This window comes from Hydra vulgaris, chromosome 07 (assembly GCF_038396675.1).
Source record: "Hydra vulgaris chromosome 07, alternate assembly HydraT2T_AEP".
Classification (NCBI taxonomy): Eukaryota; Metazoa; Cnidaria; class Hydrozoa; order Anthoathecata; family Hydridae; genus Hydra; species Hydra vulgaris.
The window spans coordinates 16,664,657-16,725,604 of NC_088926.1; the positions used below are offsets into that span (position 1 = coordinate 16,664,657).

General features: G+C 27.9%; 1 protein-coding gene across 2 annotated transcripts; it reads left to right on the forward strand.

Annotated features, from left to right (window-relative positions):
• The first annotated feature begins 10,111 nt into the window (after positions 1 to 10,111).
• On the forward strand, positions 10,112 to 59,761 carry LOC100205662 (adenine DNA glycosylase). 2 transcript variants are annotated; one of them, XM_065801208.1, is made up of 20 exons: positions 10,112 to 10,255; positions 10,934 to 10,973; positions 21,352 to 21,380; positions 22,302 to 22,346; positions 25,812 to 25,853; positions 26,207 to 26,278; positions 26,470 to 26,551; positions 29,362 to 29,390; positions 29,479 to 29,576; positions 35,689 to 35,833; positions 44,019 to 44,097; positions 44,184 to 44,232; positions 45,675 to 45,732; positions 46,324 to 46,384; positions 47,277 to 47,404; positions 49,478 to 49,554; positions 51,187 to 51,268; positions 53,311 to 53,355; positions 54,868 to 54,971; positions 59,515 to 59,761. In XM_065801208.1, the coding sequence occupies exons 1-19, from the start codon at positions 10,148 to 10,150 to the stop codon at positions 54,958 to 54,960; spliced, it is 1,362 nt and encodes a 453-aa protein (XP_065657280.1). In that variant the 5' UTR covers positions 10,112 to 10,147; the 3' UTR covers positions 54,961 to 54,971; positions 59,515 to 59,761. The 2 variants fall into 2 exon arrangements, with proteins under 2 accessions (XP_065657280.1, XP_065657279.1); XM_065801207.1 differs by having other exon boundaries at positions 44,004 to 44,097; positions 59,515 to 59,656.
• The last annotated feature ends 1,187 nt before the right edge of the window (positions 59,762 to 60,948 follow it).

Genomic DNA, 60,948 nt, shown 5'->3' on the forward strand with positions numbered 1-60,948 from the left:
TTGAAGTCTGTAAACGTCTTTTCCTAACTCGTCTATGATTTTAAAAGGACCTGTAAAACGCGCAGAAAGCTTGTCACCTATTCGTGTGTCTCGACGACGGTTGTATTTAAGTACCATTTGCTCGATTTTATAGGTTGAAGCTGAATGTTTTAAATCGTACTTTACCTTTTGTTGCGCTTGTGCTTTTTCAATATTTTCCTTTGCTTGTTCTCGTGTATTTTGTAAGGATTGTCCTAGGTTAATTATGCGTTGAAGTATGCCTTCGCTTTCATCAACAGAAGCCTTGCATTCATTTTTTTCTAAATCTATTGGAAGACGAGCTTTTACTCCATACATTAGTTGGAAAGGCGAATACTTTACAGATGCTTGAATATTAATGCGGTTAGCAAAAACAACTGGATCAATAAATAAGTCCCAATCGTCACTTTCTTTGTTTATTAGCTTGAGCAAATGTCTTACCAAGTTTTGATTAAATCGCTCCGTCAGTCTGAAAATCCAATAACATAAAAATTAGTTATACAAAAAGCCATCTTAAAAATAGAAACATTTTTTCTTTCTGAACAAATACCTAAAAGAACTAATGTAAGTTAATATATACTTAAAGAAACGTCTCTAACGGGTATTTTGAGTAAATTTGTTTAAAGTTAAAAATAATCAAATAATTAATTTATGAAATTATTAATTATATATATATTATTAATTATATAACATTATATATATATATATATATATATATATATATATATATATATATATATATATATATATATATATATTTATATATATATATATATTTATATATATATATATATATATATATATATATATATATATATATATATATGGATATATATGTACATACCCATTAGTCTGAGGATGGTATGCAGATGTCATGGCAACTGTTATTTTCATTTGTTCACAGAGATCGTCGACAAGCTGGTTGTTGAATTCTTTACCTTGGTCGTGTAAAATTACGTCAGATGCACCAAATCTGAATACAAATTTCATCAAAAATGCATGAACACTAATAGCATTTTTTTCTCGAATAGCTTTCACTTCCACCCATTTTGTTAGATATTCAGTAGCTACACAAATATACTTTTTTCCTTTTTTTGTCTCTTTAAGAGGACCAACAAGGTCAATACCCCATCTATGGAAAATGTGCGTCACTTTAATAGGATGCAATGATGAAGAACCTGGTTTGTTAACAGGATTTACAACTTGACAAGGCGCACACGTACGTATAAAATCTTGGACGTTTGCTGCTATACAAGGCCACCAATACCGATCGGTTACTTTAGCTATTATTGCGGTTTGACCGAAGTGACATCCGCCGATAATTCCATCGTGCAAAGACTTTATTTTACTTTTTTGTTCATCTTTATCAACAATAACTCTTCCTAATTTGCTATGCGCACCCTTACTCTTGTGATAAAGAAAATCTTTAAAATCAAAAAAGAAATAGCCTTTTGCCGCAGTCGTCTTTTTTGTGCTTTATCGTAACCAGGTGGATACACTTTATTTGAAATATAATTTTTCAAATTCATATGAATTTCTTCGTCTAGTTTAATATATTTATCTTCAGTTTTGTGTTGGATAATGTTATCACCCAGATCTATGTTTTCAACATTTAATGTGCCTTCCATGGTTGAGAGTGTTATACAACAAAATAATTCTATCATACTTTTATACATTTTCAACAATTTATTTTTATGTTAATTGGTCAATAATAAATATTATTTACGATAATCTTTTTAATAATTGCCAAATGTTGTTTGCAAATATTAGGTACAAATATTTTTAATGAGAAAATTACTTCGTAATGGTTCTTTGTCGGATGGCAAGACTTCCGAAAACTTTACATCTTTATGTACTGGAATCCTTTATTGGTTAGCAATAACAATTATTTACGATAATTTTTGTAATAATTGCCAAATATTAGACAAAAATATTTTTAATGATAAAGTTACGTCGTAATAGTTCTTTGTCGGATAGCAAGACTTGCAAAATTTACATCTTTATCTATCTGAATACATTGTCAGCTAAGAACCAAGAGGTCGTATCTTCATTTTTTGTTTTTCCAAGAAAATCGAGTTTAAATTTAAACACATCCTGCCAGAAAGTCTGGCTAAATGTTCAAATATTTCCTATATGGTCTGACTTTTTGACTAAATTTTTTGGTGGACACAAGCCCCATTGAATGATGATAATCTATTGAGAATAAACAGATAAAACTCAAAATATGAACACACAGCCTCTTGGTTCTCAGTTGACGACATGTTGCTCATGCAATCAGTTGCAAACATTAATTTATTATATAGCAACATATGTTAAACTAACTTTTGAATGTCTTAGTCACTTTCGAAAAAAGCATTTTAATACACTTTTAGAGCTTATTCCAAAATATTATTAAAATTTATTTATTAAAATGTGAATACTTTTGATTCTAATAAATATTAATAAGTAATGAACATTTAATTACTTATTTAATTAAACGACTTTATCAAATAAAACATAATTAAATATGTTTATTATAACGAATTTTAACAAATAATGTTCCGGTTATTTTTGTTGACATTATACCAAGATTTTACGAGCTTTCTTAGCAGCAAAGTTGGAACTAACAATATCGTACCTATCTTTCTTCTCCAGATCTGTTTCGATTGAAAGGATGAGACGGTCTTTAAAACATGCCTGTTCTATTGTAGCTCTTTATTTGTCAGAGCTAGCTTGGTAAAGGATCTCTCGTCTTCAGCCAAAGGTAATAGCAGGATAAGAAAAACACCAAGATAAATGGAAATTTCCTTCAAATCTTTTTCTATAAATGCAATTTTTTATTAAGCATTTTTCCTGCTGATAATATTGTTCTGAAATTATGATGATGACTTAATGTAAAACATACCTTAAAAACATTTTCCTTCGCACGGGCGTTTGAAATAGAGTATTTTTAATACAAAGAAGACAATATGCATAAGTATTTAGTGTGACGCTAACAAATATAGATTAATTGCTTTTCGTTTAAAATCAAAAGCAAGCGCGGAAGAAAATTGTTAAAGTAGAGTGCACCGATGCTTACTTTTGGCCAATACCGATGCATTGGCCCTAAATTTTAATAAGTATTCTGTTTTTTTTATTTACAATAGGATAATTTCAGGATTATTTAGGATTATTATATTATAATAATAGGATTATTTTCAAATAGAATAACATTTTAGACCTCTCGTTCTTAGCAAGAAAATCTTTAGGAGCTCCGCCTTCTTTTGTGTTTAGTGAAAAACTATTTAGTATTTATTGCTATAAATATCTTACACTTTATTTTTAAATTTGTTAAATTGGTTAAATTTTTTTAAAATTAACTCAATATTAAATTTCTGTTTTTGTAGAGTTATCCATAAGTCGTATAATTTTTAGTGCGTTCTTATAATTTAGAACTCTAAATTATAACAACACACTAAAAAAGTTGGAGTCGCTGATAGAAAAAGTTCAAAAAATATTTTGAAAAGTTTATTGGTCGCAGATATGCCTATATAATAACTTAGGCTTATAGATTGCATTCGCATTTGTCACAATTATATGTTTTCTTACAATATAGAAACAAATAATAAAAAATGATGTTCTTAAAACAATCAGCATCAACCGATGGCAACCGATGCTGATGTATCTACTAAATGGTCGATGCCTTGCCAGGCCGATTTATCCCTAGATATTTGTTTAAAAAACTAAACTAAATTATAAGTAACAGTTTTCATATTATTAATTTGTGTTAAATTTCGTATCAAAATCTACTTTTTTAAATTTCCTGGTGATCCCCGGGGGTTTTTTTTTTGGGGGTCTGCTACCCCCATAAAACACCCCCAGGGCTCACCAGAAAATTTAAAAAAGTGGGTTAGGCAATATTTCCTGAACCCATCATAAAGCATTAACATTATTATTAAATCTAATGTATATATATATATATATATATATATATATATATATATATATATATATATATATATATATATATATATATATATATATATACATATATATATATATATATATATATATATATATATATATATATATATATATATATATATATATATATATATATATATATATATATATAATAATTAGAAAAAATCATGCATAAAAAACTTCACACGCATCAACCACACACACAAATTTATTATTATAAAAATTGAGTTACATAATTTAAACATCTTTTTTATTATTTTGCTTTACCCTATATATGAATTTTCAATGAGTAAAAAAAAAATATTGCAATCAATGGCAGAGGAAGACCATAAAGTAAGGGGTGGAGGGGCGGGAAAAGAAATTTTATAATTTGGTGATCCAGACAATCTATTAGGGAGGGTCGATTTTTAATTTTAAGGTTAATTTTAAGATTTTTTAAATATTTTTTACCAAGTCTGGTAAAAAATATTTAAAAAATCAAATATTTGTTAATAGTCCAGTTTAAAAGAGAAATTTATGCTCTTTTAGAAAATATATACTTTTAAACATACTTTTTAACTAAATTTTTTAAAAATTTAACTCCTGTACTAAAAGGCTAGTACATCCTTTTCTCTTAGCAACGCCCTTAGCAACAATCATTTTTGGTTGTTTTGGGCCAAAACTAATAACCAAACTTGTAACCTTTTTGAGAAAGGAGAAACCTAAAGCTTTTGTATAGTGTAAACAGAGCTTTAAAATATACGGAACTTCAATTATAACAGCTGACAAAACTTGATTAACTATTACAAGGCACAAGCCAAAATGCTAACGAAGCATTTAATCAGATTCTCTGGCGGAAATGCCCAAAAAATACATTTGTTTCAAAAGATGTACTAGAAATGTGTACGTTTTCATCAGTAGTAAGTTTTAATGATGGATATTTAGCTCTAGCTAATGTTTTGAAAAATCTTTGTTTAACACCAGGAAAATATTTTATTGACCGTGCTTTAGTATTTGATAGTAAAAAAAACAAAAATATACAAAAAAAAATCAACAGATACTGTAAAGAACAAAAGAAAAAAGTTAAGAGCTATAAGGAAAGGATTTATTGATAAAGAAAAACACCAGGAAGGAGGAGATTTTTATTTTGTTGGTTTTATCCGTCTGTGATATTTCAGACTTAAAACGCAAATATCTCAGCTTCTATAAATTATTTTTGAATGAAATTTTCAGGGTTTGTTCATCTGTGTATAGGTTAGTATGTAAACAAGAATCTAAATAATTCTTTGAGCATTTTAGGAATTATGGGTTGGTTTTTGTTGAACTTTATCCCTTTTTTAATTTCCCCAAATACCTAAAGCTGCCATTATGGATCTAAACATAATTATAAATTTTTACTGGTTCACATACTAATTTTATATATATCCTGCATAAAAAACCAAACTTCATGCAAAACAGATGTACAGATAGCTAGAACTCTTTGTTTTAAGAAAGTGATGTTTTAACCATTTTTTTGCTGATTCAGCATTAAATAACGTAATTTTTTTTTTTGTTTTTTTTTGTTTGTCATACAAATATAACTTGAAAAATATGTTGAAAAATAAAATCAACTTTCCCCCAAATTGTATTTTTGATTTTTTTACCTGACGACCACCTTAATAATTTGTAAGCAATCTAGCCCATAATTTAATACTTTCACTTCACAATATTATTTAAGTTTAATGCCACTTTCAAACAGCATCCCTAATTTACTTGGGTAATGATGTAGTGGTAAGAGCGCTTGCTTTATAAGAGAGGCTCGGAGTTCGACTCCCACCACGTCTCTGGAAGTACCGCGCTCAACTTAGTTTCTCCGCGCAGCGGCCTTGCTCGTAAAGGTTTGTATTTTGGAGTTAAAGGGTTCAGAGAGGGTTTTACCACGATAACTACACAGAAATTAAAAAAAAAAAAAGAGTAGCCTCCTTGACTGTAGTGACCCCCTCGGGCCTTGGAGAGGTGAATAATTAAAAACGAATAAAAAAAACTTTAGTTTTCAAATAACATGCTGTGTTAAGTATAAAGATTTAAAAAAAAAAAAACTCAAAACATATAAGGATCACCCATCACCCCCTCCTTACTATGGATCTGCCCTTGTAATTGTAACGGATACATTCTTAATCTCTGCTAAATTGTAGCCATATAAAAGATAATAAACCATCAAGTGACTGTATATAAGCATATGTATATATGCCTCCTCAGAAAGGCCTAATACAAAATCCCAATATGGGTAAGCATAGACAGGGCCCTTAACAGAATAAAAATGTGATGTAGTAGTAAGTCATATGTATGACTGAGCCCATATATAGGTTTTGAACGATCAAAAAATGTTTACTAAAAATTGGTAGACTAAGTCACTGATATTTGGCAATACTAAGCAAATTAAATGTCTACACATTGTTATGTAAATCTTTTTTTTTTTTTTAAACTAAAAACTTATAATTTTCATGGGCATCTAAAATCTTATGGGTCCTGGTGCGGGCATCAACTGCATTCCCCTCTCATAGGGCTCAATCTGAGGTAAAACTTTCTCTTCTGAGGTAAACTTTCTCAATCTGAGGTAAAACTTTCTCAATCTGAGGTAAAACTTTCTCAATCTGAGGTAAAACTCTTCTCTTAAGACTTCATACCATAGGATTGGATTTTGACAAAAATGAGTTGTTCTTTTCAAACTCCTTAACTCTAGGTGGACATCACCTTCGTTGCACATGGTTCACTGTAATGCATTGTAATGATCTAGACTCACATATTGTATATATAATTATATATCTTTTCTTTAATTTTTAATAATACACTTCTTGAATTTAGAAGTTAAGACAATTCTCTGAAACTCCTGACACAGATTTCTCGTTTTATTTATATTTTCTATATGTGTATATATACATACATTATATATATATATATATATATATATATATATATATATATATATATATATATATATATATATATATATATATATATATATATATATATATATATATATATACATATATATATATATATATATATATATATATATATATATATATATATTTTAATATATATTTATATATATATTATATATATTTTATATATATTAATATATATATATATATATATATATAGATATATATAAAATTTATATATATATTATATATATATATGTACATATATTTATATATATTTATATATATATATATTATATGTATATGTACATATATTTTATGTATATATTTATATATATATATATATATATATATATATACATATATAATATATGTATATATATATATATAAATATATAATATATAATATATGTATATATATATATTCATGACACCGGCCCTGATAGTTAATATATAACACAGGTCAACAACAAAAAAAAAATTTTCTGGTGCCGAGCAAACAATTTGTTTTTTGTATAGCATTTCTCATTTTAATTTCAAATATGCAACTCTTTTTTTACCATCACGTCAAGTTGTAAAGATATTTAGGGTCAAATATTAAGTATTTAGGGTAAAGTCCCTAATATTGTCGGAAAAAAAGTTATTCAAAAGTATATCCACCTGGGTCTCAAAAGAAGCGTATTTTCATAGAGATTTTAGAAAACATAAATATTCTTCTTTAAAACTTTTTGACAAAAAAGTTATGTAAAAAATTGCTAAAGACTCTTAAAAAAATTTCAACAGAATGTTATACAGCATTAATACAAAGTTATTTATTTTTATTACAAATGAATAACATTTTTAAAATCTCTATGAAAATACGCTTCTTTTGAGACCCAGTTTGACATACTTTTGAATAACTTTTTTTTAGACAATATTAGGAACTTTACCCTAAATACTTAAGATTTGAACCTAAATATCTTTACAACTTGACGTTATGGTAAAAAAAGAGTTGCATATTTGAAATCAAAATGAGAAATACTATACAAAAAACAAATTGTTTGCTCGGCACCAGAAAAAATATTTTTTTTGTTGACCTGTGTAATAGATATTATCAAAAACACGTGAACAACTTTTGATAATACCGTGAAAATTCGCAGTATTTTTTGTTGATATCGTGAAATTCTTTAAAACACGTGAACGGTTTTTTGATTAAAAAATAAGAATTTTTTATTAAAAATAGTTAATCTAGAAAAGTGATTCTATTCTAATCTATGCTATATTTAGCAGTTGTTTTTTTTTTTGAGTCAATATTTTTTTCAAAGTGAATTTTCACAGTATTTAGCAAAAACACATTTTTTAAACTTCTTTTAACTTAAAAGAAGTTTAAAAAATGGAAAAAACTTAAAAGTTTTAAATACCGTGAATTTTCACTGTACTGTAAAGCTAAGCAATATAAACTTATTTAAGAAAAAAATTATAAATACTCACTTGTAATATAAATCGATAATAAAAATCAAAACATGATTTTTAATAAATTTATATTTTAATATTATAGTAGTATTAAAGTATTCTTAAAGTAAACCTTAAGTCAATTACACTGACAGTGTAATTGACTTTGGGTCTGCTTTAGTATCACTGTGGACCACAGTGTGATTGACTTTAAGTTTAAGGGAAAAAGGAACACCCTAATTTTAGCTATCAAGCCTAAATTAAGTAGGAATTATCCTGCACTATGTGCAATTTAATAAAAACAATTATAAAACTACTTTCTATGTAACTTTTTGTAATAGTCATAAAGCTTCAACTTCGTTTTCCTGCATCTTAGAGTTTGCCTTCCCCTAAACCGGGCCAATGATCATCTTTTAACATTATCAAAGTAAATGTATAAATGATTTATTAATTATTGATTTGAAAAAACCTTTTTTTATATTGCAAAAAAATTACCAAGTGTCATTGCAATTAATGTGCTTGCCATCATCTTACTCTCGATTCAATACTCTAACTTTACAAATCTCTTATTCATCCTTGCATAGAATACAATTATTATTTTTTAGATAATTTCCGTAATATAGTCCTTCCTCTTTTGGAAAATGTATAAAAATTACATTTTAAATGTTGTTTAACCTGCTCATACTGCCGCGCTTGAGCCTCTGTCCCATTGTCATTAGGTTGCATCTCTTCCTTTTTTTTCTACAAATAATCTCATTGTTGCTGCACAGGTGAGCTATCATCACTAGTTTTATCAGCCAAAACTCAATCATGCATGACTTGCAAGATTTTAGTAACTTAGTCATATTTGTATTTGCAAGCCAATTCACTAATAAAAAAAGCTATGATTTTTCATGTCAGAGAGTCACATTTTTCAATGCTGCAAAATCTCATCATGATTTAACATCTCACTTTAACTTTCTACAAAAAAAGAATTAGAAAGGAATATAGGCTCTCCATTAATAAATTCAGAAATTCATATTTGCATTTTGTTTCAAACAGTAATCAATATTTCAAAATAGTTTTTATTTGAATGTTTCATTTAAATTTTAATGTATCTTTGTGTGATGTTTACTGATTCATAGAAACAGATACATGGCAGTTTTATTAAACTTTCAGACTTTTTTATATTATAGAAATACTTGAGCATGTAATATAGTATTTTGTAAGCAATACCTATATTACATACTCAAGTTTGTTTAAAAAAAAGCAAATTAGGATAGTTTGCTGGTATTGATGGTATGGCTGATTATATATATATAATTTTTTATGTAGGAGAGCATAGAAACAAATAAGGTTTAATAAGTTTTAGCGCTGTGTTCTCCTACGTAAGTATTCTGGTCACCCTATATATATATATATATATATATATATATATATATATATATATATATATATATATATATATATATATATATATATATATATATATATATATTTAAGCAACTTTAAAATGTATTCTACAAAATTGAGTACTCAATGTTCTTAAAAGAACAGAGCAATTATAAATTAGTAGAAAATCACTTGACAAAATTTTTTTTCATTTTACTCTGTGTTTCATTCTAATTTTCATACTAATTTATATATATATATATATATATATATATATATATATATATATATATATATATATATATATATATATGTATATATTAAAATGTATGATGTATATTATCAAATGTATATCATGTATACTATATATATATGTATATATATATATATATATATATATATATATATATATATATATATATATATATATATATATATATATACATGAATAAATATATAAGTATACATAAAAAATTGTTTTTATGAAGATGAAGCATCATCAGTTTACTAATGAAGAAATTATTGTTTTTCGAAAAAAGTTACTTGCGTTTTATGATAAGAATAAAAGAGATTTACCATGGAGATTATTAGTATTGTTCTTTTTTTAAATTTGTTACATTTATTATACCTTAGAGATTTTATTTTTTAGTAATAATTTCAATAGTCTAAGATATTAATTAGAATAACATTGTGATCATGGCTTCTATAAAACTGTTTTTATAGGAATTAATAATTAGGTTTAGTGCTTTTAAAAGTTTAAACTACTTTTATTTTACAAAACTGCTGGTAGTATTAATTACTCTTTTTTAAATCTTTATAAAATATTTTTTATCTGATTTTTATGCTATTTGTTTTCGAAATAACAGTGATTTTACTGTACTCGTAACCTTAATATGACTGTTGTTATAATGGAAAGTCTAATCTATATTAGGGTTTCAATTGTGCTTTTCTATATAAAAATTGATTGCATTAGTAAGCTGTAATTTTAATTTTAAGTTTACACCAGCATTTATAAAAGAAATTATTAGTTAATAGTTTGATTACAGAATTAGTGGAAAATCTGATTGAAATTAGGGTTAGGATCATGTTTTTCTATCTAAAAATCAGTATGACGATTGCATTAGTAAATCACAATTTTAATTTTAAGTTTACACAAGCATTTATAAAAAAAAATATTAGTTTATAGTTTGATAACAAAAACAATAAGTTATTGATTAAATTCCTAAAATGTTAAAATAAAAAAATTCATTTCTTTTTACTTTCTATAGGCAAAGTCTTTAAAAGATTCTGACCAACGTGGTTATGCAGGTATTTTCTTGTTTTTTGTGTTATATTAAGTTGTTTTAGAGGACAAGTTTATAGTTTTTTTTATATCATGTAGTAAGTGATTGAGGTTGAAAATTGACCGAGACTGGGTTTGATAAAATATAGCGCGGGCTAGGGCCCGTTTTTTTCAATTCTTGCGAAACTATTATTAAGTACTAAATAAGTAGTTGCCAAACGCCGACCCTAATTCTAATGCCGACTCTAATTCTAATGCCGACCCTAATTCTAATGCCGACCCTTATTCTGAGGATTGGTAATATATGCTTTTAGACTTTGATTATACAACCTGCAACTTTTAAAGTCTTTAGTTTCCATTTCCTTTCTTTTTAACCTTTGGTGTACTTTTGTGATAACCTTTAACCTTTAACTCTTTATCCTTTGTTTTCTTAACTCTTATTTGTTTAACTTTTAATTTAATAGTGGTTGCTTGCAAGCTTGTCAGAAGTGAATTATTTTTTTTAGGTTGGTTTTGTAAAAATTCTTATTTTTAGCTGTGACTGGGCCAAGTCACTTAATAATATCACCATGATTTATTGCAGTTCAAATTCAAATCTTAATTTTTGCAAAAACCATATATCAATTTTATATATTTTTGTCAAATTTCTTAGGGTAAAAATTTATAAGTTCTTTATAAAATGCCTAATATTTGTTCGATGAGTATAGGTTTTACACTAAAAGATGCAGAATTTAATTTTAAACAATCTTTATTCTAGAAAATTTTCTTGTAACACCTATATTTAAAAAATTATTTACAGAAAACTAAAAACAAATCAACATTTTTTTCAACAATGAACTCATTTAATATTTATTTGGTTGTTTTTCAGATACAAACTAAATAAATATGTTCAAGATGTCTACAAGAAAAACAGAAAATAAATCAAATAAATACATTGTAGATGAATGCCTTAAACCCTTAAAACAATTTTCATTTGGAAAACCCTCCACTTTAAAGCATGAAAAATGTCTTTACTTTAAAAACTACAGAAAAGACATTGTTCAGAGAGATATTAGTGTAGAACTATTCAATTTATGGGTAAATTATGTTTATCTAATATCTACTGATTGAGTTGAAAGAAAGCTCAGGAGTTAGAAATTTTTTAAAAACCACTGCACTACAGTTGTAAGGATTTTAAATCTTAATAGTTAATTTGAACATAGATGTATTGAAAGTATCTGTTGTCATATTTTTTAATATATGCTACTATTTCAATTAAAAAAAAGATAAAATTATAAAGTTATTGCTAAAAATTTAGATTTTTGGCAATAACTTTATAATTATAGTTTTTAAGGAAATTATTTCAATAAACAATGTTCTAAATTTATTTCTGTATCATTTTGTACCTAATTGAATCTTGTAACTTATTTTAATATGCATTTATAATTGTTTTTGCATTTTTAACCCATAAAAATGTCATTTGTCAGTTTTACATTTTGAGAATTAAACCCAAGTGGTTCAGCTAAAACTGGTAGCTACTAACTTTTTTTTTTTCATAAATGTTTTTTACAAATCTAAAGCCAGATATTAGGAGGGGACGCTTTGATTTCTTAATTTTTTTTTACTTTTCAGCCCACCTTTATGTTGGGCGACCAGAATACTCTTTTTTACGTAGAAGAGCATAGAATCAAATAAGGTTTAATAAGTTTTAGCGCTGTGCTCTCCTACAAAAAAAAGAGTATTCTGGTCAGCTTACCTCTATGCATAATCTGTTTACATATTTTTTTTTTTTTAACATCTTCGATTCCAACAAGGCTGCAATCAACCGCTAATTAGAGTTGGAAGTTACTGGAAGAGAAAAGATGAAGATTGTAGAGCAAGATAAGCGATTTCCAACGAACTGATGTTCGAGGAAAATAATTAGACAAATAAGACTTTTTGGAGCACTTAGAAACAGTCATAGTAAAAGGATGAGACTTAATTAAATGACAGTAAAACCAGATATAGAAACAGTATTCCATACAAGGCCGGGTTTGAGATTTATAGAGATAAAGAATAGAATCCGGAGTAAGAAAATGTCGAGCTCGATAAAGAGATGCATCCTTAGCAGATGCTAATTTTGCAACAGATTTGATATATGGTTTCCAAGAAAGATCAGAAGTAAGAGTTAATCCTAGAAGATGAAGGGCAGATGACTCATTAAGTACATTATTGTTCATAAATATAGAAAGATCTAAATTATTGCGATAACAATTGGCTGAAAAAATTGAGTTTTATCTGAATTAAAGTTCACCAGCCACTGTGAGCCTCATGCTGTAGCAGAAGTGAGATCCTTTTCAAGCTCAAATGCCCTCTCCAAGCAATCAGAGAGTGTTGGCTTCTTACGATGACAAGAATAAATGGTAGTATCATCAATGAACGATGCCACCTTAAATGTGAGAATATCTGGAAGATTGTTAATGTAAATAAAGAGTATATGGCTAAGGATTGAACCTTGAGAAACCCCTGAAGTTAGAGAATAAGAATAAGAGTGCTTTTCATCGAGGAAAACTTTTATACTACGATCGAAAAGGAAGGATTCAATAATCTTGAAAATGTTACCAGATACATCATAAGAAGAGAACTTAGGGAGAAGACCAGCATGCTAAACTTGATTAAAGACGTTAGAAATGTCAAGAGCAATAGCATTAACCTCTCCACATCTATTTAATGCACAATAAAACCTATGGGTTATTACTGTTAGCAAATCAGCTATAGAATGAGAAGATCAAAATCCATATTGATGATCAGAAAATAAGTTATTAGATTCAAGATCAAGACTCTAATAAGCACTTGTTGAATAGTTTTGAAAGTATAGACGACAGCTCCGAAAAACACTTTTGCAAAACTATAACAGGTATATTTTCCTGGCCACAAGCTGTAGAAGAGTCTAAGCAGGAAATCACTAAATATGGAAGCTGGAGTGATACGAATGTCAAGCAATGGATCAAACTGTTTGACGGCTAAATTAGGTAGAACGCAACTAGTAGAATTAAAATGATGATATTGATGAGAAGTTCTTAGCAAACAATTCAGCTTTGTCTTAATGTAAGGTGACAAAGTCCGATCCATACAAGAGAAGTGGAATAACAGATTCGCTCTTATTAATGATACTATTAAAGATTTTTCGGAAGTCATAAAAGCTTAATTTTTGTGATGAAATACGAGATTTCATGACATGAGAATAGCTTTGGCGTTATACAAAACTTTTTTACAATTGTTTCTAGCAGTAATAAACAGACATCTGTTTTCTGGAGAATTGTTTTGCTGATAGATATGGAAGTAATGGTTTCCATTGGAAATGGAAGCAGCACAATGTGAGGAAAACCATAGAGAAGAGTGAGGCCTGACCTGGAATTATGAAGAGGGAATAAAAGATTCCATTCCAGCCTGAATCCACGAAGTTATGTAAGAATAACATTTGTCAGCAGGAAGACAAAAGTTTTCCACCAAAGGGCCCTCATAAAGAAAATCACTGAATGAGTCCCCATCAACTTTAAGGTAGTTGTAAGAGTTACAATGATAGGGGGATTCAGATGATGAAAAATAATTAGATAATAGTTTTAGAGAGATCAAGCTGTGTAATAGTTTTAGAGAGATCAGAAGCACCTTAGGGTGATTGTGGAGAAACTGAGCACTGACTAGGATCAGAAACAAGACATAAGTCGAGAGAGAAGGTAAATGATATGGGTTTTCTGGAAAGTGGGTTAAAAAGTTGACTATTTGAGTTAGGGATTGAGAAAGGTGAAAGTTGTGGGCTTTAATTCCTGCCGAGTTACTGACACTAGAGCCAGGCCATTCTGTGTGATGAGCATTAAAGTCACCAACAACAACAATATTAGCTGATGGATAAGGAGAGAGGGCTTGGTTAATTTGATCAGAAATAACATCAAAAAGAGTGCCTTGAGATGAAGGAGAGCGATATAGAACAAAGAGAAAGGCGATAGAGTGAAGTGGTGCTAAATGAAAGCACATAAAAGAATAGTCTGTGGATTCAAACCTAGTTTCACAACAAATGGGTGAATTCTTAATGTAAATGCCCTGACCAAGCATGTGACTATTAGAGTCTTTACAAATTAAAGGGAGATAACAATCAACACTAAGATCACAAGATGAGACAGCTGAACTCAAATTAGTCTCACAAAAAGCAAGTAGGTCTTGTGAGCTTTGCAAGAGATAAGACTCAACAGAAGAAAAGTTACTTCGAAGACCACAAATATTAGTGAATGATAGGTTTAGGGAACTTGGTGATGACGATGGTTTTTTGTGTTTTATAGTTTTATTCATTTTTAAATTTGTTGAAGAACTTGACTCAAAGCATAGACAGTATTTAGTACACTGTTTTATAGCCTAAGCAATTGCCTCATTACCATTAATAAACCCTAAGCCCTAACAAAGACTCCTCATGTGGTCTTGACAATGCACACCAAAAGTACAAACAAGGACACCATCCATGCGCAGCATGGCACTGTTAATAGTTTGATATTTTTCAGCTGTTGATGGAATCAGCCTCTCTGAGAGCTACCACAGTTTGGGATACCTGACTACCTTTTTTGATTATCATTAGGATATAATAGAATGAGTTTCCTAGTCATAAAAACAGACAAAACCTAAGTAAAACCCATGCATTGAGTCAAGAAGATCCAGCATTCAACATCCTCAAATAGAAATAATGTATTAAAAATACATCTGCGCCAGCCTAATAAATGAAGAAGAGGTGCGAGGCTAGTCAACAGATAGAATCTGTTTACCCCTTTAGTCTTTGCCTTGGCGGGCTTCTACAAGACAGTAGCCGGATGCATTTAAGATCTGTCCAAAATGAGTATTTTTATTGAGATACTATCTCTAGCCTTTACTCAACCAAGAGCCCCAAGGTTTTAAGTTGGAGTTGGCTTCTCCTAGCCTTTACCTAAAAAGGCATATCATACAAGGCAGCAGGACATGAGGCAGATTGTACTGGGTTACATGTTACCAGTAGCAGGATAACCTGACCTGACAAAAACATCTGATGATTTTTTGCAATGCTGAGTTTGGAAATGAAATTTAACATAAAAAATCCATAATTGTCATTTTCAAATTTAAATTCAAAAACGCTTTATGTTGAATAAAGATCTCTGTCCAAGAGATAAATGATCCTTCTATTTAAAAGATAAATTTAGCGTGATGTGCTTTATGATATGCATTTTATGAAAAACTTAAACTAAAACATTCTATACTTTTAAGAATGGCCAAAAAAAAAAAAAGCAAAATTAGAAAAGAAAAAAACTAATCGCAAATATAATTTTTTAAGAAAAAAAATAATGCAAAGGTGTGAAAAGCAATTACAATTTGCGATCGCAAATTTTATTTTTGAGCCCTGATACTTTTTATTCATTTTTATTATTATTTTATTATTAAATTATTTATTATATATATTATTATATTATTTTATTATTATATTATTTATTATTATATTATTTTTATTATTATATTATTATTTTATTCATTTTTATTAATATATATACCCCTTCTTCATCTATTAGGCTGGCGCAAATGTATTTTTAATACATTGTTTCCAGTTTAGGATGTTGAATGCTGGATCTTCTTGACTCGATGCATGGGTTTTGCTTGATTCTTGTTTTTTTATGACTAGGCAACTCATTCTATTATCTCCTAATGAGGGTACAGCTCTAAAACTCAGTTTTATGGTTCTGAGGCCGGCTGGTAGTCAGGTTTCCCAAACTCTGTGGTAGCTCTCAGAGAGGCTGATTCCATCAACAGCTTAAAAATATCAAAGTATTAACAGTGCCATGTTGCGCATGGATGGTGTACCTGTTTGTACTTTTGGTGTGCATTTCGGAGGCCACATTTGGAGCCCTTTGTTACAGCTTAGGATTTATTAGTAGTAATGAGGCAATTGCTTGGGCTATTAAACAGTGTTCTGAGTACTATCTATGCTTTGAGTCAAGTTCTTCAACAAATTTAAAAATGATTAAAGTACCAATAACTATAAAACACAAAAAACCATCATCATCACCAAGTTCTCTAAACCTATCATTCTCTAATATTTGTGGTCTTCAAAGTAACTTTTTTTCTGTTGAGTCTTATCTCTTGCAAAGTTCACCAGACCTATCTGCTCTTTGTGAGACTAATTTGAGTTCAGCTGTCTCATCTTGTGATCTTAGTGTTGATGGTTATCTTTCTTTAATTCGAAGAGACTCCAATAGTCACATGCTTGGCCTGGGCATTTACATTCGTAAGAATTCACCCATTTCTCATGAAACTAGATTTGAATCCACAGACTATTCTTTCATGTGCTTTCGTTTAGCACCACTTCACTCTATCACCTTTCTCTTTGTTCTATATCGCTCTCCTTCATCTCAAGACTGCACTCTTTTTGATGTTATTTCTGATCATATTGACCAAGCCCTCTCTCTTTATCCATTAGCTAATGTAGTTGTTGTCGGTGATTTTAATGCTCACCACTCTGAATGGCTTGGCTCTAGTGTCAGTGATTCTGCATGCATTAAAGCCAACAACTTTTACCTTTCTCAATCCCTAACTCAAATAGTCAACTTTCCAACTCGCTTTCCTGACAACCCCAATCATTTACCTTCTCTACTCGACTTATGTCTTGTTTCTGATCCTAGTCACTGCTCAGTTTCTCCACATTCACCCTTAGGTGCTTCTGATCTCAGTTTGATCTCTTTAAAACTAATATCTCATTCTTCTTCATCACCTGAATTCTATTATCGAACCTCTTACAACTACAGTACAGCTGACTGGGATTCTTTCCGAGATTTTCTTTGTGATGGCCCTTGGGTAGAAATCTTTTGTCTTCCTGTCTACCAATGTGCTTCTTACGTAGCTTTGTTGATTCAGGTTGGCATTAAATCTTTTGTTCCCTCTCAAGGATTCCAGATCAAGCCTCACTCTCCTTCATGGTTTTCTTCACACTGTGCTGCTGCGATTGCCAATCGAAACCGGTACTTTCATATTTATCAGCAAAACAATTCTCCAGAAAACAGATGTCTGTTTATTACTGCAAGAAACAATTGTAATAAAGTTTTTTCTAACGCCAAAACCCTCTATTCTCAGGTCATGAAATCTCGTATCTTATCTCAAAAATTAGGCTCTCGTGACTTCTGGATAATCTTTAATAATATCAATAATAAGGGCAAATCTTTAATTCCACCTCTCTTGTATGGTTCAGACTTTGACACCTCACCTAAAGACAAAGCTGAATTGTTTGCTAAAAACTTTTCATCAATATCATCTCTTAATTCCACTAGTTGCATTTTACCTGATATTGCCAACAAACAGGTTGATTTATTGCTTGACATTCATATCACTCCAGCTTCTGTATCTAAAGTGATTTCCTGCCTATACTTTTCTACAGCTTGTGTCTTGAATCTAGTAACTTACTTTCCTAATATGGATTTCGATCTTCTCGTTCTACAGCTGATTTGCTAACAGTAATAACTGACAGGTTTTATTGTGCATTAGATGAAAGTGGAGAGGTTAAGGCCATCGCTCTTGACATTTCAAAAGCTTTTAATAAAGTTTGGCATGCTGGTCTTCTCCATAAGCTTTCTTCCTATGGTGTATCCAGCAACATCTTTAAGATCATTGAATCGTTCCTTTCCAATCGTAGCATAACAGTTGTCCTCGATGGCCAACACTCTTCTTCTTATTCTGTAACTTCACGGTTTCCTCAAGGTTCTATCCTTGGCCCTATACTCTTTAATTTACATTAACGATTTTCTAGATATTCTCACATCTAAGGTGGCATTGTTTGCTGATGATACTACCATTTATACTTGTCGTGATAAGAAACCAACACCCTTTGATTGCTTGGAGAGGAAATTTGAGCTCGAAAAGGATCTCACTTCTGCTACAGCATGGGGCTTACAGTGGCTGGTGAACTTTAATTCAGATAAAACTCAATTTTTTTCAGCCAATCGTCATTGCAATAATTTATATCCTTCTATATTTATGAACAATGATGTACTCGATGAGTCATCTACTCTTCATCTTCTAGGATTAACTCTTACTTCCAATCTTTCTTGTAAACCATATATCAAATCTGTTGCAAAATTAGCATCTGCTAAGGTTGCATCTCTTTATTGAGCTCGACACTTTCTTACTTCGGATTCTACTGTCTATCTCTATAAATCTTAAATCCGTCTTTGTATGGAATACTGTTGCCATATCTTGGGCGGATCTTTTAATGATGCCCTTTCTCTTTTAGACAAGGTGCAAAAATGCATTGTAAACATAGTTGGACCTGCTCTTGCAGCCAACCTACAACCATTGTCACATCGTAATGTTGCTTCTCTTTCTCTTTTCTACAAATACCATAATGGGCACTGCTCTAAAGAGCTAGCGTCTATTGTGCCATCTACTAAAATTCATTCTCGTGTTACTCATCATTCAATTAAGTGTCATCCTTTTTCTGTGACTGTTCCTAAGTGTTCCAAAAACGCTTATTCGTCTAGTTTTTTTCCTTGAACATCAGCTTTTTGGAATTTGCTTCCTTCATCTTGCTTTCCTGATTTATATAATTCGCAATCCTTTAAGTTGTCCGTCAATCATTATCTTGCTCTACAATCTTCATCTTTTTTCTTTCAGTAACTTCCAACTTTAATTAGTGGCTGCCTGCAGCCTGGTTGGAAGCGAAGATGTTTAAAAAAAAAAAAAATTACTTATTTTTATCATTTTATTTTTATTATAATTTAAAGTTGTAATATTTTGGCCTCAAAATGATCATAGCTTTATAAATTGCTTTAAAAAAAAGTTGGGTAGTAACGTCTTTTTCCTAATTACATTTTAATAGTTTTCTAATAGTTTTTAATATTTTTAAATATGTTTAAGTGGTTTTTAATGTCAATTTTTGTAAATTACTGTTTTATATAAATTTAAGTAAAAATTTTGTATCAGCAGTTTTGATTTTTACTAAAGAGATCTGTTAATTCATTGTTGTATTTCTTACCTGAAAAATCCACAATCTAACTGGGCATAGAATCAAGTATGAAAAGATTCAAAATTAGAAGACATGCAATGGAGCCATCTTACAAATTTTTAGGCATTTTCAGAAAGTACAATGACACATTGGATACGGCAGTTTGGTTGCAGGTTGCAAAAAAAAGTGGTCAGAGATATACAAGGCGTCAAGTTACTAATGCGCTATCCTGTATTGCTTCAAAGTGCATCTTATGTAGTTTACAACAGTTTAGAATAGGAAGAAAAGAAAGATGCAAAGAAAATGTTTTCACAAGATTTTTCTTCTGATTCTTACATGGCATATGATTTATTTATACTTGTTTTCCATAGTTCATTATTTAGAAGCAAATAATGAACTATGGAAAACAAGTTGATGAATTGAGTTCCATGGGAGTTAATGTCATCCCTATCGCGATATATCAAAATGTTGTGAGAATAAAATTACATAAATCCATGGTATTCTATAACCCAAAATGAATGTTTGATATTTCAAATGCAATGAACTAGGGCATATAGCATTAAATTGTACCAAGCAACAGGAAAGTATGTAACACACACTCTCCAAGTTTTCTTACTTTTATCTCTACCTTTTTTTCCTGAATTTGCTTCCTCTTTACATGCTGTTATTATGATCATGAAGCAGTGTTAGAATAAAGTTGAAAGTAAAATAGATATGGAGAGATGGAGCGGATCCCAACCTTTTTAAAAATATGGTGGCTCAGTATGTGGTTTCAGAAGATGTTAAGCAATAGTATGAGAGTAAATTATTGGAGAGGATAAAACAAGGACTTGTTATACGGATGTTTCACATCCAAAAGGTTGACACAAAAAAGCAAAAAAGTATAGATTTTCTTAAATACGAATTTTTCAAAATGTCAACAAACAAAGTCAAATGTCAACAAACAAACAAAGTCAAATGTAAAAAGTGTTAGAAGTTTCAGGTAAAGCTTCAACAAGTCAAAATAGAGGTGTTTTGGTGTGGGTATATCAAACACGCATACCAAGCCCTGTGTAAAATCAGGGAGTTTTATTGCCCCAAATTTTTTTTATTAATTTTTTGTAATTTTTAAGTGTTATTATTGGTTGTTTTTCAATTGCTTAATTGTTATCATTAATTGATTTTTTTTAATAAGTGCTTATTTAATTACCCATGACTTGCACGTTTCATTCTCTTGAAATGCAAGGGTTGAATGAAACTCTTACTAAATGTCTTTCAATAAAATATTTGTGGAGGTAAATAATATTATTGTTATATTATAATATAATAAATAATAGGCTTTTAAAAGAGATAGATAAAAAGTGGCTAATATCTCTTGTCTGGGATGTGTCTTTGCTACCTTTACTGTTGCCTATATGCCAAATAAAATTATATATATCGATAAAATAAAAAAATGTTTTTTTTAGTTTGGGTATCAGAGATAATGCTTCAACAGGTATAGTATGGCAATTTGAATCTCTTCATATATTTGTACCACCTAATTATTTATTTAAAGTAGTTATGAAGTAGTATTTAGATAACAATGTGTTACTTGTTTGTATATGAATAGTTTTTTTTGATTTTTACTAATACTTACATAATCTTTTTTACAAGGCATTAATTTTGTCATCATTGTATATATTGTTAACTCTATTTAATGATATTTAGAAAATGTTTTTTTTATAGTGTCTGGAACCGCAAATAATCCCTTTGATTCCTTTAGTTTGAACAATTTTTGAATAGGCAGCCTAATTTCTAGTTGAAGACTTATGTATAAATGTTAGCAGTTGAATTTGAGCTTTTTGGTCAGAAAGAACTAATTTTTATTTTATTTCTGCTGTTTATCTAGGTCATTATATTTACTTTTATCAATACTTTTAAACAAAACTGACAAGTTTGATATCCAGCACAAAATTTTAAGAATTTTTTTTTGAATGTATAAGCTTTTTTTTATGTAGATTTGCCTTTAAGATTTACAATATTCTTTTCCAGATAACTACATTTAATCATTAAAACAGAAATAAAAAGATTTGCAGTAATAGAATAAGTGAGGTTTTTTTAATTGTTCACAAGAATGTGAACAATTAAAAAAACCTCACTTATTCTATCACTTTGTTTTATTTTCTTTTTTTCTTCTTTTGTAAAATTAAAAATTGGTGAGAGTTTTTCTTTTCATGTTGATTAGTGATTAAGAATTTTCATTAAAATAATTTTTATAGCAATTATTAAACATATAGAAATAATGCTTTGCCATTGCATCACTACAACTTAAATAAACGGCTTGTTTGGAATTTAATTAGAAATCTATTTTTTGTTACTAGTTGTCAGTAACAACACAGTTGTTAACTGTGTCAAATGTGGTGTTTATTTTGTTTAGACACAAGTTGCTACAGTTGTCAACTACTATAACAATTGGATGAAGGTAATATTTATATAGTTTTATTTAATATTTATATAGTTTTATATATTTATTTATATATATTTTATATATTATTGATAACGGTTGATGCATAAGTTATCGGACAAATTTTTATTTAATTTTTCAAGCTAATTTGACACGTCGTTTGATGTGTATGAAAAAATCTATAAAATGTTTATTTTATTATTTAAAACAAATTTATTAAAAATGAGGTTAAATGCAGCTTAACGAAAATGTCTCAAAATTTTTTTCAGCAGAACAAAAGTGTCTCAAATATTTTTTTGTAAAAAACCATAATATAAAGAAAAGCAAAAACGTAAATTATTTTATAAAAGAAGAAATAGTATGAAATACAATCTATGATAACTTAAAGTTTCAAAACTGGTCATTCATTTTCTGATAAAAAGCATTCTGTTCATCACACATACTGGACTAGAGAAAATAAATCCAAACTAAAGAGACTTGTTAATAACAGAAAAGGGTCAGTCAGAGAAAATTGTGTTTTAAATTCAATGTAAATCAATTTATAAAAATTTTAAAAAATGAATATTCAATACAGATATTGTGCAAAGACTCCCAAATACACCATTGAACAACAAATAAAGGCAAAGAAAAGAAGTAGAAAACTTAATCATTTATATAACGCAAAATCACTTTTGATCATTGATGAGAAGAAATAATAGAGATAAAATAAATGGAAAAGCTGGATAATACACAGAAATCAAAGAAACATGCCAAGAATGTGTTCACTTTGCGTGAAAAGAAAGTTTTTTAAAAAAACGGTTATTGTGGGTTGCCATTTCTAACCGTCGTATGTCTAAACCATTGTTTTGTACTTCCAAGGCTGTAGCAATAAATACATCAATCTGTGTTAATAAATGTTTAGAAACACAACTTTTTCCGTTCATTCACAAGTATCATGTCAACTTCTACTATTTATTTTGGATTTATAACTTTTATAATTGTAATTTAAAACTTATAATTTATAACCATAACTTCTGCATTTCTCAATCTTTTACTCAGATACTTTGTGACTTGTTTTTCTGACAATCCTAATCATTCACCTACAATTCTTGATTTATGTCTTGTCTTTGATCCTAGCTTGTGTTTAGTTTCTCCTTTTTCTCCCTTGGGTGCTTTTGACCATCCAATAATCTCTTTAAATTCTTCATATTGTACTTCCTTTTCAGACTCACCTTATCATTGCACTACTTACTACTACCCTAAAGCTGACTTCTTTTTGGGATTTTCTTTGTGACAGTTCTTGGGTTGATGTCTTTTCTCTCTCAGCTAATAAATGTACCTCCTACGTAACCTCCTGGATTCAGGCAGGAATTTATGCTTTTATTCCTTCTTGTCGATTTCAAGTCAAGCCTCATTCTACTCTATGGTTATTACTTATCGTAATCATTTTTTTCATCTTTTTCAAAAGAACAACTTTCTAGAGAACAAATGGCAATTTATTATTGCAAGAAATCAATGTAACAAGGTGCTGTCTGGTGCTAAGCTCTATTATTCTCAGTTCACTAAATCTTGTATCTTATCTAAGAAGTTAGACTCTAGAGACTTTTGAAAAATCTTCAACAGCGTCATTAACAAGGGTAGATCTAACATTCCATCTCTCATTCATGGGACTGATCTTATTACCTCTCCCAAAGATAAGGCAGAACTATTTGCAAAAAACTTTTCTACTAATTTGACTCTGGCCATTCTCTTCCTTACATTCTAATTAAACAGCTTAACCCAATCTTAGACATTCAAATCACTTCAGTTTCCGTTGTCATATCAATTTAAACTCTTCAATGGCTTGTAGTCCAGACAAAATTCTTGTCATAGTCTTACAAAATTGTTTTCCAGAACTCTTCAATTCTCTCTAAACTATTTAATAAATGCTTGACTGAGTCTTGTTTTCCTGCCTGCTGGAAAATGGCATCTGTTGTTCTAATTGTAAAAACCTCAGGTTAACATTCTGACCCCTCCACATATCTTACGATCAGTCTTTTTTCCGTTATTAGCAAGGTCTTTGAGTCTTTGATTAACAAATTTCTCACATCCCATCTTGAATCAAATAACTTAGTGTCAGACAATCAACATGGTTTTTGATCCTGTTGTTCTATAGCTGACCTGCTAACTGCTGTAACTGAAAGATTTTATTGTGCATCAGATGGAGGAAGGCTAGGGCTATTGCTCTTGACATATCTAAGGCTTTTAACAAAGTTTAACATGCTGGTCTTCTCCATAAGCTGGTTTCATATGGTGTAACTGGGAAAGTTTATGAGATCATCAAATCGTTTCTTTCTAACCGCTTTATTAAAGTCAATCTTGAAGGGCAACACTCTTCTTAATTTCCAGTAATTTCTGAGGTACCTCAAGGTTCTATCCTTGGGCCTGTTTTATTTTTTATCTACATAAATGATCTTCCTGGCAACCATACATCTAAAGTAGCTCTTTTTGCTGATGACTCAACTTTATAATCCTGTCTTGACAAAAAGTCTTCTCTTTTCGATCACTTAGAACAGGCAGTTAATGTTGAATCTGATCTCACTATTTTAATATGTATATATATATATATATATATATATATATATATATATATATATATATATATATATATATATATATATATATATATATATATATATATATATATACATACACACATAGAAAACCAATATTTAATAATAACTAACATAATATGATAGGAGGTATACAGGGTATAAAATAAAGTAACAAAACTATTGCTTTTTTGTAAACATAATTTATGTAGTGGTGATAATAAACTTAGAAATGTGTTTATTATTATCAGCACTTCGAAGAGGCTTACACATCAAACATCATCGCCATTTATGCTTTACCCTGTGATTGACACCTGCTTCATATTGCAGTTATCACTAGTTAGTCCTAATAAAATATTTTATTTATAATAGATGTAGTAGTAATAATGATAAAAATAAGAATTAGTAAAACTTGTAAGTCTTAATTTAACTTATAAATTAATATGAGCAAGTCATCTTTAGTTAACATAAAATAAATTTGTACACTGATAATATATCAATTTTAAAAAAGCACTTTTAATAATATAGTACTTTTAAAAGTTATTACTTATTTTATGTTGGATGATTTGAAATGTCATATCCAAATATTTCACATTTTTCACAAATAATTTAACAACTTTTCTACTTTGAGGCGTCCTAAATGCTATAAAAGATTGATCAAATGCATTATAAAATAAACATTCTTTATTTATGTATATTAAAAAATAGATATATAAAAATTTTAACTCAGGTCTTAAGTGATAAACAATGGTTAAACTAAGAGAAACAATGACAAATTTTAATTTTTGTTCAAAACATATTTGATAGTGGTTAATTAGTTTTGAATTTTTTTCCCATAATTTATCCATAAAAATGTCCATTATATCTTTTAGTTGATGTTTGATAAGACACAAATTTGTGTGTGTTTTTTTAGAAATGGCCATCAATTGCAAGCTTGGCTGGTGCTACTCTTGAGGTGGAGTTTTTTAATTGGTTTAAAGTATATTCTTTATTGTATTTTAATATTATGTATATATATATATATGTATGTATATAAATATATATATATATATATATATATATATATATATATATATATATATATATATATATATATATATATATATATATATATATATGTATATATATATATATATATATGTATATATATATATATATATATATATATATATATATATATATATATATATATATATATATATATATATATATATATTTATATGCACATAGAGAGAGAGAGACCTTTACACACATCCATGCACTCACTAAAAAATATTTTTAAAAAATTCTATAAAAATTAACATTAAGGAAGTAAATGAAGCATGGTCTGGTCTTGGTTATTATTCAAGAGGAAGGAGGTTGCATGAAGCAGCAAAAAAGGTATTTAAGATTTTTGATATTAATGTAATTAATTTTATTTCATAAAATTATTCAAGGATAAACTTTAAAAAGTTTTAAATTTTAAAGTTGAATGCATTATATTGAAGTAGACCTCTGATCTGGGAGAGGTAAATATATGCGTAATAATTATTCAAAATATTGCACAAAAAAATTAATTCAGATTTTTCTAGTTAATAGAAAGTGGTCAACCAATGCCTAAATCATCAAAAAGTCTTGTAAAAGAGCTGCCTGGTATTGGTCCTTATACAGCTAGTATGTTTTATTTTTTTATTATTTTTTATTTGCTTTTGTTTTAAATTCGAAATAATAATAATAGTATTAATTAAGTGTGTGTGTGTGTGTGTATATATATATATATATATATATATATATATATATATATATATATATATATATATATATATATATATATATATATATATATATATATATATATATATATATATATATATATATGTATATATATATATATATATATATATATATATATATATATATATATATATATATATATATACATACATACAACTATTAATGCTTGTTTAGATAAGCACTGTGATGTCACACTGAATTAGCCTGCTGCTGGGGGCTTCAGTACATGCAGTAAGCTAGCTGCCACAAAGGAGTGCCACTACATTAACTAAGAGCTTGGAATGGGGCAGCAATCTTTTCTTTCATTATTCTTTGATTATTTTTTTCGTAAAAGCATGTTTTAAAGATAAGCTAAAGTAGTAAGCATATGCTTATCTAAACATGCTATACATACGCATATATATTATCTATACATACACATATATATATATGTATATATATATATATATATATATATATATATATATATATATATATATATATATATATATATATATATATATACACATATATATGTATATATATTATATATATACACACACACACATAAATGTGTACTTATGTGTATACCAGTTCACTCCTGTTCAATAAACTAGTTTTTAGTTTATTGAACAGGATTGAACTGGTATACACACAAGTACACATTTAATAAAAACTTTTCATTAGTTAATCAAACTAGTTATTATTTCAGTATCAATCTGTTAAATTTATTTAAATAAAATTTATTATAATTTTAACAGAATGATGAAGTAGAGGTTAATTTCAGTTTTATTACTTTTTTAGCCATGTTAAGTGATTAAAGTAAACAATTTTGAAAATTTTGTTAGCATTTTGGTTAACTTGGTTTGCTTGTTTAATTGGTTAGACACATCATTTTATTGGTTAGTCAACATTTCATTGGTTAGACAACATTTGAAACATTTAAAAGATGAAACTAAATTTGTTAGATTCCAAGCTAAATGTCATGACATATTTACATTGAGCAATTACAAGAAATGTCAAAAATAAGAATAAAATAGAATAAAGTTACATTGTGCTTATTATAAATGGTTATTTTCTAAGGGTTGTAGTTTTTTAAAATTTAGAGTATTTTTTTCAATTAAAATTAGATATTTTGTTCAATCAAAATAGATATTTATAGAAAAAAAGTCAAAAAAGGCATTTTTGTTGATAAATTAACTTTCAAGTAAGTTATGTTAAGGTGGTATCACCTCTTTAGTAAATGTCTTTTAGTAAAAGTCTTATTACAACTCTGTAAAATGCTCAAGATGCTTTCAATAGTAAACAAAGTATGGAATCATTTCATAAGTTCATATTTGCAAGTTGCATATTAAGCAATATAAAAGTCTCCCATAGATCATGATTTTAAAAATCAAAGCATCAGTTGCCATTTATTGCATTTCAAATTTCACTTTCTTATTTCTGAGACACGCCATTGCCAAATTTTGAAACTAGTGAAAAAGTAACAAATTTAAAAAGTAGTGAAAAAGTCAATTTAAAAAAAAAAAAAACATTTAGACGAAAAACAAGCAGAAACTGTCTTTTATTTTTTCAACACTTGACCAAGTTTTTATCACAGGTACATGGGATTAAGGATTTCATCTGTAAAAATTGGGAAGATTATTCACAATACAAGCATCAACAAAAATATATAATTACAATAGGAGCATAAAGTTCATCAGAAAAAGATTTATTTTCAACTGCTGGTTTTGGGTTAAGCTTTAATTTGATTAAACCAATATTTTGGTTTGGCAAAACTTTCATTTGGTAGACCAACAGTATTATGTAGTAGTATACAATGTAATACAGTATATGTATATGTAGAGTATGTATATATACAGTAATAGTATAAAGTACTTTGAATCAATTATCAAATTAAAAACTCAATTATCAAATAAAGTGCTTCGAAGCAATTATTACTTAATAATTAAGCATCTGTTTAAATAAGACTTTACTTTTGAAGACTTAAAAAGTTGCAATACTTTTTTTTTTACTTTGATTTCAAAGTCAAATAAAAAGCACTGCAGCGGAGTCTTTTATTGAATTTTATACAGATGCATATGAATTTATACAGATGCATATGAATTTAACAGATGCATTGAATTTTATACAGATCTTAGTTTTATGAAATAAAAATAACAATAACTATTATCTAATATAAATCAAAATTTCATTAAAAAAAATAATAATTTTATGCTGTTTTTTTTATTGGCTTTTTCAATTCTATTTTTCACAAACATGCTAAATTTTCACAAAAATGCTAAAAGGTATGCTAAAAATACTTGGCATTAGTTTTTGTTATTTTATACAATACTTTATTTTGTACATTTGTATATTTTAACTAGCGCAGTTTTGATAAGGTTTTGCATTAAATACAAATTCAATATGTGATAATGTCCCAGTAGTGTAGTTGTAGAGTGTTTGCTACTTAAGGCATGGAAATATAGTTGCTGCTTTAGGTATAGAAGTTTTGCTACTTAACTAAGAAGTGTGGGGTTTATATCCCAACCTCTGGTACTACAGTACTCATCTTGTTTTTATGCACAACATTCTTATCAATTTCAGAGTTTTGGAGTCATATAGATAAAGTACTAGGGTACTAGATTGTACTAACCCCTTTAACTTTAGGGTGGTGAAGAATAAAACTAAAAATTAAATTCTAAAAATTCTTTTTATTTTATAAATTTAAGGTGCCATTGCTTCAATTGCATTTAATGAGGTAAGAATATTGTATTTCTATGTGTCATGCTGAAAGATCTGATAACTAAATTGATAGTAGTATCTTAGTATTAAACATTTATTTCAAGGTGTGTGGAGTTGTAGATGGTAATGTCATTCGAGTTTTAACCAGAATAAGAATGATCGGTGCTGATTCATCTTCAAAAGCTGTTAATGATTTTATTTGGTAACTAATTTACAATTATATATAAGTTATTTAGTAAGTAAATAAAATTTGTTTTAGTTATTGTTAAATATATTAATATGATAGTATTTACTTTTTAAATAAAAGGTTAAAGCTACTGTGAAATAGGGCGGGGTGAAAATTGCTTTTTTTGAAAATTTCTCCTGTTACACCCTAAGGTTCTTCTATATGATAAAATAACACTGGCTTTAAAGAATTTTGGAATAAAAGATAATTTTAGGGGTTCCAATTGTTTCTTGAATACATGACTGGTCCCTAATATTATCAGAAAAAAAGGTTTTTAACATTAAAAAAAAAATTTTTTTACTATTTTTTTTAAATAATTGATTTTAAACATGTTTTTATAAATATGATTACTAATTTTGAAACTAATATTATAAAATATTGCTTCGTTGAGTATCAGGTTGACTAACTTTTAATAAAAATTTTTTGGATATTATTAAGGACTTTTTAAATATTCAAGGGTCATTAGGAATCCATTAAAATATTTTTCATCCAAAAAAGTTTTTTAAATCCAGTGTTATTTTATAATATAGGACAAACCCTCGGGTGTAACAGAAAAAATTTTCAAAAAAAGTAATTTTCACCCCACTCTACTTTGAAATAACAGCAACAGTGGATGAACCAGTTTTATGGCTTTTAGAAATATATTTAGGTTTTAATTTAATACTTTTCTAATATGGTTTAAACATAATAAATATGAGGTAAATATATGCAGTACAAGTATATATATATATATTTTAAAAATGTTGACTTTAATACATTTAAAAAATTGTTATTTTTCTGTTTTCAAGGAAAGTTTATAGGTTTATGTATATTTTCAAAAAAATAAAGTCTGCTGAATAATTAGGTTTAAGTCAAATTATGTGGTAGTTAATAAATGGTTGGTAGATATTTAGTATGCAGTAGTGGTAATTTATAAACGGTAGGTAGATTGTAGTAGAACATTTACTCCATAAGCTAGAGATAGGGAGGCCAGCATTTATGGATTCAAGTTCCAACACTTTTGTTATACACATTGAGTAACTAAGTTTTAAATTTATTATTACGTTACGTTATTATTTATTATGTCCTCCTTTTGCCTCAATCCCAGCCAATATTCCCCGGGGAAAAGATTCATACAAGTTAGTTATAAAATCCTGGGGTATGTTGTGCCATTCTCTTTGAAGTACTTCAAAACATTCTTCAGCATTTCGGGGAGTATGTTCAACCTTCTTTCTGTCCAATTAATCCCAAATATGCTCAATTATATTCAAAACTGGACTCTGGGGAGGCCAGGTCATCAATTCCAGTACTCCTTCTTCTGTCATTTCATTTATATAATTTTTTGTCACTCAGGAACAATGTTTTGGGTCATTGTCCTGCTGCAGAGTAAGATTATGACCTATTAGTCTCATTCCGGATGATACAGCATGGTGCCTAAGGATATCCACATAACGTTCCCCAGTGAGTCGCCCCCTATTTTGATCAAATCACCTACTCCAGATGAAGATAAACAGCCCCAAACTTGTAAAGAGCCTCCTCTGTGTTTAATAGTAGGGTTTCAAATCCTTCATGTTTCCTCATCAATTTTATTTATTTATTCAAAATAATATATTCTTTCAACTTTTCTTATATATTATTAAACTTAATTACATAGGAAAAAAATTGTAAAACATCTATTTAAACAAGTGGTCTAAAACTTATTCACAGTACTGTATATATATATACATATATATATATACACACACACACACACACACACACACACACACACACACACACACACACACACACACACACACACACATTATATATATATACATTATATATATTATATATATACACTAGTGGCCATTGAAATAAAACCAGCAGCAAATTTTTGGAAAATACACAGTTTACTCTAGCAACAAGGTCTAGCAGGCATATTATCAAATGCAATTTTAACCTTACAATACACTGAATAAAGTTCTAGCTCAAACGATGAATAAAAGTGAGTAATTTACAGGATATCCTTTATTTTTAAGCACAGCATTAATGCGATCAGGCATGCTATGAACAAGTGTTCTACAGTATTCCGGGTTATTTCTGTCGTCCACACACGCTTCAAAACCTCTTTCAGGTCTTTTTCTGATGTAGGACGATGTGCAGCAACTTTCCTTTTCATAATTTGCCAACAATTTTCAATCACATTTAGATCAGGTGAATTTGATGGCCAATTGGAAAGAAGTTCAATGTTGTTGTCTGAAAACCACTTTTGGACAATCTTTGCGGTGTGACAAGGGGCTGAGTCTTGTTGCATAATTGCAACAAGACTCAGCCCCTTTCCTTTTCCCCTTTATCGAAGATGTGCAGTCCACACCAACCATTTGCTGTGATGCCACCCCAGATCATGACGCTTGGTGGATGTTTGCCAGTTTTGATGGTGTATTTGGGATTGAATCGCTGAGAGGCAGGACGTCTGACATAATTGTAACCAGGGTCACGTAGCTGCTGAAAGGTACTTTCATCTGTGAACATGACTCTCTCCCACCACTCCCTTGACTTGTCTTTCATCGCACGGCAAAACTTCAATCGCTGGAGGAGGTTGTTATTTCGTGATTAGAGGTTTCTTTGCTGGTCTGCGAGCTACAAGACCAAAGTCATTTGACAGACGTCTCCTAACAGTCTTAGCACTCACTTGAATACCCCTGTCACTAGCTAGGCTTGCAACGCGTGCAGAAGAAGTATGCAGACTAGACACAACAATGCTCTTCAAATAACGATCATCACGATGATTTGTTTTTCGTACTCCCTTGCAGTTGGAACGTCGTGAAACACCCCCAGATCTTAAAACATTCGTAACAGCACCTCTAGAAATCTTCAGTTTCTTTGCAATATCACACTGAGAATAACGCTCAGCATTCAATGTTACAATTTGCCCCTTGACAAAATCATTAATATCTGGCTTTTTCCCCATTATCACACTAAAATAAGCAATAACAACATTATAGTTTTTCAGCAAGAAATCATGAAATTTAATTAAATACTAAGCCAAACACGTGTATAATATGCATAACATAAATAATAATGACTTCATATATAAACAAACCGAACGGCATGACGTTGTTCTTACTTTTTCATACATATTTCATTTTACAGCAAAATCATCAAGTGGCTTTAATTCAATGGCCACTAGTGTATATATATGTGTGTGCATATATATATATATATATATATATATATATATACACACACACACGCACACACATTATATATATATATATATATATATATATATATATATATATATATATATATATATATATATATATATATATATATATATATATATATATATATATATACACATCTTTACTGATCATTCTGTAAAAAATTAGAATAATTAAGGTTATATTTAAAAAAATTTTACATACCATAATTAAGATTAGTATATTATTGATGTGGCTCCGAGAATGAGCCATAATATTAAAAAAATTGTTTGTTTAATAAATTATTCTTAAAACAATTTATGCCAGAAATCTCAATGGAAACTTAACTAAACTTAAATAATACAATTTTTAAGAATATTTCAACAGATTACTCTTATAGATAGAACTTTATTTTGCTTAGTCAGTGTATTTTTTGAACCAATAGAATTTGTTTGTAGATTTGGTTTGTAGAATTAACTTTATAACTTTATAATTGTTTTGCTGACAAACATGGAAGCATATAATAACATGACAAACATGGAAGCATATAAACTTAAGTATTCTCAAAATGGTTAAAAAATCTGGCCGGTTTTTTGCACCTAAATATTATTTGCGTGGTCAATTATCGAGTGCAATTACACCTGCTCCCCGACCAAGTCTGAGTAAAACATATGTGTAGAATCTACACCTTGAGTTCTATTTAATGATACCAAATGTGTTCCCATTTGTTTAATAACAAATTCATAAACCTTTCACAGAAATCAATGCATTGGACTCTATTTACACCAACAGTAAAAATTTCAAAGACCTTGCTGGACCACTAAATATTATTTAAATTTTATAAAATTTTGCAGGTGATATCATGGGACTATAAAGAACACACACACACACATATTTATATATGTATGTATGTATGTATGTATGTATAAATATATACATATATATATATATATATATATATATATATATATATATATATATATATATATATATATATATATATATATATATATATATATATATATATATATATACATATATATATATCTTATACTGCTGATTTACGTGAGCAGTGTGACTGAAATAACCTGCTGCTGGGGGCTTCAGTACATACATTGACTGACAAATAACCTGATTCGCGGCGGAGTGCTGCTACATCGACTGAGGGTTTGGCATGGGACAGCAAGCTTTTCATTCATTATTCTTTGTTTTTTTCTTCTTTATCTAAAAAAGCTGTATCGATTTAGATAAGCAAAAAAAGTGAGCAAATACTGATATAAATATGCTATAGTATAAATATATAAATATATATATATATATATATATATATATATATATATATATATATATATATATATATATATATATATATATATATATATATATATATATGAATACATATATATATATATGTATGTATATTTATATATATATTTATATCTTAAATGTCATGATACCATAAAATGAGTAAATACTTTTAAATAGTTTTTTGGTCTTGATATTTTTTTAATATAATTATTTTCAAAAGATTTTATTTTAAAATAAACATTCAAAATTTTTTCACTTTTTCAGGGAAATATTAACAGATAAAAACATATACATAATAAACTAATAAACAACTCTGAAAATAACCAATTAATGTAATCAAAATAAACTAAACTGGCATTTTAATGTAGATAAGTTAATTATGTAATAGGAAGTTTGTTTATTAAGTAAGGGATTTTTCTATTTAATTTAGAGCACTTCTTTTACCTTTAATTTATGTTTGGTTGTCCAAGGCTTCAAAAGAATTACAATTACACAAATTTTTGCAATTAATTGATGTATTTAAATGTTTATGGGATTTTTTTAATCAGTTTTAAGGTGCTCATTTTGCCTAGTTTTTAAATGTCTGGAAGTTTCTCCAATATAACTGGCTTTACAGCCAGTGCAAAAAAATGTGCAGGTAACATATAGTTTCATTCTCTTATCAATATGTTTTAATTTTTTGTGGAAATTGATTATTTTGTAAAACAAAAAAAGGTTTTTTATGTCTTCATCATATCCCAGCTAATTATTTTAATTGTTCAATTAAACGACACATAAGACTAAACTTTTTAGCCAAAACAAAATCTTTTTTTAATTTTTTGTAAAAATATAATATATTTTGTACAAAAAAATTTGTACAGAATTAGAGAAACAATTATTCACTCATGTTTTCTCATGAAATCCGATGAAAACATTAGCTAAGATGAACGCTAAAAGAGAACCCATTGCAATTCCATCTGTTTGATCCTAATATTTTCTGTCAAATAGAAAATGAGAACTGAAAGTCAAAATCTGTAGTAATTTTTTAAATTGAGTAATTAAAAAGTTATAAAAAATAAATAAGTTTGAGTGATTTGAAGTGGAAACTTTCTAAATAAACTTTCAACATCATATGAGCAATAAATTTATTAGTTACATTAATCTGCTTTCTTCAGCAAAAGAAATTAAGTGTTAAGTGAAAAATTGTTAAGGTTTATGCGGAAACAATAAATGAGAAAAGTTTGACTAAGAAATAAAATAAATATTATTATACTAACTCACAAAAAAGAATTTGTTTTAACAAATTGTGTAATCATAATAAGTGAAATTATTAATGGTATTAAATAAAAAAAACTATATTTATTTAAGTATAAATTTAATATAACAAAAACTACAAATAAAAATATTAATAAATTATTATAATCAAAGATCATGAAAATTATTACAGTTAAAGTTTTTAAAAGTTATGTATAAAGTTTTTATAGGTAATTATGAGTAATTACAAGTTTTCTATTTTTAATATTTATTCCAGAGTTTTCATTTTAAAATTAAATATTTTGAAAATGCAATAATTATAGTATGAATCATGTCAAGAATAAAAAATGTCATGTTATTTTTAAATAACTGATTTTTATTAGGGAGCTAGCAAACACTATTGTTGATGAAGAGAGACCAGGTGATTTTAATCAAGGTATAATGGAGTTGGGTGCTACTGTTTGTACACCAAAATCGCCACAATGTTCTCTGTGCCCATTATCAACTCTCTGCATGTCCTACAAAAAAGTAAGAAAACTACTGTTACTGTTACTCTTGCTAAACTGTTGAATCTTTTTATTTTTGTAATGAACACTTTTTAAAACATTTTAACTTTTATTTTTGAAATTACCTGTAACTATTTATTAAATAAATTAGGTTAATAGTTATATGTTGCAATAAATTTATTTAACTTGAAAAGTTATATGTTGCAATAAACCAAGTTAACTTGAAAAGGTTAGTAAAAAAATGCCTATTAAAATGAAATAAAAAAGTTGCAGATTATATGCTGTTATAATGTTGTATTCAGTTAAGTTGAAAAAATCAATATTCTTTAACTGAACTTCCTTGTTTTTGTCTTCACTTGTCTGTTTAGAATTACCATCAAATACAACTTAAAAAAAGGTTTGTTGAACATTACAGAGCCTCAACTTTTTCCTCTAAATGTTTCTATGTCATTTTTTTTTTCTTAGACCTCAGAAAGATCTTCAAAGTTTTTTTCTGAGACTTCAAAATTTTACAAATTTTGAAGTCTGTATTTTGTTCATTATTTTTATTTTTTAGAGTTTTGATCTTGTTTTGCTTTTGAAGTTTTGTAATCTTATCTAAAAATCTTATCTACTTATCTCAATCAGTGCCATGCTGGCTGCAGAGGCTATTTGGGAATCTTTTTATCTTAAAAGAACCTTTTGAAAAAAAAAAGTTATTTAACTAGTTTCTTTAAATGATCAAAAAATAATTTTTTTATTCACTTTACTTATGTTTTCACAAATTAAATTCTTTAATTATCTGATTTAAATTCTTAAACTTTGAGCTTTCGTATTTTGAAAAAAATAAAATGCGAGTATTATCAAACAAGCCTCAAATTCAATTACAAAAAATATTTATTATTGCATCACATAATTTGCTTTTAATAATTGTAGAGTGCACAGCGTCATAAATTAACATATTGAACAAAATTACTAAATTTTGTTTTTCTAGTGACCGAATCTGTTGGTAAAAAAAAAATTCTGATGCGTGGTTTGATTTATAAAGGGCCCAAAAGGAACCCATAAAAAATCTTTTTTCCAAAAAAAACATATCACTTATTAAATTTTTTTGTTTTTATTTTGTTTTCTATTTGTTCTTTAGGAGTTGCGTTAAAATGAGGGAAAAAAAAGAAAAAGAAACATGTATTTTTTGAATAATTATAAGGAAAAGTAATTTGGGGCAGTGGCTCACCTTGTGTCTATCCGGAACCGCTAGATATTTATGAAAAATTTCAAAATAAGTTTAAAATGACTGCAATGGTACTAGCAAAAAATTTATGAAGCGATTTTTACATAAAAATTTTTATTTCTTATTTTATGGCCTAAACTGAATTAGTAATTAAAAAAGAATTTTAATTAAGTTTTTTTAAATTTTATTTTTCTTTTCTTTTCTATAAAAGTTACTTTACCAAAAATTTATTTTTAATTTTTATACATTTTTGGAAGAAATAAAAGAAAAAGTAATTATTTGATATATTTTTCCTCATGGCTATCAGGGATCGCTAGAAGTTTTCGAAAGTATCTAAAACAGGTTTAAAATGAGGGTAATTGTGCCAGTAAAAAAGATATGAAGCAATTTTTTAACAAAATATTATAGTTTTTATTTTAAGGCCAAAAACTGTAAAACATTATTTCTATGTTAAATTCGCTTTTAATCATAAAATTATTGGGTGAATTATTTGAGTATTTTAAGACTTGAATAATTAGGAGTTTCAAAAAAATTAGGTTTTATTCATAATTAATTCTCTATTTATTTTGATTGATTTATTAGATATATTAATATTCAGGCCTGAAAAAATACATCCTAAAAGCTAGCGACTTTCAACAAAGCCGTTACAACTTCCGAATAAACCTAAAACTGAATAATTTTTTGTGAATAATTTTTTTTGATTGCTAATCATAGTATAGTCAGCATTTATAAAAACATCCTTTTTTTTTAATTTGAAATTTGCATATACAGTATATGCAAATTTCTGAGTGAACTGAGTAAGAATTGCTTCATTGTCGAAATAACAGGCTTTTCCAGGTGTAATGATGCTTGTTGCTGTTCAAGGAAAAAAATTCAACTCAATAAAGTTTTTTATTACCAACAGATTCGGAACAGCAACATTATAGTTAACTAGAAAAACAAAAAATTATCAATTTTGTTTAATATGTGAATTTATGATGCTGTGCACACTAATAAATAAAAAAACAACCTTTATTTGAAAGTCTATATTAAGATCGTGACAGTCAGATGAAAATTTGCAATCTTAAAATTATTTAATTAAAAAAATGATTATTAAGTTTTAAAAAAAATTTCTCGCAAAATTAAATAGTTTTTTAATTAAAACATTTTATCATTAAAACTATTTAGTTTTAATTTATTTGCTTATTTCCGTCTGCCGGATTATTTAATTGCTATGTAACTTTTTTAATGCGATCAAAATTTTTTCGATATGAACAAAAGTTAAATACGAATCTCAAGTTAAAAAGCAAAAAGAATTTTTAGTTAGAAAGAGTTTCTAGTTTTACAAATTTTTATTTCAAATAAAAATTGTTATATATTAATTATAATATCAATAAATTTATAAATCCTGGATTATCTATTGTTCATTTTTTTTTTTTTTTTTTTAAATTCACCTCTTCAAGGCTGAGAAGGCCACTACAGATGAGGAGGATACTTATTTGTGGTTATAATCCTCTCTCGACTCTATAACTCTGAATCACGAATCTTGCCAAACAAGGCTGCTGCGCTGAGAAACAAGTTGAGCACTGTACTACCAGGGACATGGTGGGGATCGAACATGGAACCTCTCACTTATGAAGCAAGCGCTTTTCCACTACACCACTACCGCATATAGTTACTTAATATTATAAAAATATTTTTTAACACAAAATATTTATTTAACAATTAACTGTCAGGCAATAAAAATTATCCATTGAGTTTTCTACCATCTCAAAAATTATCCATTAATACTTTTTTTTCTACTCTCTCCTAAATATTCTTGACTTAAGCACAGTGGATTATTTAAGGTTAAATAATAAATTTAAGCAAAGTTGTTTTATGGCTTTTATCATTAGATAAACAAAAAAAAACAGTTTGAAATCTTAACTAAATATTTAAAATAATTGGACATGTTTATTTTTTTTTTTTTTTTATTTTTTTTGCCCAAAGACACTTCCATATTCACAACATACAAAAAGGAGGTTAAAAAAAAACAAAGTACTATGCAACAATACGTAAAAAGTGTTAAACAATTAAAACATTAAATATATAAAGAGCCTTAGATGCCTCTTCCAATAATTGACCAATAGGCAGTATAGCTTAGTCAATTATTGTGGAACCATGTCTAAATATCTTGTGCATTGTATGAGACATTGGGTACCATTCATAAATTTCAATGTAAAGTTCTGTTGTCAGTTCTGCAAACTTTTCAAATTTTTGAGCATCTATTTTATATTCACTTGATAGGTTTCCAAAAAGATACTACAATTTTTAATGTCTAATGTCAACTCCTGTGATGCAGGATGAGGGTTGAGAAAAATCTTTTTGATGTATTGCCATCATTAGTATTCCCAAAAATGGAATACCCACCAGCAGCCCTGTTTTCTTTTTTAATGTGTTTTGCATGTTTGTTTTTTTGTTTCCGCCACAATTTTTTTATTCTCTTGTGTTCTTGCTTGCCATTTTTTTATAGGAATGCAGTATGACAAATACTTGCATGTAAAATTGATAATCCAAATTTTCTCTGAATTTTCCATGTTTTTTATAATTAAATTATTAAAGTCTTTTGACGTTTGTCTTCATACATAGTACCTTATAGTAGATACCGTGTTGGTTGCAGCATTGCATACTTTTGTATCAATCATTGTAAATGCCAAGGTGTGCTTTATTTGTATAATGCCACTAAAAACTTTTGGTATTTCAGTTTTTATTAAGTTTTATTTGATCATCTATTTAGGGAGTTTCTTCAATTGTCAAATAATGTTCTGGCCACCAATATTGCATATGAACTGTGTAGGCACAAGTTGAAAGGTATTTGCATCACTATCCGTACTATTTTAGAGTTTTTGTTTAAATGTTTGTTACTATGACCCATCGCAACCCCATTTTGATAACATCTCTAATTTGCTTCTTTCTTCTTTATTTAAGGTTTCCAACACTTTACCTAAATATTCGCACAAGCGTCTAAATTTGTGATCTAAAGTATCTTGTAATTTTATTTCACGACTTTCATGTTTCTGAATGACTTTTGGGGCAGATAACACTTATTATCAGCCAGTCCTTTTTATTTTCCAGGCAGGTAGACTTATGGTTTCATTGAGTCATGTTTCATTTTTCTTAAATAAGCGTTCTTGTATGTTGCTAGTGACTATTCATTATTGTTTAAAGTGAAACTTGGAAGTCTTTAAGGCATTTTTTTAGTGAACTTTTTTTCTTTTTCAGTACATTTTGTAATAATTTTGATGATTTTCTAAAAACATCAATTTTTCATCAATTTTTTTTTATTGGCATTGTTTCAAGACCTTGTAAAGTCATTTACTTATCATCTTGTTCATCATTGGTTAAGATTCTAAAAATAAAGAAAAATGTTTTTATTCGAAAAACTTTTTTTTTTATTTTTCATTTAAAAACAAAATTTCAAAAAAGGGAAGAAAGTGGGACATTCTTCTTCAAAAATATTAACTTGAATAACTAATGTTTAAGTTACATACGAATCTTAACTTAACTTGGCTTTACTCATATACAAAAACACTTTTGAGTATAGTATTTACACAAAAAAAACCTAACATTTTTAGTCTTTAATGTATATGAGCAAGTATATTAAGTAAAATAAAAAAATATATTTATTTTGTATTTACCTTCTTATTCATTCATTCATTGTGATTAATTAAAGATTTTACAGCAAACTCAAAGAATAACTACAAACAGTTGCTGCAAAGTTTGAGTTCCAACGAGAGTTATTACTTGAAGGAGAGGGAGTGTCTAAAAATGTCATTTAGTGGTTTAGTGATTAGTGTTTATTAGTGGTTTAGTGATTAGTGTTTATTAATGGTTTAGTGATTAGTGTTTATTAGTGGTTTAGTGATTAGTGTTTATTAGTGGTTTAGTGAATAGTGTTTATTAATGGTTTAGTGATTAGTGTTTATTAGTGGTTTAGTCATTAGTGTTTATTAGTGGTTTAGTGATTAGTGTTTATTAGTGGTTTAGTGATTAGTGCTTATTAGTGGTTTAGTGATTAGTGTTTATTAGTGGTTTAGTGAATAGTGTTTATTAGTGGTTTAGTGATTAGTGTTTATTAGTGGTTTAGTGAATAGTGTTTATTAGTGGTTTAGTGATTAGTGTTTATTAAGCTTTCATGATGTATAGTTAAGAGTATACTTCTACAAAATTCTTGTAATCAACTTGTAATAGACTTTTGATCGACTTTTACCTTGAAATACTCCAATCAGTTTATCATTAGCCTATCATTATTGCATTTTTAAGCAGTAATGTCAATGCATTAAAAACCATCGTATTTTATAACGCTAGTTAGTTTACTCTCAGTTGCACGCCATTATAAAACATAGTGTTTATATATTTATGGGCCTTTAAATCAAGCATTTGAGTAAAATCCCACAAAAATAGGCCTTTTTAGAAAAACTTTGCATGGGCTTTTTGGAGCCAGCATACCACTGATCTCAGTCAGGGTTTTTTTTAACTTTTTAAATTTTTAAGTGACTTAATCTAATAATGTTTAAGATATAATTGAGAAAATCAAATTATGATTTTTACAAATCACAAAAAATACCAATTACAACAGTTAAAAAAAGAATTTTTGAAAAGGTTTCTGTACAAAAAGAGTATGATACTGTTTTGAAACAATATCATACTCTGCAATTAAATCAAGTTTTTGTAAACAAAATATTTTTGAAATTTAATAATGAAATTGAGATATTTCAAAAGCAGTTAAGTATAACTCATTGCCAAAATATTTGTGAAACTTTATAATTCGATTACCTTATATTATTTCAAAATGATGGAAAAGACTGTTCAAATAAAATAATTACAAAACTGTTGAGATTTAAAGCCATCTTAAATCTTTTCCAGGCAAATCAAGAAAGTTAGGTATACTTGATTACTTGGTTAAGTCTGATTTTGCTTTGAATAAGTTTAGATTTTTAACTTCTATTATTTCAATTGATAATTAGTTTCAGAATTTGACTGTACAATTTGTAAAAAAAACCTTGCAGTTTTGGTTTAAATATTTTTTATATTATATTTATATCATTTTCAAAATGAGAAACTGATCTATAATTTGAAACTTTATTTCTACTTCCATTTTCAAACAGCAACATTATGTTTACTACCTTCGATGAGTTAGACACTACACCTTCATGGAAGACATTAAGTTTAATGGACTAGAAAATGCATTTACACATTCTTTAAGTACAAAAGAATGAATCGCATCTTCAATTAATGTTAAATAATAGTTGATTTTATGTTTGCTTTTTATATAATTATGCAGCAGTTTTTATATAATTATGCAGCAGTTTTAGATCTGAATTTGCTTTTTGACCTATATATATTTCATAGTCTATTAAAGCTTGCTAAACTTTTTTATATAGTTCTCTTTTTGGTTTATTATATTATATATTTATTATCTTATTATATTGGGATTTTTGTTATAGTATCCATCTATAAAGACAATTTATTAATAGTCCAGTGTTTAATGTTCATTTTATTATCATTTATGAAAATGAAAAATAAACTCTGAACTATCAATAAGTTGGTAATTGAAAGCTCATAATAAACATTTTTGTTTGAGTAAATAGTATTCCAATTTATTGAATATGTATATAGTTGGATATCTCATTATAATTTCCGAATTTGAAGTTTTTTTTAAAGGTGATAGTCTTGCCTACATATGTTTCACTTATAATGTATTGCATTGTTTTTATATGATGTCCCTGATTTTTTCTACCTAAAGTGCACTATGTAAAATCTTTTTGACTCTATTGGCATTCTTTACCATTATTAAGTCAAGTATATTTGTTTCATGAAAAGTGTTGGATTTACCGAATTTCAGTAATGCTGATTAAATCTAGAAAATATGCCTTGATGGGGTAATGCAGTTCATTTATTTTATTATTCAAGGGTGGGGCTCCAGTATAAAAACAACTTCAATTAGATTTTAAGTCTAATTTAGTTTTTTCTTGTGGTTTATGTAGCACTTTGTTTTTAAAATATGGCTATTTTTTTTTTTCAACTTTTTACATACTCATGTAAGAGAACTTAATAGATTCTTATAAATTGTTAGAATTCTTTTAAAAGTTAAAATGATTTGATTTGTTTGAAATTTGATAATGTTCTTATTTCAAATCCCATATCTATAATCTTTTATGTTTTTACTATCTGTGTTGTTATTAAGTTGATTACGTTCATTTAGTAGTTGTTTGAAAAAATGTTGTTGAGTTAAATCATAGTTTGCAAAAACATTTTAAAGTTACTTGAAATGAAGAAATTAATTAAAAAAGATGTGGAAAATAATGTCTTTGACAAGGAGTTCTGAACTTTACAATGTTTCAAAACCAGGAATTGCACTGGAAGTGCAATCTTTCACAAGTTTTGAAACCAGTTTTGCACTGGAAGGCCTAAACTTCAAATAAAAAGACTGATATCTGCAAAACATTTGAAAGCCAAATAAAAATATTATTTTATAACATTATTTTTCTTTGTTTAGTTTTTTATTTCCTCTTTTAAAAAGTTCATTTTTTTCCTCTTTTAAAAAGTTCTTTCTAGCTGCTAAAAAAGTCATTTTAATTTGTTAAAATAAAATAACATTGCAAATAATAATAGACAGTTGATATTTATCTCAACGGCCCTGGACTATCGTTTCTACCTCATAGTAACCTCTATGGCATAGAAACCTCTTGACTTTGCCAAAGCCTTCAATAATATTTGTTTAAATATGTTTGAAAACAAGTGGTTTATAGACAGTTGGCTAATTGGATAAAGTCATTCTTACAAAACAGAATGCAATCACAAAATTATGCTGAAATCACAAAAGTGTGCAATAAATTGAGGTTAAAAATAAGCTGTTACCATAACATATAACCATTTTCTTAGCACTCATCAGCAGAATATTAGCTGCATATTTTTAGTATCATACCAAAAAAGAAGCCATACACATGCACACATTGTATAGTTTATTATCATTAAGGTAACTTCCAAAGGATTAAAATGTTCAAAAGATGGTAACATTCCAAACAAGAAAGAAGAAATAATAGATATTGAAAATAGTATGTTGAAAGTTATTTTTTTTGGCTTAGTTGTTTAAAATAGTTTAATAATATCACAAGTATTATTTACTAAAATAATTTTTTAGTCAAATCTTGTAAATTCTGTTTGGCTGACAGTACTCCATGGGACTCAAAGTAAGTTTTTAAATATGTTATTGTTTTGTTTTTGGTGGTTATTTGGATGAATAAAAAAACCTTTCAGTTTTTTTCTTTTTGTTTAAAGTTTTTTTCAGTTTGTTTAGTAATTTGGTTAAAATGCAGGTGTATTTATTCTTGAATTCACAAACATATTAGAATGCTTCTAATATTAGTTTACTGCTTGCTTGATAAACTTGAAACTAAGAAAGCTTTATAAAACCATATCTTACAGTTGGTAGGGTTTGAAAACCTAAATTTTATGTTTCGTTATTATTAAATTTTCTTCAATTCTTCATTAAAACTTTATTTTAAAATTTATGGATTTTGGTTTGTGATATTTTCAAAACTACTGGTTCCAAAAAGTTTTTTTGTGTGTGACTTTTGGCAGTAGAAATATTTCAAAAATGAAGCTTTTTGTTGTATTTAGTCAAATACTTTAAATGCAATTTTCTCCTGCAGATATTATTAAAAGATTTTAATTATTGCTTTAAAATGATCCCCAATACCTATAGAATCATCCCTCCAAGAAGTTTTTTTGGTTCTTCTCGAAGAGGTGAACCATCTAAAGGAGATCAAGGAGAAACTAGGTTAAAAGGCAAGACATAAATCAAGTAGTGAAAGTAAGATTAGAGTTGTCTAGAAAATAAGTCTCAAAATTAGTTATCTGATTAGGAAATTGAGAAAGACAAAAAAATTGACTTTTAGAGTAACTAGGGTTGTCTTGAAAATTAGTTAAAAAGTTAACTATCTAAGTAAGAGATTATGAAATACAAAAGTTATGAGCTTTAGTTCCAGCAGATTTAGTTGTAATTAAAAAGGTTTCAGTTGTATATTAAAGTAACTAATAACAACAATATTGGCTGAGGAATAATGAGAAAGGGCATGGTCAATTTGATCTAAAACAACATTGAAATATATATATATATATATATATATATATATATATATATATATATATATATATATATATATATATATTTACACACACCTATAGTAAAGGCGTTAAATATACCGGTAAAAAAAAACAGCTGTTAGCTTGTCTATAGTATTGACATAATTGAAAAATAATTAAAACTGACATAATTAAGATTAGATTACAACAAAATGTATTAGTTTAATTGAGGAAACTAATTAAATTTAATGTTTTTTTAAAAAACCACAAATGTAAAACATCATCTTACCAATGCGTGGTGCCTACTACAGTAAAGGTTACTCTTATTTATTGAATAACATTAAATAAAGATTTTTACTTAAAGACCAATATATATGAAATTTAAGTTATTGATTTTTTTTAGATAAAATTTTTACTTTTAAATCACATTATCAATATTAACGCATTTTATCCTTATAAAGTCTGTTTTTATATTTTATCTGTATTTTAATCCATACTATCCTTTTAAAAATGCACTTTATTTATATTTTATTTATTTATATTTTAGATTAGGAGTAATGAATTTTCCAAGAAAGAATAAAAACAAATCTCCATTGGCTGAAGAGGTTTAATTTTAAAAAATTTTAAAGTGTTTCTTTTTTTTAGTAATTTTTTTTAAAAGAAGTTTACTAAAAATAAAATTTGGGTTTGAGGCTTAGCTGTTTAAACTATTTCAAGAAATACGACACAAAAGAGAGTTAAAAATAGTAGATATAAATTAAAAAATAAACTTTTTCTAAAATAAAGAGATCATTATATTTTTGTTTGTGACAATTTAGTTTTATTTATCAAATAATTTTAAACTTAATAATGACTGTAACAGGTCTTGAAACTATGCTTGTTATGTGAGTTGTGTATTCTGTAGCAACTTTTGTTTTGTGAATTTTTAAAAATATTGTTTTCAATTTTTGCCATTGAAGAACTTTAATTCATTCTAGTCTGTTTTTTTCTTGACAATTAAATCCAATTTTTTAAGGGAGGGGTAAATAAATTCGTGATATTTTAAACAAGTTAAGTTTTACACAGGTTTTTTTCTATTTTTTGTTCCTGAGATTTTGACGCTAGTTTTACTTATGTCTTCTCAAACTTTTTTTAATTTAATATTTTTTGACTTTTTTACAAAAACAAATAATTTTTATTAAAATATCTTTTTTTAGTATGATGTTGCGGTCATTCAAAACAATAATAAGTTTCTCCTTGTTCAGAGGCCTAATAAAGGTAATTGAATTTAATTTTCTTTATGAAATACTTTTAAAAATCTACTTTATTTGAAGAGGCCATTGTTGTCAATTTTTGGTGAAAAAGTGATCTTCAAAAATGTAAAAGCATTTGAGTGTGAAAGAGCTTTCCATCACATATAGTTTGTTTGCAACAATTTTTTGGAACAGCTTAAATGATAACACTATTGATACCTTTATGGTTACAAAGGTATCAATAGTGTTAAAACAATGATAGATTATAATGACAAATAACTTAACAGCTAAGGTTGTTTTTATTAATATTTAATATAAAGATAATTTAATATATAAAGATAATTGCAAGCTATTCACTTTTATGCCCTTAACTATAATTTTATAGCCTGAAAACTTTAAAAAAAAAAATTTTTAATGTTATTCACCCTACCAAGAGGTTGTAGAGTTTTACAGAGGCAGAGGAGGCCACCACAGTTGTCAAAGTTACTTTTTTTAATAATTTTTCATTTTAAATGTTTTTTAATTTTTTTTGTGGTTAAAACCCTCTCTCAACTCTTTAAATTCCAAAACACTATGAAAATATGCTTGCAGCCCATCCTGGCATGGCAGGAGCATTCTTAAAAGTAAATTAAAATAACAATAGATATTTGGGATTGTTTTTACCTGTTAAATATTAAAAAATATGTTATTAATTATTTTAATTAGATTATTGCAAACTTTTCATAATTTTTTGAAAAATTTTATAGCCTCCAAAACAATAAGATCTGAATCATGTCTGGTTCCTAAATACTTGATCTGTATCCAAAACAATAAGATCTGAATCATGTCTGGTTCCTAAATACTTTGCTGAATCCTTTATGCTTTTATGATATTTAAGTTTTTTGTATCTTGATTTGAAAATATTATTTTTTCCAAAGGGTTGTTGGCAGGATTATGGGAGTTTCCGCTTTTTCTTCGAACAGAAAACTCAAAAAATGAAATATTGAGTTTGCAAGTCGAAAAACGATTTTCAATAAAAATTGAAAAGATAAAGGAAATCAATACGGTTTGATTGTTTATTGTTTTTACAACTTACCAGGGCTGGATTTACAAGTTGCCGGATTTACAAGTTGACGGGATCTTAACAAAGAGAGTTCATTTGCAGAATCTAGGCTAAGACAATTTAATGATTTTAAACTTAAAAAATTCAGTACTTTAATTAAGAAAAACTATGCTTCTGCATCGAGAAAAAACACATAAGTTTGACTTTAAAAATATTATATATGATATATATTTCATATATAGACATATAAAATCATTTTTATTTATCATTTTTCAATTTGTATAGCGTTGTTTAAATTGTAGAGTAATATTTTTTTGTAAATCTTATTGAATCTTCTTAAGCAAGTTTTTTTTTTGAAATTTATCATCCTTGTTACCTTTATTATTGCTTACATATCATTGCCTGTAGCCTACATAGTATCAGTCATTATTGCAATAAAGCAGACCTTACTACAAAAATTCCTTAGATAGAAGTTTTCTTATTTGATAAATTTTATTAGGTTTTGAGTTAAGTTATCTTTTTCATCGAATAGTAATATGGAATCATGGAATATAATAGTAAGAAACTCATTGACAAATTTAGCTTTTCTAAAACTTCTGAAATCAGCAATGATTTTTTTTTTGACAGCTCAGTTGTAAAATAGAATAGAAATAAGAAAATAAAAAAATTACTGTTTTTAATATATTTGTTAAAAATTTTTTAATAAGTTTAATATCGTATTTTTCTTTTTCAGTATAATACTTTTCATTAGATTTTTTAAAGAAATATTAAATTTAAATGATTATTTTATGTATTCTTCTTTGTACTCATGTGCACTCTAAAATTAAGATTTTAGAGTTAGAAAATTTGATTGACTTTTATAGCAATTTTTATACCTCTTTTTAATTTTATTTTAAATGTTATGTTTTCATAACTTTTTTCATAACTTAATTTCTTATGTTTTTTTTTTAAAAAAAGAATGTCTAATTTCTTTTCATAACCCAATTTCATTCAATATTTTTTGAAACCTTCCATAAAAATAATTCTTTGTATATGTTATATTTATATTCTTTTATATATTATTTGTATATGTTCAGATTATTTTGTAAAACCAGATTATTTATATTTCAGATTATTTTGTAAAACCACTTTATAAACTTTCAACTTAAACTTTTTACACTTAAAAGCTCTAGTTTTATAAACATAAAAATATGATAAAAATGAAACAAACATAAATAGATTGAAAATAGATGGAATAGAAAAACAGAAAATTTGATACTATTAAATTATACATCATATACAAAATGTAGGCTTAGTTATTTTGCAATAAGTGCATTATAAATTTGTTAATTTTTTTTTAAATTTTAGATTATTATGTTGATTATGATTATTATGTTGATTATGATTATTATGTTGATTATGATTATTATGCTGATTATGATTATCATGTTGATTATGATTATTATGTTGATTATGATTATTATGTTGATTATGATTATCATGCTAGTTATGATTTTTATGTTGGTTATGATTATTATGTTGGTCATAATTATTATATTAATTATGATTATTATGTTAATTATGATTATTATGTCGATTATGATTATTATATTGGTTATGATTATGATTATTATGTTGATTAGTAAATCAAAAAACAGTTATCATGAAGCAAATCATAAAAAGTTTTTAAAATAGTTATTCAAAAAAAATCTATTTTTAAAAATCTTTTTTTCTTAATTTCCCAAAAAGAGACCATAATTCTTGACAACCTAAAAGTCTTCCCATGGGCAATATGTGTAAATCCGGCTTTGGTTTTCATTAATATATTGTAAAATAACATATATATTTTTTTAAATTCAACATATATATGTATATATGTGTGTGTGTATGTGTGTGTGTGTATGTATGTATGTATGTATGTATGTATGTATGTATGTATGTATATATATATATATATATATATATATATATATATATATATATATATGTGACATGTATATTTGCATATTAGTATGATTGCTACATACTTTACATACTTTTGAATACAATTTTTTTGCATACATACTTTTGAATACAATTATTTTGTGCAAACCTTAGATTACCCATATATTCTCACATCGTCATCATACCTATCATGTGGTAACTGGAGTCACTGAGGCAATAACAGATAGCAGGTTATTTTTTTAACTTAACTAATCAAAAACATGATTGACATTAAAAAAAAAGTTAAGAAACATGAACTAATATTAAAGAAGCATAGTAACATTGTAACATAGTAACATTGTAACATAGTAACATTGAGAAGTAAACATTCTTATACTAAAGATTGCTTTTTAACTTTAAGACTGGGACTTTAACTTTAAGACTGGGATTTTAACTTTAAGACTGGGACTTTAACTTTAAGACTGGGATTTTAACTTTAAGACTGGGACTTTAACTTTAAGACTGGGATTTTAACTTTAAGACTGGGATTTTAACTTTAAGACTGGGATTTTAACTTTAAGACTGGGACTTTAACTTTAAGACTGGGACTTTAACTTTAAGACTGGGACTTTAACTTTAAGACTGGGACTCCAAGTATATTCTTACTTATAAGTTAGATACATTAATTGAATTTGAGGCAGGGACTCAAAGTTTTGTCAGAGTTTTAACTGTTATTTGAGTTTTATTTACTTGAATTTTGTATAAGGAATGGCTTTGCTGATTTATTTAAAATACTTGCACCAACTGAAATTGTAAATGTCAATCAAATCAAGATTTTGTAACTACATTTTATTGTATTTATTTTTAAAAAAGTTTAGAATAGAATAGAATAGAATGTTATGACACACTTAAGATGTATTGAATCTTAACTATGTAGAGTTAAGACTATAACAGCCGATAACAAAAAGAAGTTAGAAATTAAAATATTTATCAATGCTGTTTTTAAAAAGGTTTATGTTTTCTTTATTTATTATACCTTAAGAAAGGCAGTTCCAGATTTCAATCATTTCCAGTCCTTTGTAACTCTTATGTAATCCTTTGATGGTGACAAGTTTTTTTCTAGTAAGTTGTTTGCATATTCTACAATTATTCTGATAAAGTGTTTCTGCTCAAATTAGTGAAAGGGTGGTGAAAATTAAGGTGGAGGGTGGTGAAAATTATATCTTTTACTTTTGAAATCTTATACATTTGAATCAGATCATCTCTTCTTCTATATTGCAATGTTTCAACATTTCAAGATCTTCTTTTTAATTTTAATGTTGGCAATTTTAATATCTTAAATCTTTTTTTATATGGCTTTCCATATTTATATATGGCTTTCCATATTTTGTATATGGCTTTCCACTCAAAGATTCTTGTAGCCCTGTGTTGCACTAATTCAAGATTTTCAATGTCCTTCTAATATGGATTCCAAACTGTTACTCCATATTCCAAATGGTGGTGTACTAACGATTTGTAACTTTAATTAAAAAAATACAAGTACACAAAAGAATTATCATCCCTAATTTTCTATTTGCTTTTCCATTACCTGAATTAATGTGATAAGTTTACTCTTTATTTGAAATTATTTGAAATAAAAATACTAAGGTCTTTTTGGATTGTTGTCTTGGTTAAAACAGAGTTGTTCAATTTATATTTATATATTGGTAAAAAGAATCCATATTATATCTAATATGGATTCTTTCTACCAATATACATGGTTCTAAATTTAGTTATATTTTAATTAGTTTTAAATTTTAATTATGAAAGTATTACGCAGTTGTTGAATTTTTAGGAATTAGGTTATGTATGCAATTAATAATGACAATATTTTTTTTTTGTAGCTCTGACAATGAGGGTCTTAAAACAGTATGGTTGACTAAAGATTCTCTGTTAAAGTCAGCAATATCAACTGCAGTAAAAAAGGTTCTAATAATTTAGCATTAATAAATATATTATATATTAACTTACTCTTCAAATGTGAAAATATTGACAAATTGTTTTAGTTTATTTTTTAAGTTTAAAATTAAAATGGTTGAGCCATTTTAATTTTAAAATTTATTTAAAATTTATTTTTTAACACTATTTACAATAATTTACAATTTTAATTCTTATTTACAAATAAAATGTGTCTAGTATTAAATAATTTATTTTTGGCTTATTATTTATTTGGCTTGTGACTTCAATGTTGACATTAATAAAAATTAGTAATTTTTATTACTTATAATTTTTACTGTTCATATTTTTAATTCTTATTTTCATTATTATACTTATCATTCTTTTTTTCTTTTTTTTTTGTGAGGCATTTGGTTTAACCAAACAAAAGACAAAACACGATAATCTCATGTAAAGTTCTGAGTTAATTAGGAACTAAATTGTCAAAAATCGATACAAACATTTTTACTTTATGTTACAGCAAAAATTATCATTTTGATTTTTTTTTACAATTCACAGACCTGATCAGTGGAAATAGGTCATAGTCAGCAAAATACTATACAGATGCTATAATAATTTAAATTTTGGCCCTAGCAACACCGATTAGAATGTAAATCTTCATTAACAGTCCATAAATGTTGCAGTTATTAAGTCTTATAAATACATTTTTTTTAAATAATTAGTTTGTTATTATTTATTTAAAAATGTTCTACTTTATATTTCAGTCAAGGGGGATTTTTGGATTTTAAAAATCTTTATCTCTAGTGAAAAAAATTATTTTCTAAGTATTGTGACAATCCAACTTACATATACATAGAGCAATGATATTTATTTTGTAACAGTCTTTAAGTTGATTTTTTTATTAGTACTGTAAGTTTTAAAGCAATTTCAACTCTTGGTTTTTTTGTCATTAATTGTTTAAGCTTTTACTAAATTGTTTAAGATTAGAAACAATTAGAAAATAGAAAATTTTTTTCACACATGATGAGCTAAATGTGTTCAATAATTGCTCACTGATAAACTTAAAGTTAAAATTTAAAAGATAAAATAAAAATTAGACAATTAATTTCAATATATTATTAGCTAAAAGTTAGTTTATTAATGTTTAGTTGGTTGGCGTGTTAAACAAAATTTTAAAATCTGTTGTGCGATATTGGTTCAAATCCGGACACCAAGTTGTACACCAACGCACAAAAATGTTGGTCAATAGTGAGCGTTACAACATCAGTAACAACATCTTTGGATATAAGAGCTTTGTAAAAAAAAACTCATCATGACATTCAAAGTAAAATAAAATAAAATATAATAAATAGTTTTTAAAAGAATTAAAGTTCTGTTTTCAAGATAAATCCTTAAAACTAAATATATATCATACAAATTAATCTAAAATAAAAATAATTAAAATAAATTGCCCCTTAAAAATGGTCCACAAAATAAAATAAAATTTTTCTTCAAATGTCTGAGAAAACAATTATTAGAATTTTAATAAAATTTAAAGTTTTAAAAAATCTGTAATCAAAAAGGACTCTGTGCAATAATTTAACTGCAGAAGTAAACATTTTGAACTCAAGGTATCTGATATTTAGGTACCACAAGGTACATTAGCTTTAACTTAAGGAAAGAGTTTACAGTGTTTTATTCTTTGTAAACTCACTTTAATTTGAAATATATATTAACTAATCTACACAGAAATCAAGTTGCTAAATTTTTGATTAAAAAAATGTTGTTGTCTTAACTTGAATCTAACAATTTGTTTATTGAAATTTTTTGCTAAAGCATTATTTTTATTATAAAATATTAATAAAAATTGTATATAATAACAAAAGTTTAATAAAATAAAAAAATAAAAAGATTTAACATAATTTGCTATCAGTATTAAAAGTAATTTTTGTGAAAAAAGTTTAGAAAATAAAATTAATTAAAATGATTGTTACTTTGATGTGGTATTTACTGATGTATGTATTTTGTATTTACTCATATTTTTGTAACTATTTGTAAAGCAGGTAAGTTGAATTATTTTATTATACTATTAGATCTTTAAAGAATGTGAAGATCATGAAGTTGTTCAAGTGAAATCGGTAATTTGTTTATCTCTAAGACATAAATCTTTTACGACCATAATTTATATATATATATATTAGGTAACCAAAAAAGTTCGTGCGGTTTTTGGTAATTGAATTGTTTTTAGCATTTTTTACAACACCCACATCGCACAAGGCAAGTAGCTTTGTTGCGTAATAGAACGCGTGTGTCACGCGCAGTTGCTGCATATATAGTGTAGGCTTGTAACGAGCTTACAGGAAAGGTTTTGTGTAAAGAAAGGATGGCAACCCAACCAACGATTATTCGATCTTGCTTACTTTACGAGTTCAAACTTGGAAGGAATGCAACACAAGTGGCCAAAAACATCTGCACAGCATTTGGAGAAGGTACAGTAAGTGAACCCACAGCACAGAAGTGGTTTCAGCGATTCTCTTCGGGAGATGAGTCCATCGAAGACCTGCCGCGTTCTGGACGCCCATTGTTGGTTGATGAGGATGAACTGAAGGACGCTGTCGAGTCTGACTCCAGCCAAACTTGCCAAGAACTTGCAGTGAGGTTTGCTGTGAGTGTTGAAACCATCCGCCTGCATCTGCATGCGATTGGGAAAGCGTGGAAGCTGAGTCGGTGGGTTCCGCACAAATTGTCGATCGACAACAAGAAGCAACGGCTTACGATCTGCACATCACTCTTATCACGCCACAATGTTGAGCCTTTTCTTGATCGTTTATTGACATGCGACGAAAAATGGATTGTGTACAACAATACCAAGCATTGCTACCATTGGTTGTCCCCCGATGACCCCATCCCAAAGACACCCAAGCCCAATCTCCACGAGCGGAAGGTTTTGCTCTGCATTTGGTGGACTACAACTGGTGTGGTGCATTACGAGTTGCTCCCAACAGGCCAAACCATTACTGGACTGGTCTACTCAGCACAGCTGCAACGAGTTCACGACCTGTTGCTTGTAAAGCAGCCTGCACTGGTGCACAGGAGAGGAGTTCTGCTTCTCCACGACAATGCGAGACCGCACACCGCTCGCGTGACTCAGGACAAGCTCCAAAGCCTTGGTTGGGAGAGTTTGCCTCATCCACCATACTCGCCAGACCTCTCCCCTACTGATTTCCATTTTTTCCTTTCCCTGGGAAATCATTTAAAAGGACAGCAGTTCCGAGACCAGGACGCGGTTGAAATGGAGTTGAAAGCTTTTATAGACTCAAAGGACCGAGAATTTTTTAGAAGTGGAATAAATAAGCTTGTTTTACGTTGGGAAAAGGTTTAAGATGCTAATGGTGACTATTTTGATGAATAAATGTACTTACTTTTGTCGTTTTGTGTGTTTTTATTATATACGGAAAAACTGCACGAACTTTTTTGGTTACCTGATAATTTTGATCTATGAAGTTATCGGCCATTTCTTTTTAGAGCTCTTTCTCACTGGATCTTTTTAGTATTTGAATCGTTAAACATTTTTCTGTTTATTATATTTTTCCATGTCCTTTTTGCATTTTAAACTAAATGTTTAATAATAGAAGTAAAATTCTTTTTAGGCTGTAAAAAGAAAACGTGAGGTAGCAGTGAAGGGCCAACAAACGCTAGATGCACTTTTTTCTCTTCAAACAAGCAAAAAGAAGAAAGAGTAGCTGTTACTCAAGTAAATTGTTAGATTAATTTAAATAAGAAAAATTTTAATTGTAGTAAATAGAGAACTATTTACAAAGGCAGGTCAAAAGTAAAATAAATAATAAAATAATGAATAGCTTTTAACAGTCCAATCCTTTTTGAGGAAGGTGTGGCTTTAATGCAGCACGGTACAGTTAAAGACCTTTGCATCTTTAACTTGTATAGGCACTATAATTCGCACTAACAATCGTGCTAGGGGGCAGTTGAATAAGCATTTATGATTTTTAAATATGCATGTCCTTCGCAGCTAAATGGTTATCATGTTGTCAGTTTTTAGAGTGGTTGTTCTTGGTCTTCCACAGTATTATTCTAAAATGTCAACTTGATATGATATCAAGAACAGTTGTCTTAGACATCATTAAATGTGCAGCAATCATTTTCAGACTTAATGCAACCATTTGTTCAGACATGCCATCAATCATTTGTTCAGACTTGCTATCAATCATTTGTTCAGACTTGCCACCAATCATTTGTTCCGATTTGCCATCAATCATTTGTTCAGACTTGCCAACAATTGTTTGTTCAGATTTGCCATCTTCCATTAGAAGTTGTACTTATGAACGTTTGGCAAGTGATGTTGTAGCTATGGCTAAGTTTAAGACAATAGTTATTGAATTTAATGTAAATAGAGCGTATAAAATATTTTCCTATTGATTGGTAATTACGCAATTACACACGCAACATGTGATTGCTTAGTGTGTTGTTAACAAATATTTTGTATCTGTAAATAACTATCTATAATAGTTATTAGTGATCGGAACTTTTTGGCCATAACTGTATGTTTGCTAAGTGATCCAATTTTCTCCACTCTTCTGAATAAAACGAATGGAACACTTTTTAGCATGAACCAATTATATTGACCCAAAGGTCAGCAGTTATTAAAAAAATAGAAATAAAAGTTTCACATTTATTAAGCATATCCTAGTCAAGCAATTATTTATTTCATAAAATAAAGGAGTTTTTTAAACATTAAATAAGTTTTCCAATTCAAGATTAGAATTAAACTAGTAAGTTATTTAAAGACCTAAGTTATTATGACATCTAAAAATTGTATTTTATTGCTTTGTTGTGATGTTTAATATGTTTTGTTGCGATGTTTAGTACATGTTAATTTGTTACGCTTGCGTACATGTTTTGTTGTGGTATTTACATGTTTTGTTGTGATGTTTACATACATGTTTTGTTGTGATGTTTAATATATGAAGAGCTTGTTTTCAGAACGCGTTAAGCGTTGTTTTCGAAAATTGTGTTAACTGCTCATTATTATTTAAAAAAAAACATACTTTTAAGTCATGTTAGCAACTATTCGTTCAGAATTTTATTGCAATACCAACAAAGTGTCACAGGATGCTTCTATACTATCAATGCTTAATATAGTTAGTATTAAAAGAGTGAAAAATAATGAGCGAAAAATGTTAAGCACTATGAGCATTTTTAAGTACTTTTTATGCATTGAAGGATACAAAATACGAGTTTGCCAAACTTCATTTTGTTCGGTATTGTGTAGGTGTACAAGTTTTTTACTTTTAGTTATGCATAATTTGCATAAGTTATGCATTTATTTGTTGAAAAAATGTTTTAATGACAAAAGTCAATCTTTATTTATATTATGTAGCCATAAATCCTGATAGACTTATAAGGATTGAAAGACACTGTTATGAGCATGGAACAAACAGACCTAAAAATAGAGGAGGAGACAGGAAGTAAGCAACTTTTTCTGAAATGAAAGAAGCTATTAAAAACCATATTCAGACTTTTACATGCAGGGCAAGTCATTATGGAAAAAAAAGTGCTCTTGGGCATAATTATTTGCCCTTTGATTTGAATGTAAAGCGCCAATTTTTTTACCAATTTTTTTTTGATAAAAATAATACAACTATTGCTCAAAATGTGGGCTATCATTATTATTATGAAGTATTTATAAATCATTACAATTTAACATTTGGATACCCAGCAACAGCTATATGTTCTACATGTCAATCGAAGGAACGCAAGAAAAGTTTACAGTTTGCTTAATGATATCCGCCCAAATGACGTGATTATCAGCTTTAACATGATGGAGAATCTTGTAATACCGAAATTATCAATAGGAGAAGCCTACTGTTCTCAGTAGCTTTATTTATATGTTTTAAGTATTGTTATTCACAGGGTAATAAATCTCAGTCTGTTAACGATATTTTTTTTTTTATTTGGCTAGAGTGTGAGAATAAGAAAGATTCAAGTATGATCTGTTCACCTGTACAACATCTATTAAATAATGATCTAATAGATAAGTGTTCTGATGTTTCATCACTGTTTTCTGATTCATGCTATGCGCAGAACAAAAAAAAAAAAAATATGGCATCTATACTTCTTGCTCTAAGAAAGCAATGTTTTAAGAAACTGCATATTACCAACCCTTGGAATTAGTAAAAATAAGGTCGCCATTAATTTGCCGACCTCAATCATTTAGAGATCGGGATCAGGTCAGCAAAAGAAATTTGATACAAAGGTCTTACGATAAAATATAGAAACGAGGTCGGCAATATTTTGCCTCAAACACTTCTAGGTTGGTGTTGCCGAATGCCGACCCTAATTCCGAGGGCTGATATTACACATACATTTTCAGAACGTGGGCACTCATATCTGCCAGCAGATCGTGAGTTTATTAGAGATGATAGAGATTCTAGAACCAAATGAATACATAAACTTACCTAGCCGACATAGAAAAGTTATGGTTTATGGGCTAGACTCATCAGCACTTGATTTCAAATCAGAAGTGAAAAAGTTTGTCATGAACACAAAAACATTTAAAATCAGTGAAGCAAAAAAATTCCTTATTTATTCTGACAAGCTAGAAGTAGTTGCACGCAGTTACCATTCTGACCCCAAATCACACAGCCTTTTTAAAAAAGAGAAGAAATGGGACAATACCGACCAAAATATTTGGAATTAAAGAACTGTGTTAAGCTTATTAAAAACGAAGATAATCTGTCTCGTAGGAGTAGAAGACAGAATACTTTCCATGTATAAAACACTACTCTGTAATGCCACTGAAAAAGTTTCTAACTTTAGTGAAGAAGATAGTTCATAACTTCATTAAAATTTTTTAGCTGTGAGTTCTTTTAGGTTGCATTATCTGATGTCTAAATATTAAATTAGACAAACTTTTGAATTTGTTTTATTAAATCAAAAGCGCTGGTTTATGACAAGAGTCATAAACTACTATTTTATACGCTTTTAGTTACCTATGTGAGTTGTTTAAAAAATTTTAAAATAATTATTTATATTAAATAATATCAAATAACGATGTTATAAAAACAATATAATAAATATAGTAAAATCCGTGCTTTGCAAGTAGATTTTAGAATACATAACACAATATTTATTAAAGAAATAAATTAAAATGGATATAAAGTGTTTTGTTAAAAAGCAATATTTGGATATAAAGCGTTTTGAAATAAAACAAAAATAACGACTGAAAATAAATATTGATTTTATCAAGATTTATTTCAGTAGTCATCGTAGTCTTATTGATAAAATACATGTTTAACTAAATCAATAATTGGTCATTCCAAATTATTTAATTTCTTTACGTAGGAAAAAGATCGATTTTCTCAAAACCCAAAATTTGGATTTACTGCGTTTTGAAAATGAGCTCTTCATATGTTTTGTTGTGATGTTTACACACATATTTTGTTGTTTTGTTTAATACATGTTTTTGTTGTGAAATTTACTTACATGTTTTTATTTTTATATACATATCGTACACCCAGATCATTTTACAAAATGACAGATACAAATGGCACTCTTAGTTGGAAAAATTATTAAAAACTTAAAACTTCAACCCTGATTTTCTCAGTTTGACACTTTTTGACTTGTGCCACCCTTGATCTGGGTGTACGATATAATTGTCTGTTATTTCATTAAGTACATTGTGTGCAGTGGAATTAAATTTGCTTTTACCAATCCACTACGGCTTTTTATGAAAAAAGTCGTAATGTTCATAATGCGACACTTTTTTTCAATGCAGTATATCCTTTTTAAAATTCACGAAATGCGATAAAATTACAAGTGTTTTTGTCAAAAGGTAACTTTTTTGCATTAACATGTTTGTTATTCGACAAGGAAGTACCTATATTTTCACTAAAAATGTTTTGTTGAACAGAAATCTTACTTCCCCACTCACGTTTCATAACAACTTTTAATTAAAATGCGAGATAAGAAGAAAACAGTAAAGAATTTCATTCATTAGGAAATTTTAGAGGCTTTATCGCATTTCTAAGTAACTTTAAATTTATCTGAATGTTAAAATTCTGGTTGGCGTCAATTTTTTCAGGTTCGTATATATACAGCATTAAAAAAAAAACAAGTTTTTTGCCATATTAAAAAAACATTGCATCATATGGTATGGTACTGAACTGTACCTACTGATCGGCTTTTTTTTTCAATGCAAAAAAAAAAAGCCGATTAGTAGGTACAGTTCAGTACCAATGTTTTTTGGTGTTGAAAAGTTGTTGTTTTTTTGCTTCTAGATTACTAAACCTATATTCTTTCGTGAAACATCGAAAGTATGAACAGATGCTGCTATAAAGTATTGGTCTTCTGATACAAATGGGCGCAATTTCTGGTCTCTTGGATACAACTGGGCACTGTTATTCAATCCGTTGACGCAGTAATTCAATTTTTTTTCCGCTATTCTTACCGCAATAGAGGCATTTGAAGCAATATATAAAAAATACGCTGTACGACTATTTACGATAAAAGTTTTTTATGTTTTTACTTAATATTTTCTGTTTACCAAATACTTGTTGCAAAAAGCCATGCAATCCAAAAGTACTGATATTTATCAAATGAAGTAAAAATAGTTTATTAAAGTTTAAATAAAGAGGGTTTTTTTTTTAGAAACTAGGTCAAAATTTTATTGAAATATAAAAAGTTAAATCACCTTAACAAAAAAATTTCAATTCAAATTTTAAAACCATATTTAAATTCTCCATAATTTTCTACAACTTTCAGTAACTCCCCAATTTTTTTCTTAAAAAAAATCCAAAAATTTTTAACCTGTGGACCCCTGGCTTAACCTGTGGTTAAGTCAGGGGTCTACAGGTTAAAAAATCCTGCACGATTTTTTAACCTGTAGACCCCTGAGGAGTCCACGGACCACAGGTTAAAAAATAAGATGTGTGGTACATGAACCCCCAAAAAGCATCTGTTGCTTTTGTAGTTTTGGAAACTACAAAAGCGACAGATGCTTTTAGTGTGATAAAAAGTTTTCTTGCAAGACATGACGTTGATTAAAAAAATAAGCTAGACAGTTTGTGTATAGATGGAGCACCTACGATTCTTGGACTTCTGGTTTTGAAGCATTGGAACAGGAAGAGGTTCCTAATGTTACAATAGCTCATTGCTTCTTACACCGACTTGCATTAGCATAACAAATTTGCTTACATTCTTGAAAAAAGTTATGACCACGTGTATTAAAATAATTAAACTCGTAAGAGCCAGAGCTTTGAACCACCGGTTGGGATCTGACAACGAAGCAAATCAATAATGATTTAATTGGTATGAGATCCAAAACAGTATTGCGAGTTGAATTTCATGCAAAGGATATTTCTCTTGGTGTAGTTTAGGACAAGCTTACTTACTTCTTGTTAAATGAGCATTGTCCATATTATTTCTGTTTGCTACTACCAAGGTCGTGTTAATAGATGGACGTTTAACTCATTGTTTAAAAACCAAAATATGCGCGCTTGCAAATAATAGGAAACAGTTGCGTCACGCGGAAATACTTATATATGATTATACGTCAAAATGACAACTATCTCGTCTATTTGTTTATATAAAAAAACTTTATTACGCAAAGTATCGTATTAACAGCGTTGATAAATACCGTAAATCTTCTCGCCTCCGCTTTTCTTTCGCAGCAGACGGAAGAAAAGCGGAGACGATCAATTTTTAGCGGCAAA

What these genes read in the sequence shown, in the direction of transcription:
- LOC100205662 (XM_065801207.1), top strand. Translation starts at nt 10,148, where the DNA reads ATGAAGATGAAGCATCATCAGTTTACTAATGAAGAAATTATTGTTTTT. An exon ending in TGACCAACGTGGTTATGCAG is followed by an intron (nt 10,974 to 21,351) that starts GTATTTTCTTGT and finishes TGTTTTTTTTAG; the next exon opens with TTTGGGTATCAGAGATAATG. An exon ending in TATTGGTCCTTATACAGCTA is followed by an intron (nt 26,552 to 29,361) that starts GTATGTTTTATT and finishes TATAAATTTAAG; the next exon opens with GTGCCATTGCTTCAATTGCA.